This window comes from Bidens hawaiensis, unplaced genomic scaffold (assembly GCF_021521415.1).
Source record: "Bidens hawaiensis isolate Kalapana, Puna unplaced genomic scaffold, B.hawaiensis_p1.1 tig00003653_1, whole genome shotgun sequence".
Taxonomy (NCBI): domain Eukaryota; kingdom Viridiplantae; phylum Streptophyta; class Magnoliopsida; order Asterales; family Asteraceae; genus Bidens; species Bidens hawaiensis.
The window spans coordinates 2,294,402-2,366,490 of record NW_027491209.1 but is presented as its reverse complement, the minus strand read 5'-3'; positions in this window follow the sequence as shown (position 1 = coordinate 2,366,490).

Genomic DNA, 72,089 nt, shown 5'->3' with positions numbered 1-72,089 from the left:
TGAGTTTCAAGTCTGCTGAAGAGAAGTTTGGTCTCTATGCTTCTTTTATTGCTTCCTATGAGAACTACATTCAGGGGAAGATTGTTGATCCAGCTATGTTGGATGAAGATTATGACCAGATTGATGCTGATGATCTGGAAGAAATGGATCTACAATGGCAGATGGCCATGATCGTGAGAAGAGTGAAGCGGTTTATGAGAAAGACCGGAAGGAAGTTTGTCGGTGGAAGGCCAGGGTTTGACAAGACGAAGGTAAGATGCTACAATTGTCAGCAAAACGGTCACTTTGCAAAGGAATGCAGGAATAAGCGTGTGGAACGAAGTCAGGGCAGGTCTACACAGCAAAGTGGGGGTTCTAAAGATTATAGTGCAATGATTTCCAGAGGAGATGGTGAATACAACTGGAACTTGCATTCTGAAGAAACTTTCGAACAGGCCAATTTGGCGAAGGTTGAAACTGAAGGAAATGAGAAGGTTACCGGAGAAGAAAAAGCTTTTATGGCAGATGTTAAAGACCAGCTCTCCGAGGTATGTTCTAAACCTACTTGTTCTAAATGCGAAAACTTGTCTGAGCAATTAGCTACTATAACTGATCAGTATGTTAGTTTGGATGCTGAGTTTAAAACTTTAAAAGAAGATCATCACTATACTAAAACAAGAGAAAATAGTTATAAAGTAAAGATAAAAGCTTGTGAAAAAGATATTAAAAGTCTAAAAGCAAAACTTGCTGAAAAAATTGAAGTGATTGATCTAAGCTATGAAGTTTTGGAAGAAAAAACCAAACTAATCGCTGATAGAGAAAAACAGATTGCTGATCACCAGGTGAAAGTGGTGGAATTGAATAGAAAACTTGAGCAGTTCAGAAATTCCTCTGCTATTCTTGATCACCTTGTTAGTGATCAAGGTTCCTCTGCTAAAAGAGGAGGAATCGGTTATCATGAGGTTCCACCACCTTATAATCACAATTACACTTTTAACCCTAGTGTTCAGAAATCTGTTGACTTTGAAGTTGCTCAGACAGTACCAGTTAAAGTAACTTGTAAAGAACCAAATGTTAGTGGAGGCGAAACAAGTTCGCCTGTTTCAAGTGTTCAAATTTCTGATCCAAGTCCAGTCTCATCGGATTCGGATAAGTCATCCGAGTCTGGTAAGGCAAAAGAGGAGGTGGTATTACCCAATGGTGGAGAGAAAGATAAGACGAACAAAAAGAGTACTCCACTAAACCCGTACGTCCCACCATATGTGAGACGAACGGGCGTTAATAAAGCCTCGACATCTAAAACACCGGTTGATAAAAAAGTTGAGCATAGGTGTTGTTTTAGGTGTAATCAATTAGGACATCTTGTTGCAGATTGCCCTCTGAAGCAGCGATTCAGAGGTGTGAGGCCTACTAAAACTGAGAATAAGCCTAATAGTAATTATCATACTGCTAAAAATGAAAACCATTCAAAATTCAAAAATGTGACTAATTCAGGTTTTCATAGAAACAAATCTCAGTTTTATACTGCTAATAACCAAACCACAAGCTATAATTCTTTCAATTCACAAAGGTTTGGAAGGCCTCACAATCAATCTACAAGGAGGTATCCTAATAGGACTTACAGGAATTATCCAGATACTAACTTTGGAAAGCCAAAGTTTGGGATGTATAGATCCAAGACCAATTGGTCTTGGGTCCCTAGATTCTAATCTTTTGTTTTATCGTGCAGGAACAGTTGAACAGGGCTGCCAATAATCTTTGGGTTGTGGATAGCGGCTGTTCCCGGCACATGACGGGTAACAAAAACTTGTTACACGATTTGAAACCTGTTCAAGGAGGGAGAGTGAGCTTTGCAGGTGAAAGTGGAGGAAAGATTACAGGAATGGGAACGGTGTCTAACGGGAAGATGACATTAGAAAAAGTAAACTTTGTCGAAGAATTGAAGCACAATCTGCTGAGTGTGTCGCAGATTTGTGATAAGGAGTACACCGTACACTTCACAAAGAATGAAGCAATTGTGTTACATCCTGGTTTTCAGATACCAGAGGAGTGGATTTTGATGAAGGCTCCACGTGAGAGGAATACGTACATTATGGATATGAGGTCGACTGAAATGGCCACGGAAGAATCATGCCTTATGACAAAAGCGAGCGAATCGGAGTCGAATTGTGGCATAGGAGAATGGGGCACATTCATCTTCGGAAGATGAACCACATTGTCAAGAATGGACTTGTGCTGGGCGTTCCCTTGAAAAGTTTCAATTTTGAAGACAAATGTCTACCGTGCAAGAAGGTAAAGCAGCACAAGAAATCCCATCTCACCAAGAAAGTTGTAGGTTCCCGGACGGATCTTACACGGGATATCGCTATCTATGCAGGTGCGGAATCCCTGCGTAGGTAGTTACGAGCGTAGAATACGTAAGACAATCACACGCGATACAAACGAACACGTTATGTATTATAACCTGAAACACGTCTATTACAGACTCGATCTCTCGTCTATTGACTTACTGAAATACACGTGATAAAACCAAAACTCTAACTATCACACCGTAACCCGTAGGTTACTTAAATACACGACAACTTCGCCTCAGGCGAAGTTGTCTGTAACTTCGCTCGTTGAACAAGTTCGCCTAGGCGAACTTGTCAACAACTTCGCTTGTTCAACAAGTTCGCCTAAGCGAACTTGTTGATAACATCGCTTACATACATAAACATAAACTTAAACATAATTACATTACAGACACGATTACAAATGCTAGACTATGAACTACTGACATTTATGTACCAACAGACTCCCCCTTGGCAGTAGCTTCATATCTTGATCTTCAAAACTTGAGTCTTGTAATCTTTCGTCTTCTCTCTTCATCTCTTCAAGCATGCACTCCCTGTCTAACACATACAGAAACCAACTTCTGGTACTTCTTAGCTTCCTCTTTCCAAGCAGGAATGTAGAAAATCTTCTTAGCGTGTAGTACCTGCAAGTCAGCTTGAGACAGATTGACCAAGTGCATAGGATCATACACTCTCATGATCTCTTGCTCATCTTCATCCTCCATGACCGCTTCAGCAGTTTCACAATCCACGTACCACCACTTCAAGTCTTTCAAGACGTTCTTGGGCATCACCTTCATCGGCACTTCTTTTAAATGACGGACTGGTTTATACTTCATAACCATCCATGGTTTGCCGTCTGCCCGCATCCCTCTATCTTTGTCTTCTACTAACTTCCCTTTCTGAGGCTTCAGAAGTTCAAACTTTTTATCTTTAATGGCCTCCTTCCAAACAATTTTCCCAATTACTCTTGCCATGTTATCATCGCTTCTGTTTATCAGCCCCAGTCTTGCTAAGTCTTTCACCTCACACTCCGGTAAGGTATTCAGGGATCTTAACATCTTCTTGAAGTACTGAATGCCGTCGTAACGTTTGATCACAAATAACTTCAACTCTTCATCGTACAACCAGCATATGATTCCCTTCTTTGATTCTGCATATCCCTTTATATTATACGACTTTCTGAACATCGTTGGTACTGCTGGCTTCTTCGTCTTTACAAACCACTGAGCGCAGCCTTCCTTCCAGTTTGGCTGATCTTCCCACTCAGTGTTGTCAACTGCAGCATCTTCACATATAGTCGACTGTTCAACCACAGGGATCTCATGCTCTACATTTTCTTCAACAATCTCTCCTTCTTCTATCACCTTCTCAACCACAATTTCTGCACCAATCTTTTCGATCTCATCGATTGGCAGAACATCATCTTCATTCATCAACTCATCATCCTCTAACATATCGTCTATCTCTTTCAACGCATCAATCATATCATCAACATCTTCAACATCATCATCACCAACCGCAACCACATCATCACCAGCTGCAGACTCCCCCTCAGCTGTGGAAGCCCCAAGAGCTGTAGTAGTTCTTGGCAACTCACCACCTGCACCTTCCGGTGCATTGGGATCATCGTCTCGGTCTTCTCTTTTTTTGGTCCTCAGCTCATCTCCTCTACAGCTCATCTCCCCCTGAGATGCCAAGAACACTTTCAAGGCATCTATAATTTTCCCGTGCTCAGCCAGGAGGGATGCCTGCAGTTGATTTGCTTCCACTAGGCTTTGTATAGTCTTTGACTGCTCAGCTACAATCCGCTCTAGTGAAGCTATTCGTTCCGAGTCTGAACTGGGCGTGTCCGCAGGTGGTACCGTACCCGATAACCCTGCAGTAGTGGTGACCGTAGACTCGACAAATCGTGCTACTACCACCGATGGAGTATGCGTTTGAGGTGGTAGAGACACAATTGCTGGAGTTGACGTCTGGACGGCCGTGATCGATGGAATGCCAGCTGACGATGTAGCCACTACGGGAACAACCGTAGCGCTTGTACTCGACACCTGCACAGAGGTAGGAACAAAGGACATACCAGATAGGGCAGGTGGAGCAAAACGTACCAACCGTGAAGTTTCTCCGGCTCCTGCACCCATACCTGTCGTTTCCCTTCGTGAACGCTTTCTCACCAACTGCACAGCTTCTTCTTCATCATCTTCCTCGTCGTCGTCATCAACAATTCGCTTTTGTTTACCAACCGTTCTCTCATGCGTAACCATCATCCTTCTAGCCTCTTCCATCACATCATCAAAATCTGCCTGTGGACCCGAGACTTGAATATTCTCTTGTGGATCAACTCGGTCCATATCAAACATTCCATGGCCCCCAACATGTCATCAAGGTCAATCTCTGCAGCTGACACAGCAGCAGATACAGCAGGCGCAGCTGATACAGCCTGGGGTGCTGCCGCCTGTTGTGGTCTTGGGTCTCTGAACTCGTCCCCTGCCACAGGCACATACTCCGGGTTGATAAGGTACCCAAAGAGCGGAGTATGCCTGGGACGCAGCTCAGGCTTGCTTCGTGCGCTGGAAGTGCGACACTGTGCAAAGATACGTTTTGTCACACTTTCCACGTATCGAAATAGGGCGTCGTTGAGGCAGCGTCGGAGCCACATGATTAAAAATCATCTGTAGGAATCGAGGATACATTGTAAACCGCTCACGCGCCACAGCCCTTCGTTGTCTATCGATCTCGTAAAAGATCATCTGGCTGAAAGAATATCTTTTGTTATAAGTCAATGCAGTCATTGCAGACTGCATTGTCGCACCCATTCCATCAGTGCCTGCCTTCCGTCCTGACATACATACGATCATGACGTGCATAAGGAAGCGCCACTGATCTAAAAGAAATCCCTTCCTCTGTTGAGTGTCCCCTAAGAGACCAGAATACCCCATCCTGAGGAACGCCCCATCACGGAATGGCGCAACAAACTCCGTTGGATCATCCCTCGTCTCTTCACCAAACTGCAACGCCACCCGTATTTGTTCAGAGTTAAACTGAACAACTTGACCGTTTACGGTGGCTCGCATAACCGGGGGCTCAACCCGGCAATCGTACTCTACCGTCTCCCAAAAGTCTTCAATATTCGGTAGGGAGATAGGCAGGGTAGTGGTTATAGCATGATATATCCTTGAGCGCAGGAGAAAAGTCATTATCTCCCTGTAGTTCTCCACGCCCTTTGCATCTGGGTCAAGTGTTATGAACTGGTTATGAGCCGGGAAGAACTGTCTGTGATCATCACCGTCATCACCTGCACCTCCTGCACCTCCAACAGCAGCCATATCTGCACTAAACGAACCAAGTTCGATAAACGTTTAATTTGTACACAAGTTCGCTTGATTAACAGCAGCGAAGTTGTGAACAAACCTGTATAGGCGAAGTTAAAGCTGAGGCGAAGTTGGGAACAACTTCGCTTCATCTTTAAGTTCGTCTAATTAATTTTAAGTAAATGGTCTGGGCGAAGTTAATGATAACTTCGCCTCTTCACAACATCGCCTCAGGCGAAGATAAGGGTTAGGCGAAATTAAGCCTTAGGCGAAGTTGCGAATAACTTCGCCTCAGGCGAAATTAATCGTCAGGCGAAGTTGCGGATAACTTCGCCGAAACTCTAACTTCGCCTGAACTGAATAGGCGACTGTTAGGATTCTAACAGTCGGAATCCGATGATTCGGCAAAGTTTGACGATCCAGGAGACCCTAACACATGATATTACGGATTGTTTGATGAAAAGATCGTCCATGAACACGTAACACAAGTTTGCAAAACTCGGTTTTGAAAGGTCACCGGACCGAGGTCACGGAACCGTTCAAAACGACCTATGAAAAGCACCACTGTCTTTGGATATACGGTTAATTGATAACACACACCTTGAATCTAAGAATGAAACTGAGAAAAAGGATCGAAACGGAAACGAATCAAGTTCGCCGGGAAAGATATAAGTTCGCCGGAAATTTCGGATAACTTCGCTGGAATTTCTGATGAACAGTTTGAACCTTAAAATCCTTTATATAGAGGTTATGTTATACAGGCGAAGTTACGGATAACTTCGCCTAGGCGAAGTTATTCACAACCTCGCCTATTCAACAACATCGCCTAAAATTTCAAAATTTAACCCTTAAGATTTTAACAGTTTTCCTTTAAGAAGTAAATGACATGATCATTTCTAAGTAACCAGTTAAAAAATCATAAAGCTATCTAAGTACAAAAACGTAAAAATATAAAGTATAAGGGATCAAATTTCAGTCTCGGTAGGGACTGCTATGTTTTAGAAAAGATCCGAACAGGAATCATACTAACTACGTGACTGTCACATAGATCCGTGTTTAGCTGTATTATGACATATAGAGACAGGTTGTAAGCAGGTATAATACTTAAGATGGTTTTCATCGTTTCTGTGATACGAGTTAGGTTCAATTAATCCTTAAAATTTAAGTGGGCAACAACTCAGAAATATTGATGCCTCCTATCTATCCTCAAAGCGTATTTGACTTTCCCCAAGTCACCCCGAATTGACTTCGACCCATAGTGTCTGATGAAACATGTATGCACTCTTCTTCTGGTTCCCGTTCTTCTTCTTACTCTAAGATAGAGAAGTCTTGATTTTATGATCACTAATATGTTACAATAACTTTAAATTTTTTTTTTTTTTTTTTTTTTTTTTTTTTTAAAAACATACTTATAGACTTCGGAGTAATAAACAACTGCAAGTCCCGAATCTGGATCACTGCAGTGTCTTGAAACGCTTTCTTCACGGGAATCAGAACACACATGGGCTCGTGTATGACTGGGTAATCGCTTTTCTGCTTATCATTCGAAAAGATATATATGAAGACACGCAAAACTCTTAAGGAGTTTCCATGTAAAATCAAGTAAAATTAGTTTGTATTACGTCTACTTTTACGTACCATAAAAAGTTACCATGACATACAATGATTGTACTAAAGCCTTTTAAGCCTAATAACTTCACTAGTTAAGCACACAAAGTTAGTATATCTATCATTTTCCATGGTTGGATCAATTTTCTGTTTAACATAGCAAAGGTACTTCATACGAAGTAGTAGACTTGAAAAGTAATTTCATTTCCCCAAAAAAATTTTTGACTTCAATCGCCCCGATCACGTCAAAGTCTTCAGGTAAACGGCAATCCTGAAGATCCAATGGATCAACTGGACCGACCACATACAAGTATGTGTCCTTCTAACTAAGTATGACCGACTAATTTTCAGCGACAGAAAGAAAACACATCATAACCGCCCCGGTCACTTTCAGTCGTCTGGTTAATGGCGATCCTTATTCACTACAAGTAGAAATGAGGACCAAAACATATCCGAGGATATGTCCATCAAACTGAGGTAACCGACTAATTTTAAGCAATAGTGACGTTTTTTTTTTTTTTTTTTTTTTTTTTTTTTTTTTTTTAATAAACACAATAAAAACATGGTTACTCGGGATTGATCATCCCGTTCAGCTCAATTAGGTTTTGAAATCTGGATTTATCAAACGCTTTTGTAAATAAATCAGCGAAATTTTCTAGCGTATCGACCTTTTCGACCTTAATCAGTTTCTTCTCAGCACAATCCCGTATGAAATGACGACGAATGTCAATATGTTTAGTTTTGCTATGTTTCACGGGATTGTTAATTACTGAGATGGCAGCAGTGTTATCAATTAAAATAGGAGTGAGTAAGAAATTCAGACCATAGTCGTGCAATTGTTGCTGAATCCACAAAACCTGAGAGTAGCAGTTGGATGCTGCCATATATTCAGCTTCGCACGTTGAGATTGCGACTGATGTCTGTTTCTTGCACTGCCAGGAAACTAATCTTCCACCGAGAAACTGACATCCTCCTGTTGTCGACTTCCGACTCTGATTGCACCCTCCATAATCAGAATCCGTATAAGCAACCAGTTCCACGTCTCCTCCCTTCGGGTACCACAACCCTAGCTTCGGCTTGCCTTTGAGATACCGCAGAATCCTCTTCACACCCTTCATGTGAGATTCCTTTGGGTTTGCCTGAAAACGAGCACAAAGACAAACAGCAAACATTATATCAGGCCTAGAAGCAGTTAAATACATCAAAGAACCTATTATAGCCCGATACTGAGTTGGGTCCACATCTGCGTCACCGTCTATTTCAGCTCCCAACTTGTGGTTGACGCAAATTGGAGTGTCAAATGGAGAAGAGTCCTCCATCTTGAATCGCTTGAGGACATCATGAACATATTTTGTTTGATGAATGAACATCCCATCCTTCTTTTGATCAACCTGCAATCCTAAAAAGAACGTTAGTTCACCCATAGCACTCATCTCAAATCTTTTCTTCATGACGGTCTCAAATTCCTGACACATGGAGACTCTTGATGCAGCAAATATGATGTCATCCACGTAGACTTGAACTAGCAGGAAGTCACTTCCATCTCTCTTCACAAACAGTGTGCTGTCAATCAAACCCCTTTCAAAACCATTCTCTAGCAAGTAGTCCGATAACGTTGAATACCAGGCACGAGGTGCCTGATGTAATCCATACAGCGCCTTGCTCAACTTGTATACATGATCAGGAAAGTCTGGGTCAGGAAAACCCGGAGGTTGCTCAACATACACAACCTCATCAACTTTCCCATTGAGGAACGCACTCTTCACGTCCAACTGAAACACTTTCATCTTCTTAAAAGCAGCAAACGCCAAAAACAATCTTATCGCTTCCAACCTGGCCACCGGAGCGAACACTTCATTATAATCTATCCCCTCTTGCTGATTAAAACCTTTAACGACCAGTCTCGCCTTGTTTCTTATAATAATCCCCTTTTCATCTCTCTTGCACTTAAACACCCACTTTGTGCCTATCGCATGCACATTCCTTGGTTTTTCAACCAAAGTCCAAACTTCCATCTTCTTAAATTGAGCCAACTCTTCTTGCATTGCCTCGACCCACGAGCTGTCCTTAAGAGCCATTTGATAATTTTTCGGTTCAATCTGGCTAATAAAGCATGAGTACAAACATTCGTTCATTATACCCGTTTCCTTAATGCTTGTATAAACACAGGTGTGCTCATTCAAGCTACTTCTGGTTTGTACACCGGAGGACACATCACCTATTACATTTTCCAAAGGGTGATCTATGTGAATTCTCGTGGTCGGCACAGCACCGACATGCAAATTATCTTCTAAATTAGTAGAGAGCTCATCAATGGTTGTTTCTGGCTGAGAGTGAAATGGATTGATAAACTCTTCTCCAGGAGAGACAGCAGGGGAACCGATAGAATTTGATGAGGAAGGTTGACAATCATCAAATAGCTGTCTATGAGCCAAATTTTCCTCCTCATCTAGAATCATCTTCGTAGCAACACGTTCTTCTTCTTTTGTACAAAACAAATCAGGTATGTTAAAAGACTTGAAGAGCCTATCATAGTAAAAAATCCCAGGAGGTCCGATGCTCGGTCTTGGCGTTCTGTAACTCGTAATGTCGGTGTTACATACCACCTCAACCTTGCCGTTCGTTGTATTAAAGACACGCCTGTTGGGAGTCCCAACTTCATAGCCGACCAAGATTCCTTCAGCGGCTGCCTCACCAAACTTTGAATGTGCCTTTAAAATTGAACACGGGGACCTGAAAGCTTCAAGTCCACACAAATTGGGCTTTCTCCCATGCATAAGCTCGTAGCATGTTTTATTAAGTCTTTTTACCGTTAAAAATCTATTCAGTACATAGCAAGCTGTAGAAACAGCTTCAGCCCAGAACACCACCGGAAGCTTCGAATCAGCCAGCATAGTCCTGGCTCCTTCAATTAAAGTTCTATTCTTCCTTTCAGCAACTCCATTCTGTTGCGGAGTATACGGAGCGCTGAATTGGTGTTCAATCCCTCTTGACAGACAGAAGATCTCCATTTCAAAATTTTTAAACTCGGAACCATTGTCACTTCTGATGAACTTCACTCGTTTATCCATAATGTTCTCAACTTTGGTAATCAGATTCTTCACCATTTGAGCCGTTTCGTCCTTTGATTTCAGGAAGTATACCCACGAGTATCGTGAGTAGTCATCAGTGATCACCAAGCAATAAGTTGTACCACCTAGACTTCTTACATTCACAAGACCGAAGAGATCCATGTGAAGCAGCTCTTGTGTACTGGCAATTGAGTTTACTTTCTTGGTGAGATGGGACTTCTTGTGCTGCTTTCCCTTTTTGCACGCAAGACATTTGTCTTCAAAATTGAAACTTTTTAAGGGAACACCCAACACAAACCCATGTCTGACAATATGGTTCATCTTCCGAAGATGAATGTGCCCCATTCTCCTGTGCCACAGTTCAGATTCCGTTTCGCTTGCTTTCGTCAAAAGGCACGACTCTTCCGTTGACATTTCAGTTGAACTTAAATCCATCATATACGTATTACGATCACGTGGAGCCTTCATTACTATCCACTCCTCTGGTATTTGAAAACCAGGCTTCAACACAATCGCATCAGTCTTTGTGAAGTGTACGGTATAATCTTTATCACAAATCTGCGACACACTCAGCAGATTGTGCTTCAGTTCTTCAACAAAGTTCACATTTTCTAACGTCATCTTCCCGTTAGTTACCGTACCCCTTCCTGTTATTTTGCCTCCACTCTCACCGGCAAAACTGACTCTTGCCCCTTGAACAGGTTTTAAATCTTGTAACAAATCCTTGTTACCAGTCATGTGCCGGGAACAGCCGCTGTCCACAACCCAAAGATTATTGGAAGCCCTGTTCAACTGTTCCTGCACAAACAAAAGAGATTATTAAAATTTGGGGACCCAAGACCTCTTGGTCTTGGGTCGACTAACCTTCTTAACAGAACTCACACTCCTTGGCTGACCAAAGTTAGCATTAGAAAAATTTCCACAAGTCCTAACAGGATACCTCCTTGGAGACTGATAGTGAGGCCAACCAAACCGACGAACATTAATAGAATCAAAAGAATTATAGCATTTGGTTTGGTTATTAGTGGTGTAAAAACGAGATGTGTTTCTTTGAAAACCTGTATTATCTCTCAAATTTGAATGGTTTTCATTTTTAACATTTAAACGATTACCAAAAACCTTAGTCTCAGTTTTCGAGGGCCTCACCTCTCTTAAACGCTGCTTCAGAGGGCAATCAGCAACAAGGTGCCCTGTTTGATTACATCTAAAACAACACCTATGTTCAGCTTTCTTTTCAGCAGATGTTTTAGATGTAGAGGCAGTATTACCAACCGTACGTCTCACATAAGGTGGGACATATGGGTTGAGTGGAGTACTCCTTTTAGTTGATTTAACTTTTTCTCCACTAGTGGGTAATACTTCCTTCTCTTTTGTCTTACCCGACTCGGATGACTTATCCGAATCAGATGAGACTGGACTTGAAATAGAAATTTTAACTTTTGAGACAGGCGAACTTGTTTCGCCTTAACTAACTTCCGGTACTTTACCAGTTTCCTTAGCAGGACCTGTCTGATCAGCTACAAAATTAACAGATTCATGAACACTAGGATTGAAAGTATAATTATGGTTATAAGGTGGTGGAACCTCATGGTAACCAATTCCTCCCCTCTTAGGTGAGGAACCTTGATCACTAACGAGGTGATCAAGAATAGCAGAGGAATTCCGGAATTGCTCCAGTTTCCTATTTAGTTCCACCACTTTTACCTGGTGATCAGCAATCTGTTTTTCTTTCTCAGCGATTAACTTGGTTTTCTCTTCTAAAACCTCATAGCTTAAATCGATCACATCAATTTTCTCAGCTAATTTTGTTTTTAAACTTTTAACGTCTTTTTCACAAGCTTTAATTTTTATTTTATAATTATTTTCTCTTGTCTTTGTGAAGTGATGATCTTCTTTTAAGGTTTTAAATTCGGCATCCAACTTAACATATTGATCAGTAATTGTAGCAAGCTGTTCAGACAAGTTCTCACATTTAGTACAGATAGGTTTAGTACATACCTCGGAGTTCTGGTCATTAGCCATGAAAGCTTTTTCATTTTCAGCAGCTTTCATACATTCTTCAGCTGCAACCTTCGCCATGTGTGCCTGCTCAAAGAGTTCTCCAGAGAACATGTTCCAGTTGTATTCACCAGCATCAGACATCATGGCATTATCCCCATTGTTATTTCCACTTTGCTGTGTAGTCCTCCCCTGACTACGTTCTACACGTGCATTAGTGCACTCCTTTGCAAAGTGTCCATTTCGTTGACAATTGTAACACCTCACCCTTGACTTATCAAATCCTGGCTTTCCACCTACGAACTTTCTGCCAGTCTTCTTCATGAAACGCTTCACTCTTCTTACTATCATCGCCATCTGCCACTGCAGATCCATCTCCTCCAGATCATCAGGATCGATCTGGTCATAGTCTTCTTCCAAAGCAGCAGGGTCCACAATCTTCCCTTGTATGTAGTTCTCGTAAGAAGCAATAAAAGATGCATAGAGTGCAAACTGCTCTTCAGCAGATTTGACACTCGTTGGCATCTTAGTGTAGTTATTGCTTGAAGCACTGGGAGAGAAACTACTCTTGGATGCTTGAGGTTTCGAAGAACTTGATCCTCCAGCAACATAGCAAACATCACCGTTCATGTTTACTGACACATTTCCTTCATGAGAAGAGTTAGAACCTGACTCTCCTTTGGAGTAGTAAGCAGCAGATTCAGACTTCGAACTTGAGCCTGAGTTAACTTTGGCACCATACATACCAGGGTCTTGAACCTGATCCGTTGATGTCTCTTTACGAACCATATTAAGCTCAAAAGTTCTGAGCTTGTTTACTGCTGTCTCCAAGTCATAATTAGGAAAGTCTTTGTCTTCCCTCATTAGAACAGTGTACATTTCCCACTTTGGTGGGAGAGCATCGAGAAGCTTCTCAACTATTTCCTCCTCTCTGTAAGCAATAGAATAGTTGTTCAGCTCTGTCATTAGATGATAATATCGGGTGATAATATATCGAGCGATTCGTTCTTCAAATATTTGAAGACAGAGAACTGGGTCTTTAACAGCTTAATCTTCGAGGCACGAATACCCACGTTCCCTTCGAATCTATTCTCAAGAGCATCCCAAAGCTCTCGTGCAGAAGTGTACTTCCGGAATGTATGGAGAATCTCTTGAGGAAGAGCCAGAGTAATTGCAGCATGGGCCTTGCTCTCGGCCTCGTACATCTTCTTCTCTTCTTACTCCATCTTGCTGTACTTCTTATAATACATCCCGACCTTCATATTCCATTGTCGGTGGAATATATCCATCCTGGATGCACACCCACATCTTTGCATCCTGGTATTTAATATACTGAATGAACCTATCCTTCCAAGCCACAAAGTCGGTTCCTTTTATCAACCTTGGTGCCTTAGTAGCCGACCCCGCTTCAACTTCCATTTTGACTAACTCTGAGATGTTAATTGACGACATCTTCTCGAAAACACGAAAAACCTGAAAAAAACAAAAATTCTTCCAAACAGTACTATAGGCGAAGTTAAGGATAACTTCGCTTAAGTGTTAACTTCGCTGGAAAATCCTTAAATTCGCGTGACTTGGCGAAGTTGAGAATAACTTCGCTTAAGATAAGCGAACTTAGGAGGTAAGCGAAGTTGAGGATAACTTCGCTTAGGCGAACTTATGAGGTAGGCGAAGTTGTGGATAACTTCGCTCAACCTTATATCTTCGCCGAAACCCTACTTCCAGTGACGGCAACTTCGCCTGAAGAACAACAACTTCGCCCGAAGAACACTGAAAATATTCAGATCTGTTTTCGACGATTTTGCAGTTTCCGGTCGGTGTAACGGCTTGAATATGACTGTATAAGGTGAGTATAACACAATATCAACGAAAACGCGTCCCGCGAATAGGTCAAACGAGACGTTTTCTACACCCGCGTGAAATCCCGAACCACACAATCGAGCCTAAAGCTCTGATACCAATTGTAGGTTCCCGGACGGATCTTACACGGGATATCGCTATCTATGCAGGTGCGGAATCCCTGCGTAGGTAGTTACGAGCGTAGAATACGTAAGACAATCACACGCGATACAAACGAACACGTTATGTATTATAACCTGAAACACGTCTATTACAGACTCGATCTCTCGTCTATTGACTTACTGAAATACACGTGATAAAACCAAAACTCTAACTATCACACCGTAACCCGTAGGTTACTTAAATACACGACAACTTCGCCTCAGGCGAAGTTGTCTGTAACTTCGCTCGTTGAACAAGTTCGCCTAGGCGAACTTGTCAACAACTTCGCTTGTTCAACAAGTTCGCCTAAGCGAACTTGTTGATAACATCGCTTACATACATAAACATAAACTTAAACATAATTACATTACAGACACGATTACAAATGCTAGACTATGAACTACTGACATTTATGTACCAACAGAAGTCAATTCAATTGTCAGTACCCTAGAATTGCTTCACATGGATCTCTTCGGTCCCGTGAATGCAAAAAGTCTGGAAGGTACTTCTTATTGCTTGGTGATCACTGATGATTACTCACGATATTCGTGGGTATATTTCCTGAAATCAAAAGATGAAACGGCTCAGATGGTGAAGAATTTGATTACCAAAGTTGAGAACGTTATGGATAAAAGGGTTAAGTTCATCAGGAGTGACAATGGAACGGAGTTCAAGAATTTTGAGATGGAGATCTTTTGCCTTCAGAAAAGGATCGAACACCAATACAGCGCTCCGTATACACCGCAACAGAATGGAGTGGCTGAAAGGAAGAATAGAACATTAATTGAAGGAGCCAGAACTATGCTGGCTGATTCAAAGCTTCCTGTGGTGTTCTGGGCTGAAGCTGTTGCTACAGCCTGCTATATCCTCAATAGAGTCTTGACGGTTAAACGACTTAATAAAACGTGTTATGAGCTTATGCATGGGAGGAAGCCCAACTTGAGTGGTCTTGAACCGTTCGGGTCCCCCTGTTCGATTTTAAAGACAAATTCTAAATTTGGTGAAGTAGCCGATGAAGGAATCTTAGTCGGTTATGTTGTTGGGACACCCAACAGACGTGTCTTTAATACATCGACCAGCAAGGTTGAGGTGGTGTGTAACACCGATATCACAAGTTACCAACCGCCAAAACCAAGCAACGGACCTGCTGAGTTTTTCGACTATGTTAAACTTTTTAATTCTTTTAACATACCGTATTTGGATATTGCTGAAGAAGAAGAGAGAGTTGCTACGAAGATGATCCTTGATGAGGAAGAAAATCTATTGCAAAGACAGCTGATCGATAAATGTCAACCTTCCTCATCAAATGCTATCGATACCCCTGCTGCCTCGACTGAAGAAGAATTTTTCAATCTGTTTCACTCTCAGCAAGAAACAATCATTGACGAGCTCTCTTCTAACTTGGAAGACAATCTGCATGTCGGTTCTGTTCCGACCACGAGAATTCATAAAGATCACCCTTTGGAGAATGTGATTGGTGATGTGTCCTCCGGTGTACAAACAAGACGTAGCTTGAATGAGCACACCTATGTTTACACAAGCATTAAGGAGACAGGCATAATCAACGAATGCTTGTACACCTGCTTTATCAGCCAGATTGAACCGAAGAATTATCCAATGGCTCTCAAGGACAGCTCGTGGGTCGAAGCCATGCAAGAAGAGTTGGCTCAGTTCAAGAAAATGGAAGTTTGGACTTTGGTTGAAAAACCAAAGAATGTGCATGCGATAGGCACAAAATAGGTGTTTAAGTGCAAGAGAGATGAGAAAGGGATTATTATAAGAAACGAGGCGAGGCTAGTCGTTAAAGGTTTTAATCAACAAGAGGGGAATTATTATAATGAAGTGTTCGCTCCTGTGGCAAGATTGGAAGCCATTAGATTGTTTTTGGCATTTGCTGCTTATAAAAAGATGAAGGTTTTTCAGTTGGACGTAAAGAGTGCATTCCTAAATGGGAAAGTTGATGAGGTTATGTATGTTGAGCAACCTCCGGGTTTTCCTGACCCAGACTTTCCAGACCATGTGTACAAATTAAGCAAGACGTTGTATGGACTACATCAGGCACCTCGTGCCTGGTACTCAACTTTATCAGATTACTTGCTTGAAAATGGGTTTGAAAGAGGTCAGATTGATAGCACACTATTTGTGAAGAGACAAGGAAGCGACTTCCTGCTAGTGCAAGTCTACGTGGATGACATTATTTTTGCTGCATCAAAAGTCTCCATGTGTCAAGATTTTGAGGCCGTCATGAAGAAAAGGTTTGAAATGAGTGATATGGGTGAACTAACTTTCTTTTTAGGATTGCAGGTTGATCAGAAGAAGGAACGGATGTTTATTCATCAGACCAAGTATGTCCATGATGTGCTCAAACGCTTCAAGATGGAGGACAACACTCCATTCGATACTCCAATCTGCGTCAACCATAAATTGGGTGCTGATTCTGACAATGACGCAGATGTGGACCCAACTCAGTATCGGGCTATTATAGGTTCTTTAATGTACTTAACTGCTTCTAGGCCTGATATTATGTTTGCAGTTTGTCTTTGTGCTCATTTTCAGGCAAACCCAAAGGAATCTCACATGAAGGGTGTGAAGAGGATCTTGCGGTATCTCAAAGGCAAACCGAAGCTGGGGTTGTGGTACGCAAAAGGAGGAGACTTGGAGTTGGTCGCTTACACAGATTCTGATTATGGAGGGTGCAATCAGAGTCGGAAGTCAACAACTGGTGGATGTCAGTTTCTTGGTGGCAGATTGGTGTCGTGGCAATGCAAGAAGCAGACTTCAGTCGCAATTTCAACCTGTGAAGCAGAATACATGGCAGCATCCAACTGCTGCTCCCAGGTTCTTTGGATTCAACAACAGTTACGCGACTATGGTCTGAATTTCTTACTTACTCCTATTTGCATTGATAACACAGCTGCTATCTCAGTAACTAACAATCCCGTGAAGCACAGTAAAACTAAACATATTGATATACGTCATCATTTTATACGGGATTGTGCTGAGAAGAAACTGATTGTGCTTGAAAAGGTGGATACGCTTGATAATTTCGCTGATTTATATACTAAAGCCTTTGACAAAACAAGATTTCAAAACCTTATTGAGCTGAATGGGATGATCAATCCCGAGTAACCATGCTTTTTATGTTCGTTTAAAAAAAAAAAAAAAAAAACGTCACTATCGCTTAGAATTATGTCGGTTGCCTCAGTTTGAAGGACATGTCTTAGGATATGTTTGGTCCTCATTTCTACTTGTAGAATATGCGGATAGCCATTAACCAGATGACTGAAAGTGACCGGGGCGGTTTATGATGTGTTTTCATTCTTTCGCTTAAAATTAGCCGATCATACTTAGTTAGAAGGACACATACTAGTATGTGGTCGGTCCAGCTGATCCATTGGATCTTCGGGATAGCCGTTTACCTGAAGACTTTGTTTTGGTTGGGGCAATTGATGTTAAAATTTTTCTTTTTGGGAAATGAAATTATTTTTCAAGTCTACTACTTCGTAAGAAGTTACTTAATATGTTTAACAGAAAATTGATCCAACCTTGGAAAATGATAGATATACTGCTTTTGTGTGCTTAACTAGTGAAGTTATTAGGCTTAAAAGGCTTTAGAACAGTCATTGTATGTCATGGTAGCTTTTTATGGTGCGTAAAAGTAGATGTGATACAAACTAAATCTACTCGATTTTACGTGGAAACTCCTTAAGACTTTTGCATGTCTTCATATATATCTTTCCGAATGATAGGCAGAAAAGCGATTACCCAGTCATACACGAGCCCATAAATGTTCTGATTCCCGTAAAGATAGTGTGTGAAGAAACTGCAGTGATCCAGATTCGGGACTTGCAGTTGTTTACTACTCTGAAGTCTATGTATATGTTTATCGTAAAAAAAAAAAAAAAAAAAAAAAAAAAAAAAAACTTATGAGTTATTTAAACATTCTAGAGCTGACAATGTCAAGACTTCTCAATCATGGAGTAAGAAAGAGAACGGGAAGCAGATGAAGAGTACTTACAAACTTAACCAAACAATATGGGTGGAAGTCAATTCGGGGTGACTTGGGAAAAGCCAAATACGCTTTGAGAATAGATAGGAGGCATCATAATCTCTGAGTTGTTGCCCACTTAAATTTTGAGGCATAATTGAACCTAACTCGTATCAAAGAAATGATGAAAACCATTTTAAGTTATTTACCTGCCTACAACCTGTTTCTTTATGTCATAATACAGCTAAACACGGATCTATGTGACAGTCACGTAATTAGTATGATTCCTGTTCGGATCTTTTCTAAAACGTAGTAGTCCCTTGTAAAGACTGAAATTTGATCCCTTAAACTTTAATTGTTAAAAGTTTTCTTTTTATGTAGTTGTATGCTTTTATATCTGGTTACTTGGACTTGATCGTGTCATTTAATTCTCAAAGGGAAGTTTTAAAAGTTAATTGAAAAATGTTCAAATTATAAGGTTTGATTTTGTAAATATAGGCGAAGTTGTTAAACAGGCGAACTTGTGAATAACTTCGCCTAGGCGAAGTTAACCGTAACTTCGCCTGTATAACAGCGCCCCTATATAAGGATTTTCAAAGGTCATTCGTTCATTATTCTCAAATATCAGCGAACTTATACTCTCCGATTTACTAGCGAACTTAGCGATCTTACCTGTCGATTCATCTTTGTTATCTTTCTTCGATTTCAATCAGTATTCAAGGTGTGTTTGGGTTCTTATATCTGATAATCGATGTTCATGTTGTTAATCCTAGGTTGTTTCGACAACCGGTTAATGACCTCGGACGATCGATCCTTAAACCCGATTTCAAAACTTGTCTTCACGTGGTCATGTACAACCTGGTCGTCTAGTTATCCTTAAAATCTTGTGTTTAAGAGTCCTAATTCTTCACATTAACCAGAAACATCAAGTTTTCGAAAGTTTGAAACGACCTTACAGTCGCCGATTCAGATTCAGGCGAACTTAGGGTTTGGGCGAAGTTATCCGTAACTTCGCCTGAGGCTTAACTTCGCTTGAGGCGATGTTGTGGTGAGGCGAAGTTATCATTAACTTCGCCTGGACCTTTTTACTTATTAGTTATTAGACGAACTTAAAGATGAAGCGAAGTTGTTCCCAACTTCGCCCCACCTTTAACTTCGCCTATACAGATTTTATCACAACTTCGCTCATGGTAACAAGCGAACTTGTGTTATGCCTTAACGTTTATCTAACTTGGTTCTTTTGTTGCAGATATGGCTGCTGTTGCTGGTGCTGGAGGTGCTGGTGGCGATGACGGGGGAGATAACCAGAGACAATTCTTCCCTGGGCACAACATGTACATTACCTTAGACCCAGATGCGAGTGGTGTGGAGGACTACCGCGAGATTATTACATTCCTCCTTCGCTCGCGGATATTCCACGCGATCACAACTACTCTGCCGATATCCTTACCCAATATTGAGGATTTTTGGTAGACGGTGGAATACGATTGCCGCGTTGAGCCCCCGGTTATGCGAGCAACCGTCAACAATCAAGAAGTTCAGTTCTCGTCTGAACAAATTCGGGTGGCTTTACGTTTTGGAGAGGAGACTAGGGATGACCCTACAGAGTTTGTTGCTCCGTTCCGCGATGGAGCATTTCTACGAATGGGCTATTCTGGTCCATTGGGCGATACACAACGGAGGAAGGGTTTCCTACTTGATCAGTGGCGCTTCCTCATGCACGTAATGATTGTCTGCATGTCTGGGAGGAAGGCGGGCACTGATGGTATGGGTGCGACCATGCAGTCAGCAATGACTGCTCTGACTTATAACAAACGTTATAGCTTTAGTCAGATGGTCTTTTATGAGATCGATAGACAGAGGAGAGCGATGGCTCGTGAAAGGTTCATCATGTATCCAAGATTCATTCAGATGATCTTGAATCATGTTGCTCCCACGTTGCCTCAACGACGTCCAATAAGATACGTGGAGAGTGTGAGCAAACGTATCTTCGCTCAATGCCGAACATCCAGCGCGAGGAGCAAGCTTGAACTGCGTCCAAGGCATACTCCACTCTTTGGGTACTTAATAAACCCGGGGTATGTGCCAGTTCGTGGGGATGAGTTCAGAGACCCGGCACCACAACAGGCAGGAGCATCTCAAGCTATACGTGCTGCTCCTGTTGTGTCACCGGAGGAGGAAGTGGACCTTGATGCAGAATTCGGAGGTCAAGGATTCTTCAATATGGATCGGGTGGATCCAGAGGAGAACGTTCAGATCCCAGTTGACCGTGTCTCGACTGTGCGTGTTACTAGAGCAGCTACGACGGTGGCTGACTCAGATCTTGATGATGTTATGGATGAGGCGAGAAGGATGTTGGTGACTCAAGAGAGGACGTTTGGGAAGAGAAAGAGGACAGATGATGATAGTGAGTCAGAAGAAGAAGAGGATATTCACAAGTTGATTAGACGTTCAAGACGGGAAAGGACAGGTGCAGGTATGGGAGCTGGAGAGACTTCAAGAGTTGTACGTTTCGCTCCGCCCGCACTGTCAGGTATGTCGATTGTTCCTACATCACTACAGGTCACAAGTTTAAGCGCCACCGATGTACCCGTGGTGGCTACAACATCATCTGTTGGACTCCGGTCTATCACACTCCAGCTGACGACTCCAGATATCGTATCATTGCTGCCTCCAACGCTTACTCTGTCGGAGGTTGTTGCACAATTTGTTGAGTCTACAGTCGTTGCAACTGCAGTGTTGTCAGTCACGATACCACCTGCGGTTACGTGCACAGCTGCTTCTGATGTCCCGGTTTCATCGGAAATCCCTCCTCAGTACACTCACGATTTATCGCATATGAGGTTCGATTTCGATGCAACCCTATCAGACTCGGAAAGAATAGCCGCACTGGAACGGGTCGTGGCAGAGCAGTCAAGGGTGAATCTTATCCAGACCCAGGCTATTCAGCGCCTAGTAGCAGAAAATCAACTACAGTCGTCCCTCCTGGTTGAACATGCGAAAATTATAGATGCTATGAAGGAGTTCTTGGCATCTCAGGGGGAGATGAGCTGTAAAGGCGACGAGCTCAGGACAAAGAAGAGGAATGACAGAGACGATGATCCCAATGCATCGAAAGGTGAAGGTGGTGAGTTGCCAAGAACTACTCAAGCTCTTGGGACTTCCACATCTCAGGGGGAGTCTGCAAGCGCAGCTGGCGGTTCTAGTGGTGATGAGGTGGTGATGGTTGATGACGAGGAGATGGGAGATAATGTGATCGATGCCTTGAAGGAATTAGATGATGATATGTTGGATGATGAGTTTATGTGTGAAGATGATGTTCTACCAATTGAGGAGATTGAAAAGATTGGTGCTGAAATAGTGATTGAAGATGATGTTGAAGAGGGTGAAATAGTTGAGGAGAATGTTGAACACGAGATCCCTGAAGTTGAAAAGTCAGATGTATGTCAAGACACAGCAGGTGATGATACAGAATGGGAGGAGCAGCCTAGATGGAAGGAAGGCTATGCTCATTGGTTTATCAAAACTAAGAAGCCTGCTATTCCAACCATGTTCAAGAAAAGTTATAATATCAAAGGCTATGCTGAATCAAAGAAAGGAATTATCTGTTGGCTATATGATGAACAGTTAAAAGTGTTCGTGGTGAAAAGATATGATGGGATCCAATACTTTAAGAGGACGTTGAGATCTCTCAATACATTGCCTGAATGTGAGGTGAAGGATTTGGCTAGATTGGGGTTGATTAATAGAAGTGACGACAACATGGCCAGAGTTATTGGGAAGATCGTGTGGAAAGAAAGTATTAAAGAAAAGAAGTTTGAGTTATTAAAGCCACAGAAGGGAAAGCTAGTGGAAGATAAAGAAAAGGGAATGAGAGCAGATGGCAAGCCTTGGATGGTAATGAAGTACAAACCGATTCGGTGTCTTAAAGATGTGCCGATGAAGACAATGCCCAAGGATGTGTTGAAGAACCTTAAATGGTGATATGTTGATTGCCAGACTGCTGAAGCCGTGATGGAAGACGAAGACGAACAAGAAGTGCTAAGAGTGTATGATCCGATGCATCTTGTTAATTTATCGAAAGCTGATCTGCAGGTGTTAAATGAAAAGAAGATATTTTATATTCCTGCTTGGAAAGACGAAGCGAGGAAATATCAGCGAGTAGTCACGGTATGTGTGAGAGAAGGAGTACATGCATGAAGACAAAGAGATTGAAGGTTACAAGACACGTGCTTGAAGATCAAGACATGAAGCTACTGCCAAGGGGGAGTCTGTTGGTGCATAATGTCAGTAGTTCATTGTCTAGTGTCTGTAATCGAGTCTGTAATGTTAATTATGTTTTATATATGTCTTAAGCGAAGATGTTAACAAGTTCGCTTAGGCGAACTTGTTAGTCAAGCGAAGTTATGGACAACTTCGCCTGAACATGCCAGGCGAAGTTGTCGTGTATAAATAGTCCTAGGTTACGGCTGTTTGGGGGAATAAGTTGTTCGTGTTAGTTTGTTCGAGTTGTTACGAGAGCTGTAACGTGTGTCTGTAATAGTGATATTGTATCACGTGTTTGAGTTATTATATAACGTGTGTTCGTTTCGTGTGTTCGTGTGATTCGTGTTCTATATTCGTAACGATCTACGCAGGGATTCCGCACCTGAGTAGATCGAGATATCTCGTGCGATCCATCCAGGGAACCTACATTTATACAATTTCATACATACATTGCTATATCATTCATACATACTTTATAAAACAATCACATCTTCTCACGATTACCTTCCCTGGAGATACGTGCAATATCCGAAGATCGTTCACGTTCCGAAAAGCATTCATTCATAAACTCGATAACTATCACATAATTCATACATGGCATACACGTACCATTTAAGGTAAGTGTATTAACTGACCACATCGAGTATGCACACAGCCCCTAAAACATAACAAGAAAATGGGGTTAGAAATTCACCAGTAAGCGATTCCTTTCTGAATTTACGGTTATGCCCTTCTTGAACTATGCACGGCTAACTGTGTATTAATCATAGTATTAATTAACTATTTCTAGCTATGCCATTCTTCTAAGTTATTGTAACCCCTAGCTATGGAGGTCCGGGGGCAGGACCCCTGGCAGCGGGGTTCTAGGGGCGGCAGCCCCTAGTGGGGTCCAAGGGGTAGAGCCCCTGATTGGGGTTAAGGTGAAGTTCAATTATTTTTCATTAATAAGTCTTTACCAAAAACCTCATCAGAAAAACTAAAGTTCAATTATTTAATTAAATCAAATCCTCATTTTAAGCGTTACCTTTCATTGCTAATTATTTTCTTATTCTTATCTTACCCATCATATAAGTCCATATCTATCGTTTACGTACGTATACGTTGTTTATCTTTCGTTGATTTTATAAAATCATTTCTAAACTAGAGCATAAGTCCACGGGCGTATAAGTTATTATGGGCGGATAAGTAGTTATGTTTCATAAATCCTGACGTGTAAGTCTTTCCTTGGCATATAACTTCCTTCCAACATATAAGTAGTTCCGGCGTATAAGTTATCCAACGCATAAGCCTTATAGCGTATAAGTCATACATACACATTTCATGCATGCATACATATACGTTGATAATACTTTTACGGTCCTTTCGTTCATATACGCTTTCATACATACATGCTGCAAGTATACTTCTACGTTTCATAGACTTATAAGGTACATACGTACATATACGCTTCCATACCTATGCGCTTCATTCTTACACGCTACAACTTATACGGCGTATAAGTGCAGGTCAACTTCTTTTTCACACGTTTTTAAGGCTTTTCTTTGATTCCTTCACCGTCAGCCGCCGTTAACCACCATGGTTGGTCGGGGTTTGATCATTTATGATCTGAGTAGCTTCTGGGTGTCCTGATCTGAGATAAGGTGGCCCTTAAGCTCGTTGGTTGATTAAACACCCGAAATAAGCTAGATCTAGATCCAAACGACTCATACGTCATCACGGGGCTGCGGTTTCGGGTTCTAATATGTTGGGTCAGCTGAGATGAATGATTTCTTACCTTTGGTTGGTCTAGGATCGTTGAACGGAATAGAATAGAGTATGTTTGGCTTAAGTGTGTATTTTTGAAGGTGTAGGCTATAATGCAGAGATGGATGGAAAATGGAAAGAATTAGAGTTTAAGGGGTATTTATAGTCACTTAAACCCATGGACCTTAGGCTCATATTTCATTTTTAGTCCATATTTAATTCCATCTTTAAAGCCTACTTAATCTTCCATCTTAATTATTTTATTATTTCTTTTACTAACTCAAGTAAACTTTTTCATCATAAATAAATAATATATTAAATATCATTTTTAGAAATTTCGGGATGATATATAAGTTCCGACAGTCTAGATAATTTCGAAACTGTTTCTGAGAATTTTGACCCGCAGTTGTACTCTCTGGATTTTCTAAATGGGATAAAGATGTCTGGAATGCTGAATCACAAATTGGTTCTTAACGTTGGTGTTCCAATTATGCTACTAAGGAATATTAATCATAAAAAGGGATTGTGCAACAGTACACGCCTAGAAGTCGTTAGCTTTGGTAGACGTGTAATTGAAGCTAAAGTTGTATATGGTACTAATATCGGATGCGCACCTTAATTAGTCGAATAAGTTTGATCCATCCGATAAGAAACTTCCATTCAAGTTAAAAAATAGACAATTTCCTGTTGCACTTTGTTTTGCCATGGCCATCAACAAAAGACAATGTCAATCATTATCAAAAGTTGGCTTATACCTAAGAGATCTAGTTTTTTCCTCTTGGTCAACTTTTTGTCGCTTTGTCAAGAGTGAGGAGTAGAGCCTGTATTAAATTAGTCCTACTCGAAAAAGAATCAAACCTTACAAATAAAACAACAAACGTTGTTTACAAGGAGGTATTTGGAAACCCAATTAGTATTGTAAAATGTTTTACTAATATTTTTTTATATACTTGTAGATGTTTATGCTACACTTATATTATAGTATTCGTTTTACACTACTGTTTTGGTCAAAAATCAATTAAGGATAATGTAACCAAATTTGTAAAGTGAGGTATAGTGCTTGTATGACAATAACGATTATGAAACGAATGTAAACAATAAAACATAGATTTGTTGCGAGGAAAACCCCTTGATCTTGGTCGGATTGCCGGCAGAAAAAGCCCGGGTGATGACAAATCGTCTATCACCAGTTTATTAATAAAAATTGTGTTACAAAGGTTGGAGATGATGATCAGTAAATACAAGAATCGGTAAGTGTGTGTGAGTATTTCTATATTGATCTATGAGTTTTGCTAATGAACGTGAAGTGTTTCCTAACTGATCATGATCTCGATTATATACAAATTAAATGATAACCAAAATTCCTATTTTTACACCACTCATCCATTAGCTAAGTCCAACTTTTTTGACCACGTGCTGGATGAGTTCCATAGCAAAAAAATAGGTAGACTAAGTCTTCCAGCCGTTATACCTATCAAATAGAAACCTACACATAAATCGTTAGTAATAACAAATACTGAGGATCCTTGATCTTGAATTAATTCTGGAACTCTTATCAAGGATAACTGATCCAGACGCGTCTCAAGGATAACGTATCCTCAGTTAGATTATCCGCGACCTAACAATTGCCCCCAAAATGGCGGTTGCAAGTGGATAACAACTGGCATTTTTAATTTCAAATCTCCTACAAAATAATTAAACATGATAAGACAGGTTAGCTATGGTAACTACGCGGTTATAATACACCTGGTGGGGTTGATTTACAATTGAAATGGGTTAGAAAGGGTAGGATCTTGGGCCCTTTGAAAAATTACTTGGGATAATTGATATTTCTTTTAATCAATTTTCTTTGTTTTTCTTCTTTTAGTGGATAACTTTGCTTAGTTAGCTGACCTACCTGGAACAAAAGAAAGAGCAAATAAATTTCTTGCCCTGGATCCTGAACTGCATACCTTCCAAGCCAAATTTATAGAGGCTTTTTGTGAAGATTGTTCAGAATCTACTAGCAATATGTCAAGTAAGATTTAAAGTTATATAATAAAGTAAATTAATAGGAGACTTATCTATTTCTTATGCTCCGTAGATGCTCAAAAATCTAGCAAGTCAGTTAGCAAATTCTTCTTGGAAGACATCGACAGCCTCATTACTCCTCAAGTTGTTAAGAAGGAAGCTCCAAAGGCTATAGTCATCTCCGAGACATGAACCACTACTACCCGGGCCAAATCAGGAGCATCCAAGAGGAAGAAACCTTCAGAACCAGAGAGTCCTTTCGATGTTGAGAAACAACTCCTCGACATGCTTACTGCAGTAAGGATCTTTGATCCTGATAGTCTTCATTTATGAATCACGTATCCTTCTGACTTTGTCCATATTTCTTGTACATGCCGTAAATTCTTCCCAAAGTTATCACGAGAAGGTCGTGAGTGAATTGGAAGAGAATCTTACTGGAATGCGGACCATGGCTGCTACGAAGGACAAAATTCAAACCAAGCTTGCTAAGGAAAAGAAACGTCTGGAGTATTTGCTATCTACAATGGAATCCCAACATCAAGAAGAAGTGAAGTAGGCTACTGAAGAGACCAAGATGTGGGCGGCCAAGTCAGTGTTGCAGGCAAGGATTAAGATGGCTATGGAAGCTGGTGATCCTGCCTTTGACAGGTCAGCATGGGATGCGGAGAAATGGAAACAGACTCTGGTTGCGCTTGGTGGTGGAGATTATGAAGAGAAGCTGAGGTGGCTGAAGGCAGCAGAGCCGGAACAAGCAAGGAAGGAGCGGAGGAGGTGGCGGAAGAAGAAGGTGCTGGTATGGGCGATGGAGGATGCAAAGAAAAGGCCTGAGCTCATTTTTCTTTATTTTATTGGTGTTTTCTGGATAATTGATTATGGTCCGTAATAAACAATAGCTAAGTAGGATATAGGTGGATGGATCCTCCTTTCGTGGGGATAAAGCCTTTGATGCCCATATCGTTATTTTTCCTTCACTTTATGAACAATTAGTAACACCTGCTTAACTCGGGTGGATGGTCCATCTTTTGCATGGTGAAATTCGGGTTAAGGATTTTGGTAAATCTAGGTGACTTATTAATAATAATAACTTAAAACTTTTGACTACTTGGGTGTTGTTTATTATTCTGAAAACATATCTGTTATAGTTTTAGTTTTATTAAAAGTTTTGAGAAAAGTTTCAAGGGTAAATTATCGTTGTAAATATAGATTAAGAATCCTGGATCCTTATATCTATAAAGTTATAAAGATTAAAACCGAGTAAAAATAAATTGATAAGTAGAGATCATACCATAAGGTCTGATTAAACCCAGATTACCACAAATTTTGATATTTCCATGATCCTTGTACTTAGACTCAGGATATCTGATGCATATGACTTATCATATTAACTTGGATTAAACCCAAAAAATAAACTGGGGACAAGCCCAAAAAATAAACTGGGGACAAGCCCAAAAATAAACTGGGGACAAGCCCGTGCAACTGGGGAAAAGCCCGTGTATTTGGGGACAAGCCCGTGTAACTGGGGACAAGCCCAAAAACTGGGGACAAACCCAAAAACTGGGGACAAGCCCAAACTGGGGATTGGCCCAAACTAAGGACTGGCCCAAAGATACGGATGTTACTAGGGACTCACCTGAACCGGGATTTAGCCCAAACGTGAGTGACGTGAAAACGCCAAAACCTTAGTTATGGTACGTCTACCATAAATCGTAGGATCCTCCGTATAGTCGAAAGCAATGAAATTGTCAGCCACTAAGCGTGTACTGGTCCCACTGCCCCAAATTATACTTCAGATAACGTGCGCTACAGGCGAGAGTGTAGAAACTCTAATTTGTGAGAAAGGTGAAAACCTTTAAACCTTGGAAGATATGACCATTAGGGATCACACCTTAATCGTGGGCTAGGCCAAGGAAATAGCAATGTACCTTGAGTGTGAGGGAGAGGTGGCCAACATTTTAGTTGTTGAATCTCTTATTGAAATCTACATTATTACTTAAAGCACTTGGAAAAGATAATTGTTAAGAATATATTATCCTTTAGTTAGTAATGTAAATCTTAAATGAATAAATGACAGGATAAAATTTTACCAAATTGAGGATCCTTGATCCTTTAAGGATTCGTGCACCTGACTAGACAAAGTACTTCTTAAGATGGATGGCATTCCATGCTCTTGGTAGTAGGTCACCTTCCATGGTAAGTAAATGATGTGCCTCCTTTCCTACTTTTGATTCGATCAAGTAGGAGCCTTCCCACTTAGGTGCTAGCTATCCATCTGCGGGATTAGTTGTATTTTGGAAAGCTTTCCTTAAGACTAAATTTCCTTCTTGAAATCTTTGAATCTTGATATTCTTGTTGTATGCCCCAGCTACCCTTTGTTGATATGCTGCCATTCTGATATTGGCTAGGTCTCTGAGTTCATCAACAGTATCTAGATCTTGGATACGAATTTCATCATTGGCCCGAGGATCACGAATGCTCGATCTGGCAGTAGGAACCGCCATTTATGTAGGGATTACAACTTCTGATCCAAACACCAATGAGAAGGGTGTTTGACCTGTTTCTTTCTTTGGTGTTGCTATATCAACCAAAGGACATAAGGAAGTTCCTTATCCCACTTGCCTTTCTTGGATCCTAGTTTCTTCTTCAAGTTGTTGATGATAATCTTGTTGCTTGATTCCGCTTGACTATTGGCTTGAGGGTGAACTGGTGTAGAAGTGATCATATTGATGCCGCAAATGTCACAAAAGTTAGTGGTTCTTTTCCCGATAAACTGGGAACCATTGTCACAAATAATTTCTGAAAGAATACCAAATCTAGTAATAATGTTTCTTTTAATGAAGGATATCACCTATTTTTCACGGACTTGTACAAAATCTTATGCTTCAATCCACTTTGAGAAGTAGTCAGTCATGGCAAGCATGGACACTTTTCCTCCTGGTGCTTTAGGTAGCTTACCCACAATATCTATGCCCCACTTCATGAAAGGCCATGATGAGGATATATGATACATAGGTTCCACTGGTTGGTGCAGAATGTTGCCGTGTCTTTGACAAGTATCACACTTATTTGAATACTCCATGGCATCTTTTTTCATGGTTGTCCAGAAGTATCCTGTTCTTAGAATCCTAGAGAATAGGGCTATGCCTCCAGTGTGATTACCACAATCACCTTCGTGAAAGTATTTGAGCGCCGCTTGGATTTCAGGTTCCTCAATACACCTCAAGTATGGACCTGCAAGAGATTTCCTATACTTTATATCATGTAATAAGATGTATTGTGATACCTTAAGTTTGAAGGTTTTAGGATTTTCTGTGGCAGGGATCTCTCCATCTTGAAGGAATTTCTTGATCAGGAGGATCCAAGATCCTTGATTATTTGAGGATTATGGATCCCAAAGCACAATCTCTTTGTTAGTTATTATCTCCACAACTTTTTGTTCTCCTATTGCTGGTGAGAGTATATGAATGATCGGGATTTTCGTAGCTTCCGGGACCTTCAAAGATGATGCTAGATTTGCTAAGGCATCTGCCCCCAACATTCTCTTCCCTCGGTACATGTATAATACTAAAAGAATCGAAGAACTTTGATAGTTCTTTCACGATGTCTAGATATTTAATTAGTTTTTCTCCTTTAATAGCATATGAGCCATTAAAGTGGTTAGCTATTAATAATGAATCTATGTACACCTGAAGATTCTTGATCCTCATGTGTTTAGCTATTTGCAAACATGCAATTAAAGCTTCGTATTCCGCTTCATTATTTGTGGTTTAAAACTCACAGGCTATAGCCCGGGTTATTATGTTCCCCTGTAGCGATTTCAGTAAAATACCTAAAACTGTTCCTCTGAGGTTGGATGCCTTATCCATGAATAAGATCCAAGGATCCTTGGTTTCCTCTATTTGTTGGACCTCGAAGTCAGCTTCCTTTTGCAAATCACTACTGAAATCAGCCACAAAGTTAGCTAATGTTTGAGATTTGATAGCTGGCCTTGGCTCATATTGGATGTCGTATGCACTAGCTTTATAGCACACTTAGCCATCCTACCTGACATCTCTTGTTTTCTAAGAACATTCTTGATAGGATAGTTAGTTTTCACAATTATTGTATGAGTTTCAAAGTAATGTCTTAACTTAGTAGAAGCCATAATTAGTGCAAGAATTAATTTTTCAAAATGAGAGTACCTGGCTTCAGCATCTAGAAGACTTTTACTTATATAATAAATCGAATGTTGTTCCCTTTCATGATCCTTTACAAGGACAACACTTACTATATTACCCGAGATGGCTAGGTACAAGGATAGGGGTTCCCCATCTGTTGGCTTCATTAATGCTGGTGCTGAGGATAAGTAATCCTTCAAGGCTTTGAGTGAAGCCTCATGTTCCTCCGTCCACTCGAACTTTTATCCTTTCTAAGGATATCAGAAATTGTTGCACTTCTCCGAATATCGGAAGATGAACTTATTCAAGTCTGCGATCCTGCCGGTTAACCTTTGCATTTCTTTTGCATTCGTGGGTGACTTTAATTTGATGATGTCCTTTATTTGTTCCGGGCTATCCTCTATACCCCTCTCAGTGACCATATAACCAAGGAACTTTCCCACTTTAACACCAAAATGGCATTTGATGGGTTGAGTTTCATGTTATACTGGTCGAGGATGTTGAAGGCTACCTCCAAGTCTTTAAGATGATCTTCAGTCTTCTTGGATTTGACTACCATATCATCTATATAGACTTCCATGGTTTTCCCTAGTTGGTCTTTGAAAATCTGTTGACTAAGCGTTGATAGGTTGCACCTGCATTTCTATTCCAAAAGGCATGGCAATATAGCAATATATTCCAGCAGGAGTCATGAATGCTGTGTCTTCTTGATCAGATGGTTCCATCTGAATTAATGATCAAATAGGATATAACGGAAAAACAAACTAGATTTCCTATCTAAAAATGGATGATATCCCTTTTATTTTGTATGAAATTTATGGTTTCTGTTGGTGTAAATCCACTCACCTCAATTCAAAATGAGAAGCAATTCTCCATTGGTAGCAAATGGTTATCCATTAAGCGGAGGAAATCTTAGTTAACATAGACCCCTCTTGCAATAACGGACTAACAGGGTCAGTTACCCAGCCAACCTTCATAATTAAATACCATTACTGTATAGGTAGAGCTTGTTGTGAAAGACCTATTACTGGATAATTCATGGGTAGAGCCGAAGAATGTGAACTATACAAGTTAGCAATAACATTGATTAAATGAAGTAAAGGCTCCGGTGTATAGAGAAGACCTCACCGTTGAAGAAGTAACCATAGAAACGATGGAATCCACTATTTCTTTATCATTACTTTGATTTTTTAATACCTAGTATAGTCAAATTTCGTATTTCGAGGTGAAATGTCTAGAAAAAATCAAAAATTGTGGTTGGGAAGGTTATAGTAGCCAAAGCCATTGGAATTCTTAGTTTATATATTGGAAAAATCAGTTTTGTTATTAATATACTAGGAAAGGGGTAAAGAATAACTGAAAGAAAGGAAATCTAGGAAATCTATTAGTTATTCGTTAAAATTTCATTTATTCAATGACCAGAATTAGACGGGGATATATCGCTCGGAGACGTAGAACAAAAATTCGTTTATTTGCATCAAGCTTTCGGGGGGCTCATTCAAGACTTACTCGAACTATTACTCAACAAAAAATAAGAGCTTTGGTTTCGGCTCATCGGGATAGGGATAGGAAAAAAATCCATTTTCCCATCGTTTGTGGATCACTCGAATAAATGCAGCAATTCGCGAAAGGGGGGTATGCTATAGTTATAGTAGATTAATAAATGATCTGTACAAGAGACAGTTGCTTCTTAATCGTAAAATACTTGCACAAATAGCTATATCAAATAGGAATTGTCTTTATATGATTTCCAATGAGATTATAAAAGAAGTAAGTTGGAAGGAATCCACCGGTTAAACGGAGTTGCCCGGAGAATGAACTCCGGGAAGGTCGAATAAAAAAGAAAATAAAAATGAATAGAATATGAGAAAATATGAGAAAAGAAAGTAGTCAAAATAAAAATGAATCAACGCGTTCAAAAAAAATTTTTCTTCTTCCCAGATTCTTCTTTTTTTTCTTATGACACGAGAATTCAATCCGGATTCTTGGATTTTGACCACAAAATAGAAATCCGCGTTTGAGTTCGGATGGGGGGTTTGAATTCAAGTTAATAAAGAGTAAACCTACCTTTTTCTGCCTCTAAGACTAGTAGTTCTAGTGGTCGACTCAGTTCTTTCAAATTGTTTCTCATTATTAAGAAAAGGTAACAAAGATAAAATACGAGCTTGTTTTATAGCAATAGTAATTAATCGTTGTTGTTTCAAGGTCACTCGTCTAGATAATATTTTTCCCTGTTCACTAATAAATCGACTAATTAAACTCATGTTTTTATAATCAATTCGATCCCCCGATTGGATCGGGGGCAAACGCTTACGAAAAGATCGCTTGGATTTAAGAAAAGTTCGCTTGGATTTATCCATGGTTTGGTTAGTTTATTTCTTTTTGAAATCCAGAGGAAGCATCCATAAAGGTAAGCATCTCATGTCCTGCTCTTGCATCCACCATGGAGTCAATGTGTGCAAATGGGAAAGGATCCTTGGGACATGCCTTGTTTAAATATGTGAAATCGACACACACCCTCCACTTTCCATTCTTTTTTAAAACAACCACAACATTAGCCAACCATCGAGGATACTTAACCTCTCTGATCATAACGGCCTTAAGAAGTTTTTCAACTTCTTCTTGTATGATCGCATTCCTAGTAGGAGCTAACTTTATTCTCTTCTGGTGAATGGGTTTGATAGAATTATCAAGGAATAGTTTATGAGTAATTACCTCTTTTTATATACCTGTCATATCGGAGTGCTTGAAGGCAAATGTTGATTTTCGTTGTTTGAGGAAGGATATTAGATCTTCTTCAATATTGGTAGGGATACTGGATCCTAGGAAAACTTTTACGTCTGCATCCTCGGGGTCTAAGGATACTTCTTTCAGGTATTTTTCTCGAGCCTCCAGTACGTTCCTAGGATGTTGCTGTAGTTGCTATGCTACTGTTTGCTTAGCTGCAGGTTTCATGGACGAAGAATAGTAGTTCTTAGCTTCCACTTGGTCATTGTCTATTCTCACTACCCCCAAGGAGTTGGTAGTTTGATACACTGATGATAAGTAGATGCTACAACTTTCTTTTCGTGTATCCACGACCCGCCAAGAATTACATTGCAACAAGACAAGTTATCTATAACACGCAATTTTTGAAAAGAGTTTACTCTTTCGATGTATATATGAAGCTTGATGCCCCCTGTATGTTCTTAGTTTTACCACTGAAACCAAGGAGTACGGATGATCGGGGGACGATCTCTGATTCTGGGATATTCATCTTCTTGAGTACATCATATTGAATGATGTTAACCAAACTTCCTCCATCAACTAGGATCTTGCGCACATAATGATTAGCAATAAATAAAGTTAAAACCAAACCATCATGATGAGGATCCAGGATACTGATTCTATCTTCTTCGTCATCAATATCAACAGGGGGCAACATAATGCTTTTTCTCAAAGATCCTTTATAGATCCTTTAGCACATAATGCTTTTTCTCAAAGATCCTTTATAGAACATATTAAGCCATGAGTATCAACAGAGAAACAATACTCTGAAATTTTTCTTTGGCCGCGCAGACTGATTGGTTGTTGAACTTTGAATAAGTCTTGGGGTTGTTGTTTCTGAATGAGGATCCTTGTTTCTTGTCAGGTGACTACTATTTTTTTGGAGTTTCCAATCGTTCTTGGATCTTCTTATCATTCTCCAGCCTTATAAACATGAGTGCCCCGTTTCTGACTTCATCTAACGTCCTGCATCGTGTCATAACAATATCGTCATAAAATGGGGAGCCTTTATGTAACCCCATCTTGAAGGCCTCAACAGCCGTAGCCATATCAAGATTTAGGATTTCTAGGGCTTCCCTTCCAAACTTTGTAACAAAATCCCTTAGGGATTCATCACGAAGTTTGATAACTCTATATAAATCACTAGTTAATATTTCGAATTTTCTACAACAAGAAAATTGGCTATTGAATAAAGTAACTAAATGCGAAAAAGAAGTAACAGAGTAGGGAGGAAGACTTAGCAGCCATTTGAGTGCAGATACTGTTAAATGGATCCAAATCCTTTGTACAGGTATGCCTCCTTAAGCCTTTCCGGAATGGGTTGATTTACATTCCCTCCCTGTATTGAGCCACTTGTTCTTCTGGATCAGTTGAGCCATCGTACACCTTCATATTGGGGGTGGGGGGGGGGGGTTGGAAGCGCTTTGGGATTTTAGCATCACATATTGGTGGAGCAAACCTCGATAGCTTGTGGCTTCCTTCTAGAAATTCAGGAATGGGTCGAATCACTCCTGGAATGCTTGATATCATGTTCTTCAGCTTCTGAAGTTCCTTAGCCATGACCTGATTGATACCTGTATCCTGCATTGAACCAAGGTTAGTATATAAGGATATGTGATTGTAAGGGTTACCTCTTGATTGATTGAACATCGGCATCCCGGAAGAGTAGCCATGATAGGAAGCATCTGCCAAGGTAGTTGGTCCACCAGAGGCAATGGTCTCAATAGGGATGATGTTTCCCTCATGGACCTCCAACGACCTCTGATGTTGAAGTCCTGAGGATCCTTGACTCTGCATGAAGGATCCTTGGGGTTGGAAGTTGAAGGATCCTTGATTGAATAATCCAGAAGATCCTGGCAGAAGAATGGATGATCCTTGTTGAAGGAATGAGGATCCTTGAGCTTGCTGTACCATGGTTCCTGGTTGAAGGACGGATGATCCTTACTGAAGGAATGAGGATCCTTGAGATTGCTGATCCATGGACCGTGATTGAAGGATGGATGATCCTTGCTAAAGGAAGGAGGATCCTTGAGATTACTGACCCATGGACCCTGGTTGAAGAATGGAGGATCCTTGAGCAAGTTGAGCCACAGATTCTGGGATGATGAAATCCAGAATCTTAGGCATCAAGGGAGTCTGATCCTCCACTGGCCTCTTAGTCTTTTTGAGATCCTCTATATCGCGTATGATCTTCTGGTTGGTCCTGTTCGGCTTCTCCATATACGCCTTAACCTGTGAAAACATAGCAGAAACATCATTGTTAGAATATACCACATAAGTGGCAGTAGTAGTCTTTGAGCTCTGGAAGACTGGAGTTTGTGTGTTGTTTCCAGCAGCGGTGGTCCTCGGTGCTTCTGCAAGTGGAGGAGGCATTGGTAGTGAAGTTCTTGATGAGAGAGAAACCGATGAAGGCATGGTGGTTGAAGAAAAGGTTTGTTGAGAGGCCATTGGTAATAGTAAAGGTAGAAAAGGTTGATAATTCATGAGAAATGTTCTGGTTGATAATTGATATTTGAGTTTTGCTAATAAACGTGAAGTGTTTCCTAACTGATCATGATCTCGATTATAAACAAATTAAATGATAACCAAAATTCCTATTTTTGTGCCACTCCTCCATTAGCTAAGTCTAACTTCTTTGACCACGTGCTGGATGAGTCCCATAGAAAAAAAATAGGTAGACTAAGTCTTCCAACCGTTATACTTGTTAGGGCATGAATTTTATGCTGAGGATCCTTAATCCTTAACTATCTTGTGGATAAGTTATCCTTGAGATATATATCAGGATATAAAGGATCGACGATCCTCGCTATTATTTGTTTACTAATGATTGCGTTTAGTATGGTGATGTGTTAGACATGTATGACGACTTTAAGACGTGCAGGCATCAATTATCCTCATGGAGTATTTTCTAGCAGGAATATGGATCCAGGATCCTTGTTAAACGTAGCTAGTAATGGATGATCTCGTGTGAAGATTGATGTATAAATATCAACAACGGCTCTTTGACTTATTCTCCCGCTTATCTCTATCGGATTTCTGTGGCACGTGGTCAATTAGCACGTTGGAAGAAGGTGGAAGACTAGCGAGATTATAGGAATAGTTGTTAGTTTGTTGTATTCATTTTTCTTTATATACGGAGTTGAGATCGACAGTAGAACACACACAATCTCACGTGATCTAGTGGTTAAGATATTTTGTATTCACATAGCATTAGTTGATCATCAACTCCACAACAATTGTAATCACCTTTGACTGTTAATAAACTTGACGGTGATAGTTTTCACCGTCCGAGGGTTTTTGTGCCGGAGATTACTATAATCACATACCATCCCACCAAAGATTACCTTGTTAATCCTTGACCGAAGCGATTTGACCAAAGATTACTGATGTGTGTCTAACGATGCTCTCACAATTAAGCTTTAAATTTATTAAACGAAATTCCTAAAGAAGCCACACAAAACCGGCAAGTGTACCGATCACTAATAGTATAGCACTAAGGAAGTCCGAGTGTCGAACACAAGGACACGTGAACACGTATCTAATACTTAACCCTAAATAAGACTCACCTAAGAATAATATATTTTAAATTGATTTTTATATTATTAAATACTTAACCTAACTTAATTTAATTAACTTAAAAGACTTAATTTAACTTAACTAAACTCTTAACAAAACTTTGAAACTTAACTGCAATCGGAGAAAACGTCTACCTAGGTAAGAATCATATTGAAGGTATAATAAGATAATGGATTGAGGATTCTCACGTCACCGATTCCTATGGATGACACAACTAAGGTTCACTCAAGAAAGCTAGATCACCTCTCAGTCTCACTAACAAACTCTAACCTACACTTAGTTGATTTTAAGAACAAACCGAGAAACGAATTGTTAAAGTGCTCTAATGTCGACTCTCCTCTCGGTCTCACCAACACACTACCCTAATGGAGACGAATACTACGCAACCAAGGATAGAGGAACAATTTAGTTTAACTTAAACTAGATCAGCTAATCGCTCAAAACCCAAACCCGATAAGAACCAAACCCGCTTTCGCGTGATCTTAATCCTAACAAGTAAAAGCTAAGAGACGACCTTACTTCCTATCACCTCTCGGTCTCTAAGAAGGTGTTCACCCGCTGATTATATTCAATTAAAACACTCAATTAAACCCTACGGTTGATCACCCCGCAAACAAACCCTAAACACCAAGTAAAGAGTTCTAACAAGCAACAATCAATCAAAACGTATTCAATTAATCAAAGCAAGAGTACAGTGTAATTAATAAATTCACAGCCTGTAGGTTCCCGGACGGATCTTACACGGGATATCGCTATCTACGTAGGTGCGGAATCCCTGCGTAGGTAGTTACGAGCGTAGAATACGTAAAACAATCACAAGCGATACAAACGAACACGTTATATAATATAACTTGAAACACGTCTATTACAGACTCTATCTCTCGTCTATCGACTTACTGAATTACACGTGATTAACCAAAACTCTATATTTAACCGTAAACCCGTAGGCTATATAAATACACGACAACTTCGCCTCAGGCGAAGTTGTCAGTAACTTCGCTCGTTGAACAAGTTCGCCTAGGCGAACTTGTCGACAACTTCGCTTGTTCAACAAGTTCGCCTAAGCGAACTTGTTGACAACTTCGCTTACATACATAAACATAAACTTAAACATAATTACATTACAGACTCGATTACAAACGCTAGACTATGAACTACTGACATTTATGTACCAACAGACTCCCCCTTGGCAGTAGCTTCATGTCTTGATCTTCAAAGCTTGTGTCTTGTAATCTCTCGTCTTCTCTCTTCATCTCTTCAAGCATGCACTCCCTGTCTAACACATACAGAAACCAACTTCTGGTACTTCTTAGCTTCCTCTTTCCAAGCAGGAATGTAGAAAATCTTCTTAGCATGTAGTACCTGCAAGTCAGCTTGAGACAGATTGACTAAGTGCATAGGATCATACACTCTCATGATCTCTTGCTCATCTTCATCCTCCATGACCGCTTCAGCAGTTTCACAATCCACGTACCACCACTTCAAGTCTTTCAAGACGTTCTTGGGCATCACCTTCATCGGCACTTCTTTTAAATAACGGACTGGTTTATACTTCATAACCATCCATGGTTTGCCGTCTGCCCTCATCCCTCTATCTTTGTCTTCTACTAACTTCCCTTTCTGAGGCTTCAGAAGTTCAAACTTTTTATCTTTAATGGCCTCCTTCCAAACAATTTTCCCAATTACTCTCGCCATGTTATCATCACTTCTGTTTATCAGCCCCAGTCTTGCTAAGTCTTTCACCTCACACTCCGGTAAGGTATTCAGGGATCTTAACATCTTCTTGAAGTACTGAATGCCGTCGTAACGTTTGATCACAAATAGTTTCAACTCTTCATCGTACAACCAACATATGATTCCCTTCTTTGATTCTGCATATCCCTTTATATTATACGACTTTTTGAACATCGTCGGTACTGCAGGCTTCTTCGTCTTTACAAACCACTGAGCGCAGCCTTCCTTCCAGTTTGGCTGATCTTCCCACTCAGTGTTGTCAACCACAGCATCTTCACATATAGTCGACTGTTCAACCACAGGGATCTCATGCTCTACATTTTCTTCAACAATCTCTCCTTCTTCTATCACATTCTCAACCACAATTTCTGCACCAATCTTTTCGATCTCATCGATTGGCAGAACATCATCTTCATTTATCAACTCATCATCCTCTAACATATCGTCTATCTCTTTCAGCGCATCAATCATATCATCAACAATCTCAACATCTTCAACCACATCCACATCATCACCAACAGCAACCACATCATCACCAGCTGCAGACTCCCCCTCAGCTGTGGAAGCCCCAAGAGCTATAGTAGTTCTTGGCAACTCACCACCTGCATCTTTCGATGCATTGGGATCATCGTCTCGGTCTTCTCTTCTTTTGGTCCTCAGCTCATCTCCTCTACAGCTCATCTCCCCCTGAGATGCCAAGAACACCTTCAAGGCATCTATAACTTTCCCATGCTCAACCAGGAGGGATCCCTGCAGTTGATTTGCTTCCACTAGGCGTTGAATAGTCTTGGACTGCTCAGCAACGATCAACAACATGTCTTTTAAAAAATCAAACCTTATAATTTTACAAATCAAACCTTATAATTTTAACAATTTGAATTAGCTCTTTAAAACTTCCCTTTAAAAAATAAACAATATGATCAATTCTAAGTAACCAGATAAAAAATCATAAAACTATCTAAGTACAAAAACTTAAAAAATTTAAAGTATAAGGGATCAAATTTCAGTCTCGATAGGGACTGCTACGTTTTAGAAAAGATCCGAACAGGAATCATACTAACTACGTGACTGTCACATAGATCCGTGTTTAGCTGTATTATGACATATAAAGACAGGTTGTAAGCAGGTAATATACTTAAGATGGTTTTCATCGTTTCTGTGATACGAGTTAGGTTCAATTAATCCTTAAAATTTAAGTGGGCAACCACTCAGAAATATTGATGCCTCCTATCTATCCTCAAAGCGTATTTGGCTTTCCCCAAGTCACCCCGAATTGACTTCGACCCATAGTGTCTGATTAAACATGTATGTACTCTTCTTCTGGTTCCCGTTCTTCTTCTTACTCTAAGATAGAGAAGTCTTGATTTTATGATCACTAATATGTTACAATAACTTCAAATATTTTTTTTTTTTTTTTTTTTTTTTTTTTTTTTTTTTTTTTATGAACAACATAGACTTCAAAGTAGAAATTAACTGCAAGTCCCGAATCTGGATCACTGCAGTTTCTTGAAACGCTATCTTTACGGGAATCAAAACACACATGGGCTCGTGTATGATTGGGTAATCGCTTTTCTGCCTATCATTCGGAAAGATATTTATGAAGACACGCAAAACTCTTAAGGAGTTTCCACGTAAAATCAAGTAAAATTAGTTTGTATCACGTCTACTTTTACGTACCATAAAAAGTTACCTTGACATACAATGATTGTCCTAAAGCCTTTTAAGCCTAATAACTTCACTAGTTAAGCACACAAAGTTAGTATATCTATCATTTTCCAAGGTTGGATCAATTTTCCGTTTAACATAGCTAACGAACTTCTTACGAAGTAACAGACTTGAAAAGTAATTTCATTTCCCATTTCTTTTTCAAAATTTAAACAAAAATCGCCCCGACCAAAACAAAGTCTTCAGGTAAACGGCTATCCCGAAGATCCAATGGATCAGCTGGACCGACCACATACCAGTATGTGTCCTTCTAACTAAGTATGATCGACTAATTTTAAGCGAAAGAAAGAAAAACTCATCATAAACCGCCCCGGTCACTATCAGTAATCTGGTTAATGGCTATCCTCAAAATCTACAAGTAGAAAATGAGGACCAAAACATATCCGAAGACAAGTCCTTCAAACTAATGTAACCGACATAATTTTAAGCGATTAGTGACGTTTTTTTTTTTTTTAAAATAAATAAACAAGAAAAATATGGTTACTCGGGATTGATCATCCCATTCAGTTCAATAAGGTTTATGATGATTCGCCTCATTCTTCGTGAAGTGAACAGTATACTCCTTATCACAAATCTGCGACACACTCAGCAGATTGTGCTTCAGTTCTTCAACAAAGTTCACATTTTCTAACGTCATCTTCCCGTTAGTTACCGTACCCCTTCCTGTTATTTTGCCTCCACTCTCACCGGCAAAACTGACTCTTGCTCCTTGAACAGGTTTTAAATCTTGTAACAAATCCTTGTTACCAGTCATGTGCCGGGAACAGCCGCTGTCCACAACCCAAAGATTATTGGAAGCCCTGTTCAACTGTTCCTGCACAAACAAAAGAGATTATTAAAATTTGGGGACCCAAGACCTCTTGGTCTTGGGTCGATTAACCTTCTTAACAGAACTCACACACCTTGGCTGACCAAAGTTAGCATTAGAAAAATTTCCACGAGTCCTAACAGGATACCTCCTTGGAGACTGATAGTGAGGCCAACCAAACCGACGTACATTAAGAGAATCAAAAGAATTATAGCATTTGGTTTGGTTATTAGTAGTGTAAAAACGAGATGTGTTTCTTTGAAAACATGTATTATCTCTCAAATTTGAATGGTTTTCATTTTTAACATTTAAACGATTACCAAAAACCTTAGTCTCAGTTTTCGAGGGCCTCACCTCTCTTAAACGCTGCTTCAGAGGGCAATCAGCAACAAGGTGCCCTGTTTGATTACATCTAAACAACACCTATGTTCAGCTTTCTTTTCAGCAGATGTTTTAGATGTAGAGGCAGTATTACCAACCGTACGTCTCACATAAGGTGGGACATATGGGTTGAGTGGAGTACTCCTTTTAGTTGATTTAACTTTTTCTCCACTAGTGGGTAATACTTCCTTCTCTTTTGTCTTACCCGACTCGGATGACTTATCCGAATCAGATGAGACTGGACTTGAAATAGAAATTTTAACTTTTGAGACAGGCGAACTTGTTTCGCCTTTACTAACTTCCGGTACTTTACCAGTTTCCTTAGCAGGACCTGTCTGATCAGCTACAAAATTAACAGATTCATGAACACTAGGATTGAAAGTATAATTATGGTTATAAGGTGGTGGAACCTCATGGTAACCAATTCCTCCCCTCTTAGGTGAGGAACCTTGATCACTAACGAGGTGATCAAGAATAGCAGAGGAATTCCGGAATTGCTCCAGTTTCCTATTTAGTTCCACCACTTTTACCTGGTGATCAGCAATCTGTTTTTCTTTCTCAGCGATTAACTTGGTTTTCTCTTCTAAAACCTCGTAGCTTAGATCGATCACATCAATTTTCTCAGCTAATTTTGTTTTTAAACTTTTAACGTCTTTTTCACAAGCTTTAATTTTTATTTTATAATTATTTTCTCTTGTCTTTGTGAAGTGATGATCTTCTTTCAAGGTTTTAAATTCGGCATCCAACTTAACATACTGATCAGTAATTGTAGCAAGCTGTTCAGACAAGTTCTCACATTTAGTACAGATAGGTTTAGTACATACCTCGGAGTTCTGGTCATTAGCCATGAAAGCTTTTTCATTTTCAGCAGCTTTCATACATTCTTCAGCTGCAACCTTCGCCATGTGTGCCTGCTCAAAGAGTTCTCCAGAGAACATGTTCCAGTTGTATTCACCAGCATCAGACATCATGGCATTATTCCCATTGTTATTTCCACTTTGCTGTGTAGTCCTCCCCTGACTACGTTCTACACGTGCATTAGTGCACTCCTTTGCAAAGTGTCCATTTTGTTGACAATTGTAACACCTCACCCTTGACTTATCAAATCCTGGCTTTCCACCTACGAACTTTCTGCCAGTCTTCTTCATGAAACGCTTCACTCTTCTGACTATCATCGCCATCTGCCACTGCAGATCCATCTCCTCCAGATCATCAGGATCGATCTGGTCATAGTCTTCTTCCAAAGCAGCAGGGTCCACAATCTTCCCTTGTATGTAGTTCTCGTAAGAAGCAATAAAAGATGCATAGAGTGCAAACTGCTCTTCAGCAGATTTGACACTCATTGGCATCTTAGAGTAGTTATTGCTTGAAGCACTGGGAGAGAAACTACTCTTGGATGCTTGAGGTTTCGAAGCACTTGATCCTCCAGCAACAAAGCAAACATCACCGTTCATGTTTACTAACACATTTCCTTCATGAGAAGAGTTAGAACCTGACTCTCCTTTGGAATAGTAAGCAGCAGATTCAGACTTCGAACTTGAGCCTGAGTTAACTTTGGTACCATACATACCAGGGTCTTGAACCTGATCCGTTGGTGTCTCTTTACGAACCATATTAAGCTCAAAGGTTCTGAGCTTGTTTACTGCTGTCTCCAAGTCATAATCAGGAAAGTCTTTGTCTTCCCTCATTAGAACAGTGTACATTTCCCACTTCGTTGGGAGAGCATCGAGAAGCTTCTCAACTATTTCCTCCTCTCTGTAAGCAATAGAATAGTTGTTCAGCTCTGTCATTAGATGATAATATCGGGTGATAATATCATCGAGCGATTCGTTCTTCAAATACTTGAAGACAGAGAACTGAGTCTTTAACAGCTTAATCTTCGAGGCACGAATACCCAAGTTCCCTTCGAATCTATTCTCAAGAGCATCCCAAAGCTCTCGTGCAGAAGTGTACTTCCTGAATGTATGGAGAATCTCTTGAGGAAGAGCCATAGTAATTGCAGCATGGGCCTTGCTCTCGGCCTCATACATCTTTTTCTCTTCTTCCTCCATCTTGCTGTACTTCTTTACCACATCCCGACCTTCGTATTCCATTGTCGGTGGAATATATCCATCCTGGATGCACACCCACATCTTTGCATCCTGGTATTTAATATACTGAATGAACCTATCCTTCCACGCCACAAAGTCGGTTCCTTTCATCAACCTTGGGGCCTTAGTAGCCGACCCCGCTTCAACTTCCATTTTGAATAACTCTGAGATGTTAATCGGCGACATCTTCTCGAAAACAAGAAAAACCCGAAAAAAAAAACAAAAATTCTTCCAAACAGTACTATAGGCGAAGTTAAGGATAACTTCGCTTAAGTGTTAACTTCGCTAGAAAATCCTTAAATTCGCGTGACTTGGCGAAGTTGAGAATAACTTCGCTTAAGGTAAGCGAACTTAGGAGGTAAGCGAAGTTGAGGTTAACTTCGCTTAGGCGAACTTATGAGGTAGGCGAAGTTGTGGTTAACTTCGCTCAACCTTATATCTTCGCCGAAACCCTACTTCCAGCGTCGGCAACTTCGCCTGAAGAACAACAACTTCGCCCGAAGAACACTGAAAATATTCAGATCTGTTTTCGACGATTTAGCAGTTTCCGGTCGGTGTGACGGCTTGAATATGACTGTATAAGGTGAGTATAACACAATATCAACGAAAACGCGTCCCGCGAATAGGTCAAACGAGACGTTTTCTACACCCGCGTGAAATCCCGAACCACACAATCGAGCCAAAGCTCTGATACCAATTGTAGGTTCCCGGACGGATCTTACACGGGATATCGCTATCTACGTAGGTGCGGAATCCCTGCGTAGGTAGTTACGAGCGTAGAATACGTAAAACAATCACACGCGATACAAACGAACACGTTATATAATATAACTTGAAACACGTCTATTACAGACTCTATCTCTCGTCTATCGACTTACTGAATTACACGTGATTAACCAAAACTCTATATTTAACCGTAAACCCGTAGGCTATATAAATACACGACAACTTCACCTCAGGCGAAGTTGTCAGTAACTTCGCTCGTTGAACAAGTTCGCCTAGGCGAACTTGTCGACAACTTCGCTTGTTCAACAAGTTCGCCTAAGCGAACTTGTTGACAACTTCGCTTACATACATAAACATAAACTTAAACATAATTACATTACAGACTCGATTACAAACACTAGACTATGAACTACTGACATTTATGTACCAACACAGCCACTAAACACAACCTAATTCAATATTAAACCAAACTTTTCATTAACAATTCAAGCCATGATAATCAACAATCCATATTACTCATTAAAACCTAATAATATTCATCTAACCTAGGTAGAATTAAAAAGTTTAGCCGAACATGATATTTGGACAGCAGCTATACATCAAAGTAAACATCATATAACTCAACATAAACATAATTAAAATCATTCAAGAATCAATCTCAATCAAGTACAAGTCAATCTTCAAGTTACTTGCAAAACAATTCAAGTTAAAGATCAAAATTAACTAGTTATGAATCTTGAACAAGAACATAAAGTTTATGGATGAATACATAAGATATATGGCTGAGTTTCTTGATGAATATGGTCCCTAGCTGCTGTACCAAGTTTTCCTAAGCCTCCTTCTTCTTCACTTGGTCACACAAGATGCAAAAACGACTTTCTTTGAAACCCTAGATGCTGCCAAACGGAAGTTTTATGGCTGGTTGATGCTGATTTCGGGATTTAGGGGCTGTTAGGGTTCTTTTTTCTTTTGTTTAATTAATATATTATGCATGTAAGGCTTCTAACTTGTGGGCTTGGGTCGGGCCTTTAGTTGTAGTCTTCAAAGTTGCTCAAATAAGCCCCTAGAGTCTTCAAACTTGCCACTTTTATTCATTAAAACTCATAACCTACAAGTAAACACCCATCTTTGTAAAATTAAGCAAAAACAAGCTAAACCTCTTAATAATTAAACTAAAAAGCAATTAAATCATGATAAAACGATAAGGAAAGTAAGTGTGTTTTACAACACATCAATTACCTCGTTAGTTTTTGACTGAAATAAAGATTATCGTAATTAAGGGTTTTTTCCCTCGTGATCAAATCCTTGTGTTCATCAAGATTTCGGTTATACGTTCATTAGCACTATACCTCACTTTACAAATTTGGATACATTATCCTTAGCAGATTTTTATCCAAAACAATTTGGCGCCCACCGTAGGGCAATTGGTGCTATAATCCATATTATCCCTATCATTCTCAACTTTTTCACACCCATATCACTATCAATGGTCTCTCAATCAACCTCTGCTTCGTCAACCATGCCGTCAACAGTTCCTCACCCATCAAGAACTTTGCCACCGATGCCTCTGATGTGTGTATAATGATGCTCTCACAACTAAGCTTTAAACTTATTAAACGAAAATCCTAAAGAAACCACACAAAACCGGCAAGTGAACCGATCACTAATAGTATAGCACTAAGGAAGTCCGAGTATCGAACACAAGGACACTTGAAAACGTATCTAATACTTAACCCTAATAAGACTCACCTATGAATAATATATTTTAAATGATTTTTATATTATTAACTATTTAACTCACTTACTTTAACATAAAAGACTTAAATTAAGAAAACTAGACGAAACCTTGAAAGTAAGATTTATCAATGGGAAAAACGTCTACCTAGGCAAGAATCCTATTGAAGGTATAATAAGCTAATGGATTGTAGAATCTCACGACACCATTTCCTAAGGATGACACAACTAAGGTTCACTCAGGAAGCTAGATTACCTCTCGGTCTCACTAAGAAACCCTAACCTACACTTAGTTGATTCTAAGAACAAACCGGGTGACGAATTGTTAACGTGCTCTAATGCCGACTCTCCTCTCGGTCTCACCGACACACTACCCTAATGGAGACGAATACTATGCAACCAAGGATAGAGGAACAATTCAGTATAACTTAAACTAGGTCAACTAATCGCTCACAAACCCAAACCCGACAAGAACCGAACCCGCTCTCGCGCGATCCTAGTTCTAACAAGTAAAAGCTATGAGACGAGTTTACTTCCTATCACCTCTAGGTCTCAAGGAAGGTGTCTACCCGCTGATTATATTCAATTAAAACACTCACTTAAACCTTACGGTTGATCAACCCGCAAACAAACCCTAAACACTAAGTAAAGAGTCCTAACAAACAACAATCAATCAAAACTCATTTAATTAATTAAAGAAAGAGGTTTATAAGTGTAATTAACAAATTTACAGCCACTAAACACAACCTAATTCAATGTTAAACCAAACTTTACGTTAACAATTTAAGCCATGATCATCAACAATCCAAACTGCTTACTAAAACCTAACAATAATCATCTAATCTAGGTAGAACTAACTACTTTAGCCACTCATTGATTTTGGACAGCAGCAATATATCAAAAAACATCATGTAACTCATCATAAACATAATAAAACTCATTCAATGATCAAGAACAATCAAACACAAGTCAAACTTCAAATTACTTGCAAAACAATCCAACAAAAAGCTTAAACTTAACTAGTTAGGGTTCTTGGACAAGAGACAAAGTTTAAAGATGAATACTTATGATTATATGGCTGAGATTATAAGTTTATAAAGCACCTAGAAGCTGCACAAGACTCTCCCGAGCCTTCCTTCTTCTTCCCTAGCCGTCACCTAGCCACCACAGCCGCCAACTTTCTTTTTTTCTTCCTTACTCCTTGCTGCCGATCGGAATTGTCTATGGGGTTAGGGTTCTTGCTTTTGTTTTAATAATATCAATTGGGTTGTATACTGCTGCTCACGTGGGGAAATAAATTCCCAGCCACAAACAAAACTAAATTGAAATTCTTGCTACCCACTTGCTGACCACCAAACAACAAACTTATATTCTTTCTTTTGTAAATTTCCAATTGGGACTTGTAAGGTGGTGTTAGTTTTTTTTTATTTAATTAATATAATAAGCCATGTAAGGCTTGAACTTGTGGGCTTGGGTCGGGCCTTGACTTGTAGTATTAAAACTTGACCAAATAAGCCCCTAAAGTCTTCAAATGTTACTCTTTTTTCCACCAAATCTCAAAACCTACAAGTAAACAATCAACTTTGTAAAATTAAGCATAAACAAGCCATAAAACATAATAATTAAACTAATAAAGTACTTAAATAATGATAAAACTATATGGAAAGCAAGTGTGTTTTACAACACATCAGCCTCCGCCAATCACGGGAGCACAACGGACTGCTGCTGCTGGGAGCAAGACGCAACTACCAATATTCCAGAGCTCAAAAACCGCTGCTGCTACGCTGGTGGTTAATACTAATAGCGATGTTTCATCTATGTTTTCGCAGGTTAAACCATACATGGAGCAGCAGAACAAGACCAACTAGAGGATCCTTCGCGAGATAGAAGATCTCAAGAAGAACAAGAGGCCAGCAGAGGATCTCACCCCCCTGATACCCAGGATGCTGGATTTCACTAGTCCATGATCCATGGCTCAATTTACTCAAGGATCATCTATCCTTCAACAAGGGTCCATGGGTTAGCACACTCAAGGATCCTCATACTTCCAGCAAGGATCATCCATCCTTCAACCGGGATCCATGAGTCAACTAGCTCAAGGATCCTCAACTTTCCCACAAGGATCATCCATCCTTCAACAAGGATCATTTGGACTGTATCACCAAGGATCATATAATTCCCGACCTTAAGGATCCTTCTTTCAGAATCAAGGATCCTCAAGAGTCCAATATCAACAATCCTCTGAAGTCCATGAAGGAGATATAATCCCCATGCAGACCATCGCCTCTGGAGGACCAGCTCCTATCGCAGATTCTTCTTATCCCAACTACTCATCCGGGATGCCGACCTTCACCCAGCAAAGAGGTAACTTGTATGATCCTATATCCTTAGATACTAAACGTGGTTCCATGCAGGATACATGTATCAACCAGGCTATGGCCAAAGAGCTACAGAAGCTCAAGGATATGATATCCAGTGTTCCCGAAGTGATACGACCGATCCTCGAGATACTTGAGGGAAGCCACAAGTTATCCAGATTTGCTCCACCTATCTGTGATGCTGAAATCCCGAAGCGGTTCCAAACCCCGAACATGAAGACTTACGACGGAACCTGTAACACCCCGTGACCGCAGCGGAAACGTAAACGGGATGCGACAGACACCTCTGATATCAACCACATTGTTTATAAAGAAAACCGAATGCATTAATATACTTCAAAATTACATTATCTCATCTTTCATTACCGTCTAGGTGATACACACATCATACAATACGGTTCATAATTCTATCTGTTATAATGTATCCTAACATCCAGCACGCAAACCTTACACACATCAAGCACTTAGCACGTAATCAATCACTTTATCTTAGTTGTACCTGAAAAGCATGTGAGAAAACAGGTCAACTACGAATAGTTGGTGAGTTTCACAATTTTAGTAAACCATGATAAATCCATATCATAATATAATATTATCTGGAGACACTGTTAACCCATAAACACATTTAATAACCTCTGGGGACACTGTTAACCCAGAACTTCCAATAACCTCTGGGGACACTGTTCACCCAGAACACTTCCACTAACCTCTGGGGACACTGTTAACCCAGAAATACGTTTAATAACCTCTGGGGACACTGTTAACCCAGAAATACATTTAATAGCCTCTGGGGACACTGTTAACCCAGAAATACATTTAATAACCTCTGGGGACACTGTTAACCCAGAACACTGTTGCGGGACCTTACAATATTAACAACTTAAACAATTACCATTTTAATACATTACCGTACGATTACCGTACAATAAACATTATATAAATACATTCATTTCCATGCGTTCAGCATGTACTTAATCATTTTGATAGAAACATGCTTTCCGCCCCGGGAAAATATTTAAAACATTTCAGTAAAAAGGGGCTCGTGAAACTCACCTTAGCACATGCAAGCAGGTAACAACAATCAATATCAGTTAACCCGTCCAATCTGTAATATGATCCCTACGATCATTACTATACAATTATTGTTTATATAATCTTTAATCTTATCAATTGGTACATCTGGGGACACCGTTAACCCAGTATTGTACCTGTTCCGGGGGCAATGTTAACCCAGAAACACTTCTCCGGACTCAGATTGTGATGTCGTTTAGAGTTCCATGGTCACAATTACTATTAGTCGTTTTTCTCGTTCTGCGTGTCTAGCACGGTTATTCGTTTTTATGTTTCAAAAATGATTTTGGTCACACACGACCCGAAAATAGTCGTTGACTAGATAGTTTAAGTAAAGTTGTGAAATTTGAGCTCGGTTTAGACGCCCCGTTTGGCCGCGGGACCCGTGTCCGTCTTTAGCGTACCGGAAACTGTTAAAATAGGTTAGAATTACTCAGATCATCCGAATTATTTTCGGATGATTTATTTATACTTGTTTAACTCATTTATATGAAAATAGTTCATTTTTAGGGTTTTTATACACCAGTCAGCTCGCTTAAGCGAACTTTACATGTTTACGCGTTTTAACCTTAAAAGTTTGATAATTAGCACAATTAATTATCCGTTTAACCTCGGATCTTGAAATTTTGCACAAATAACATTTTGACAGTAGGGAAATTTATAGCAATATTTCCAGAATTAAATTTTATATTTAAAATTTATTTATCTATTTTTAAACACTATTTAAACACTAAATATGTCGTAAATACCAAACGACCTTAGAAAAATCCCAAATTTTTCCTGGATGTCCCCTGCCATCCACATAGTCCCCTGTAATTTTTCCAGAGCCGAAATCTACTTTTACATGCCCTTTGTACTAAAACCGAGCTAGAAATTCCTAGAACTCGTTTAACCGAAAAGCCTACTTAGACTCCTCCAACGGACCTAAAATTTTGTGTGTGACTTATACATGATATGAAAAGCTTATCTGAAATTTTCAAGAATTTTTCATGATATTTAACTATTTTTCATCATTTTTGGCCAAAACCGAGCATTAAATTCACCAAATATTCATCCTTTATCCAAAAATTACCAAAAATTCACAGAACTCTTATTTTCATGTGTAGAAAATCCCTGTAAAATTTCATGACCTAACTCTAAACGACCAACAATCTGTCCAAAAACACATACACCGACATAAACCGAATATACCTTTCTTTTTCCGCCACTACAAGCTACAAACTCGTCTTTCCGCCTTATCTACCACTAAACACAGAGCATACAAACAACATACCACAATACCAAGCAAGTTACACTCACGATCAAGCCTCTTACACACTAGTTTCGGTTATGATTCAAAAACAAAGATTTAAACCGTAAAAATTCGTTCTTGGTTCGTTTAACTCCTCTCTTGGACCAAGATCCCTTGTATAACCCGTATACATCACTTGATCATGCAAGAATCGGTTTTCATCATTGAAACCTCATTTTCTTGCAATTAAACTCAAGAAACGAAGATGAAAACGAATATAACTCGATCTTTACCTCGTTGTTCTTGCTACGAAACCTCGGTTTTGGATCATAATCTTGAGAGGAAAAGATGGATGTGGATAATTTGGTAAAAAAAAAAGAAATGAGAAATGGGGAAGACCCCCCTTGGCCGATCGGAACTAAGGAGGGGTGTTGGTACATAAATGTCAGTAGTTCATAGTCTAGCGTTTGTAATCGAGTCTGTAATGTAATTATGTTTAAGTTAATGTTTATGTATGTAAGCGATGTTATCAACAAGTTCGCTTAGGCGAACTTGTTGAACAAGCGAAGTTGTTGACAAGTTCGCCTAGGCGAACTTGTTCAACGAGCGAAGTTACTGACAACTTCGCCTGAGGCGAAGTTGTCGTGTATTTAAGTAACCTACGGGTTACGAGTTGGAAGTAAGAGTTTTGGTTTATAACGTGTATTTCAGTAAGTCAATAGACGAGAGATCGAGTCTGTAATAGACGTGTTTCAGGTTATAATACATAACGTGTTCGTTTGTATCGCGTGTGATTGTCTTACGTATTCTACGCTCGTAACTACCTACGCAGGGATTCCGCACCTGCATAGATAGCGATATCCCGTGTAAGATCCGTCCAGGAACCTACAATTGGTATCAGAGCCATAATCAGACACTATGGGTCGAAGTCAATTCGGGGTGACTTGGGGAAAGCCAAATACGCTTTGAGGATAGATAGGAGGCATCAATATTTCTGAGTTGTTGCCCACTTAAATTTCAAGGATTAATTGAACCTAACTCGTATCACAGAAACGATGAAAACCACTTTAAGTTTATACCTGCTTACAACCTGTCTCTATATGTCATAATACAGCTAAACACGGATCTAAGTGACAGTCACGTAGTTAGTATGATTCCTGTTCGGATCTTTTCTAAAACATAGCAGTCCCTACCGAGACTGAAATTTGATCCCTTATACTTTATATTTTTTACATTTTTGTACTTGGATAGCTTTTTGATTTCTTAACTGGTTACTTAGAATTGATCATGTCGTTTATTTCTTAAAGGACAACTGTTAAAATCTTAAGGGTTAAATTTGGAAATTTTAGGCGATGTTGTTGAATAGGCGAAGTTGTGAATAACTTCGCCTAGGCGAAGTTATCCGTAACTTCGCCTGTATATCAGAGCCTCTATATAAAGGACTTTAAGGGTTGAAACTGTTCATCAGAAATCCGGCGAACTTATCCGAAATTTCCGTCGAAGATATATAGGTTTCCGGCGAACTTGATTTGTTTCCGTTTCGATCCTTTTTCTCAGTTTCATTCTTTGATTCAAGGTGTGTGTTATCGATTAACCGTATATCCAAAGACAGTGGTGCTTTTCATAGGTCGTTTTGAACGGTTTCGTGACCTCGGTTCGGTGACCTTTCAAAACCGAGTTTTACAAGCTTGTGTTACGTGTTCATGGACGATATTTTCATCTAAACATCAGTAATAAAATGTGTTAGAGTCTCCTGGATCGTCAAACTTTGCACGATTCATCGGATTCCGGCTGTAAGAATCCTAACAGTCGCCGATTCAGTTCAGGCGAAGTTAGGGCCTCGGCGAAGTTATCCGCAACTTCGCCTGTCGATTAATTTCGCCTGAGACGAAGTTATCCGCAACTTCGCCTAAGGCTTAATTTCGCCTAACCCTTATCTTCGCCTGAGGCGATGTTGTGAAGAGGCGAAGTTATCATTAACTTCGCCCAGACCATTTTACTTAAAACTAATTAGACGAACTTAAAGATGAAGCGAAGTTGTTCCCAACTTCGCCTCAACTTTAACTTCGCCTATACAGGTTTGTTTACAACTTCGCTGCTGGTAATCAAGCGAACTTGTGTACAACTTAAACGTTTATCTAACTTGGTTCGTTTAGTGCAGATATGGCTGCTGTTGGAGGTGCAGGAGGTGCAGGTGATGACGGTGATGATCACAGACAGTTCTTCCCGGCTCATAACCAGTTCATTAAACTTGACCCAGATGCAAAGGGCGTGGAGGACTACAGGGAGATAATTACTTTTCTCCTGCGCTCAAGGATATATCATGCGATAACAACTACCCTGCCTATTTCCCTACCGAATATTGAAGACTTTTGGGAAACGGTAGAGTACGATTGTCGGGTTGAGCCCCCGGTTATGCGAGCCACCGTAAATGGTCAAGCTGTTCAGTTTTCTTCTGAACAAATACGGGTGGCGTTGCAGTTTGGTGAAGAGACGAGGGATGACCCAACAGAGTTTGTTGCGCCATTCCGTGATGGGGCGTTTCTCAGGATGGGTATTCTGGTCTCTTAGGGGACACTCAACGGAGGAAGGGATTTCTTTTAGATCAGTGGCGCTTCCTTATGCACGTCATGATCGTATGTATGTCATGAACGTATCTTTGCACAGTGTCGCACTTCCAGAGCATGAAGCAAGCCTGAGCTGCGTCTCAGGCATACTCCACTCTTTGGGTACCTTATCAACCCGGAGTATGTGCCTGCGGCAGGGGACGAGTTCAGAGACCCAAGACCACAACAGGCGGCAGCACCCCCAGCTGTATCAGCTGCGCCTGCTGTATCTGCTGCTGTGTCAGCTGCAGAGATTGACCTTGATGCTATGTTGGGAGGCCATGGAATGTTTGATATGGACCGAGTTGATCCACAAGAGAATATTCAAGTCTCGGGTCCACAGGCAGATTTTGATGATGTGATGGAAGAGGCTAGAAGGATGATGGTTACGCATGAGAGAACGGTTGGTAAACAAAAGCGAATTGTTGATGACGACGACGAGGAAGATGATGAAGAAGAAGCTGTGCAGTTGGTGAGAAAGCGTTCACGAAGGGAAACGACAGGTATGGGTGTAGGAGCTGGAGAAACTTCACGGCTGGTACGTTTTGCTCCACCTGCCCTATCTGGTATGTCCTTTGTTCCTACCTCTGTGCAGGTATCGAGTACAAGCGCTACGGTTGTTCCCGTAGTAGCTACATCGTCGGCTGGCATTTCACCGATCACGGCCGTCCAGACGTCAACTCCAGCAATTGTGTCTCTACCACCTCAAACGCATACTCCATCGGTGGTAGTAGCACGATTTGTCGAGTCGACGGTCACCACAACTGCAGGGTTATCGGGTACGGTACCACCTGCGGACACGCCCAGTTCAGACTCGGAACGAATAGCTTCACTAGAGAGGATTGTAGCTGAGCAGTCCAAGACTATTCAAAGCCTAGTGGAAGCAAATCAACTGCAGGCATCCCTCCTGGCTGAGCACGGGAAAATTATAGATGCCTTGAAGGTGTTCTTGGCATCTCAGGGGGAGATGAGCTGTAGAGGAGATGAGTTGAGGACCAAGCGCCGAAACGATCAAGACGATGATCCCAATGCACCGGAAGGTGCAGGTGGTGAGTTGCCAAGAACTTCTATAGCTCTTGGGGCTTCCACAGCTGAGGGGGAGTCTGCAGCTGGTGATGATGTGGTTGCGGTTGGTGATGATGATGTTGAAGATGTTGATGATATGATTGATGCGCTGAAAGAGATAGACGATATGTTAGAAGATGATGAGTTGATGAATGAAGATGATGTTCTGCCAATCGATGAGATCGAAAAGATTGGTGCAGAAATTGTGGTTGAGAAGGTGATAGAAGAAGGAGAGATTGTGGAAGAAAATGTAGAGCATGAGATCCCTGTGGTTGAACAGTCGACTATATGTGAAGATGCTGCAGTTGACAACACTGAGTGGGAAGATCAGCCAAACTGGAAGGAAGGCTGCGCTCAGTGGTTTGTAAAGACGAAGAAGCCAGCAGTACCAACGATGTTCAGAAAGTCATATAATATAAAGGGATATGCAGAATCAAAGAAGGGAATCATATGCTGGTTGTACGATGAAGAGTTGAAGTTATTTGTGATTAAACGGTACGACGGCATTCAGTACTTCAAGAAGATGTTAAGATCCCTGAATACCTTACCGGAGTGTGAGGTGAAAGACTTAGCAAGACTGGGGTTGATAAACAGAAGCGATGATAACATGGCGAGAGTAATTGGGAAAATTGTTTGGAAGGAGGCCATTAAAGATAAAAGGTTTGAACTTCTGAAGCCTCAGAAAGGGAAATTAATAGAAGACAAAGATAGAGGGATGCGGGCAGACGGCAAACCATGGATGGTTATGAAGTATAAACCAGTCCGTCATTTAAAAGAAGTGCCGATGAAGGTGATGCCCAAGAACGTCTTGAAAGACTTGAAGTGGTGGTACGTGGATTGTGAAACTGCTGAAGCGGTCATGGAGGATGAAGATGAGCAAGAGATCATGAGAGTGTATGATCCTATGCACTTGGTCAATCTGTCTCAAGCTGACTTGCAGGTACTACACGCTAAGAAGATTTTCTACATTCCTGCTTGGAAAGAGGAAGCTAAGAAGTACCAGAAGTTGGTTTCTGTATGTGTTAGACAGGGAGTGCATGCTTGAAGAGGTGAAGAGAGAATACGAAAGATAACAAGACTCAAGCTTTGAAGATCAAGATATGAAGCTACTGCCAAGGGGGAGTCTGTTGGTACATAAATGTCAGCAGTTCATAGTCTAGCGTTTGTAATCGAGTCTGTAATGTAATTATGTTTAAGTTAATGTTTATGTATGTAAGCGATGTTATCAACAAGTTCGCTTAGGCGAACTTGTTGAACAAGCGAAGTTGTTGACAAGTTCGCCTAGGCGAACTTGTTCAACGAGCGAAGTTACTGACAACTTCGCCTGAGGCGAAGTTGTCGTGTATTTAAGTAACCTACGGGTTACGAGTTGGAAGTAAGAGTTTTGGTTTATAACGTGTATTTCAGTAAGTCAATAGACGAGAGATCGAGTCTGTAATAGACGTGTTTCAGGTTATAATACATAACGTGTTCGTTTGTATCGCGTGTGATTGTCTTACGTATTCTACGCTCGTAACTACCTACGCAGGGATTCCGCACCTGCATAGATAGCGATATCCCGTGTAAGATCCGTCCAGGAACCTACAAGGGGTGGGGTGGGACCCACCTCTCCAATACTAGCCACACATTTGGATTTCCGCAATCCGGATAATGTTTTGGATAATCTGGTTCAGTTCGTTTCTCGGTTAAACGTTTAATTCGGCCTAAAACGAGGCCAAAACGGTTGTTTTTCGGCTAAAAAATGAAATTTATATAAAACCGATTTAAAACTTAAACCATGACATTTATTAACTTAAAACATCATAGTATTAATAATTGTGAATCTTTTTCGGCTTGATCGATCGTCTCTTGCTCGGTTTGGTAATAAAGGTTTCGTTTAACGTACCGACGTACCATTAAATCGAAATCCTTTTTTTGCGCTTTAATTCACTTATCCCGAAGTTTTAATACTTCGTAACATCACTAAATATCATATATCTCGTCTATAATTGAACCCTCGATTCATTCGGATTTCAATAACTATCGATCGATTGATCGCATATTCAATACGGTGAATTATGTATTCCAGTACAATCAATACAATGAACCATGTATTCTCGTATGATTACTATGGTAATTCATATACCCGACATTAAATATGACGTAACTACAGTCTACCGGTTAGGGTATACCTGGTTTCGTCGGAATCGTTACAGAACCACTGATCTTGAAGAATATGTAGCACAATACAAAGAAAGGATGGAGATCAACCCTATCCTGGAGAGACTCAAGTAAGCTTGCTTATGCAAAGGATTCGGATCCACACTGACAGGATCCGCATTGAAATAGCTGCTAAGTCTTCCTCCCTTTTCAATTACTTCTTTTGTGCACTTAGTTAACTTATTCAACAGTCAATTTTCCTGTAGCAGGAAATTTGAGAAGTTAACTAGTGATCTTTATCGAGTTGTCCAACCAAGTGATGAATCGCTTAGGGATTTTGTTACGAGGTTCGTTAGGGAAGCTCTGGAAATTCCTAAGCTTGACATGGCTACTGCTGTTGAGGCCTTCAAGATGAGACTTTAGAGGGGCTCCCCCTTTTATGATGATCTTGTGATGACTCCTTGCAGGTCTCTAGATGAAGTAAGGAACAGAGCACTAAGATTTATATGACTGGAAGATGGCAAGAGGATCCAGGATCGTCTAGGGAATCAAACAAAACAAGAATTCCCTGACAAGAATAAAGGATCCTCCTACAGGAACAACAACACAAAGCCGTATAACAAGTTCAACAACCAGAATGTACGAGCAGTTGAAGAAGGAGAGGATGATGAAGACTATCCCTGCATCTCTGAGTGTTGTTTCTCCGTAGATACCCATGGCTTGATTTGTGCCATGAAGGATCTAGAAGAGAAAGCAAGGTGGTCCAGAAAGAACGAGAAGGCGACTTCCTTCAAAGACAAGTCTAAGTGGTGAGCCTTTCACGAAGACTTTGGCCACACAACAGACGAATGTATCGGCTTGAGGAGGGAAACTGGATACCTCATGAGCAAGGGTCACTTTAAAGAACTCTTGGGAAGGAAAAAATCCAGGATCCAGGATCCTGAAAATCTTACACAAAAAGCGACGCCGCCACCACCAGACGCTCATGTGATCAACTTTGTCTCCAGAGACTACGAGATGTTTCAAGATTCGTGTGCCATCGAAGAAAAGCCCATAAAAGAATTCAAGTTGGACGATGAAAGAAGACCATTTATCCCCATTACTCGAGTGACTGATCGGAGAGTCTTCTTCGACTCAAAGATCCAGGATGAGCTTGATGTCCGAATGGTGAATTTCATCTATGGAGGATCAGAAATTTGTGGAACTTCCTTCTCTGCAGCAAAAAGACTTGCCAAAGAAGTCAAGATGGATAACGGAGACCAACCGATAGTATCCACTACCTTAACAACAGACAAAAGGATCTTTTTCGACAAGGAAGACAAACTAAACATCCAGGATCCTCATCACGACGGTTTGATCATTACTTTACTTATCGCTAACCATTATGTACGCAGGATCCTAGTAGACGGAGGGAGCTAAGTCAACATTATCCAGCATGATGTCCTCAAAAAGATGAACATACCGGACTCAGAGATCATTCCTAGAACATCAGTGCTAGTCGGTTTCAGTGGTGAAACCAAGAAGACATTGGGGGACATCAACCTCCCAATTTATATCGAAGGTTTAAATTCATACCAGAAATTTTGTGTTATTGATAACCTTTCTTGTTGCAATGTTATTTTAGGTAGGCCCTGGCTGCATGGAATGAAGGCAGTAGCCTCAACGTATCACCAATGCATCAAACTGCCTACCCCTTGGAGAGTTGTGAAGATAGTTGGTGACCAAGCGGAGGTCAAGAACTATTATTCTTCATCAATGAAGCCAACAACCAAACAAACTATAGCGTAGCAACTACAGCAACATCCTAGGGATGTGCTGGAAGCTCGGGAGAAATACCTTAAAGAAGTATCATTGGACCCTGAGGATCCAGCGATAAAGGTGTTCATAAGATCCAGTATCCCCAACAAAATCGAGGAGGATTTAGTATCCTTCTTGAGACAAAAAAAAAATCTACCTTCGCCTTCAAGCACTCAGACATGACAGGTATTTCAAAAGAGGTAATCACTCACAAACTAGGCCTTGATTTATCTATTAAACCCGTCCATCAGAAGCGAAGAAAATTCGCTCCTGAGAGGAACAAGACCATACAAGAAGAAGTTGAAAAACTTCTTAAGGCCGGTATAATCAGAGAGGTTCAGTATCCTCGATGGCTAGCTAATGTGGTCTTTGTTTCAAAGAAGAATGGAAAGTGGAGGGTGTGTGTCAATTTTACCGATTTAAACAAGGCATGCCCCAAGGATCCTTTCCCATTACCACATATAGATTCCATGGTGGATGCAATGGCAGGACATGAAATGCTTACATTTATGGATGCTTCCTCTGGATTCCAACAAATTCAGATGGAACCATCTGATCAAGAGGATACAACATTCATGACTCCTACCAGCATATACTGTTATACTACTATGCCATTTGGACTAAGAAATGCAGGGGCAACATACCAAAGACTAGTTAACATGATGTTTAAGAATAAGTTAGGTAAGACTATGGAGGTCTACATAGATGATATGGTGGTGAAGTCAAAGAGAGTTGAGGATCACCTCAGAGATCTTGAAGAAGCATTCAATATCCTCGACCAGTATAACATGAAATTGGATCCTGCAAAATGCCACTTTGGTGTTAAGGCTGGAAAATTTCTGGGATATATGGTGACTAAAAGAGGAATTGAAGCAAGCCCTGAGCAGATTGAAGCCATCCACAATTTAAAGTATCCTGCAAACGCAAAAGATGTCCAAAGGCTCACAGGAAGAATAGCCTCTCTCAACAGGTTCATCTCAAGCTCCTCCGAAAGGTGCAAGGACTTATATGATATCCTTAGGAAGAATAAGAAGTTTGAGTGGATGGAAAAGCATGAGGCTGCGCTTAAGGCCTTGAAGAATTACTTATCCTCGGCTCTAGCTTTAATGAAGCCTGTGGATGGAGAATCCTTGTATCTGTATTTAGCTGTCTCGGGAAATGCAGTGAGTGCCGTCTTAGTAAAGGATCATGAAGGTGAACAACATCTCGTTTACTATGTAAGTAAAAGTCTTCTAGATGCAGAAGCCATGTATTCTCATTTAGAAAAGTTAATTCTTGCACTCATTATGGCTTCTACTAAATTGAGACATTATTTTGAAACTCACCCTATTATTTTGATAACTAATTATCTTGTGAAGAATGTTCTTAGAAAACCAGAGTTATCAGGTAGAATGGCCAAGTGGGCTGTGAAATTAAGTGCATATGATATCCAATACGAGCCGAGAACAGCAATCAAGTCTCAAGCACTAGCGGACTTTGTGGGTGATTTCACTAGTGACCTACAGAAAGAAGCTGACTTGGAGATCCAACAACTAGAGAAGACCCAGGATCCTTGGATACTTTTCACTGACGGCGCTTCTAATGTAAGATGAACAGGATTGGGGATCCCACTGAAATCACCATAGTGGGACATATTACCCCAGTCTATAGCCTGTGAGTTTCAAGAAACAAACAATGAAGTAGAATACGAGGCTTTGATCGCAGGTTTGCAATTAGCTAAATGCATGAGGATTAGGTATCTTCAAGTATATATAGATTCATTATTGATTGCTAACCACTTTAACGACTCATATGCTGTTAAAGGAGAAAAACTAATCAAATATCTAGATGTTGTGAAGGAACTAGCAAAATCCTTCGAACTCCTTAAGTATTGTGCAGGTACCAAGAGAAGAAAATGCCGCGGCAGATGCTTTGGCAAATCTAGCCTCATCTCTGAAAATTCCAGAAGATACGAAGATTCAAGTCGTTCATGTTCTCTCACCAGCAATAGAAGAACAAGAAGTTGGAGAGATAACGAATGACAAAGAAATTGTACTCTGGGATCCATTATCCTCAAATAACTGAGAATCATGGATCCTTCCGCTCAAGAAGTACATTCAAACAGGAGAGATTCCAACTACCGAGAATCCCAAATCCTTCAAACTCAAGGTATCACAATACATTTTATTAGATGATATGCTATACAGAAAATCTCTTGCAAGTCCATACTTGAGATGCATCGAGGATCCTGAAATCCAAGAAGTTCTTAAAGACTTTCACGAAGGAGATTGCGGCAACCATACAGGAGGAAGAGCATTATTCTTCAGGATACTCAGAACTGGGTACTTCTGGCCGACAATGAAGAAAGATGTAGTAGAGTATTCGAAGAAGTGTGATGCCTGCCAAAGGCATGCAAATATCCTTCACCAATCAGCAGAACCAATGTATCCTATATCCTCTTCATGGCCTTTCATGAAATGGGGAATGGACATTGTTGGGAAGCTACCAAAGGCACCAGGTGGAAAGGTCTTTACGCTTGCCATGACGGACTACTTCTCTAAATGGATTGAAGCAGAAGCATTCATACAAGTTCGAGAAAGGGAAGTTATATCTTTTATTAAAAAGAATATTATAACTAGATTTGGCATTCCTTCTGAGATTATATGTGATAATGGTTCCCAATTTATTGGGAAAATAACAACTAACTTTTGTGACAGCTGGGGCATAAAGATGATTACTTCAACACCAGTGCACCCTCAAGCTAATGGTCAAGCGGAGTCTAGCAAAAAAATCATCATCAACAATTTAAAGGAGAAGCTAGGATCCAAGAAGAGAAAATGGGCCGACGAACTACCATATGTTCTTTGAGCCGACATGACAACACCTAAGAATGCAACAGGCCAAACACCTTTTTCGTTTGTATTTGGATCAGAAGCAGTGATCCCTACAGAGATGGTGGTTCCTACAGCAAGAACGAGAATCCGTGATCCTGAAGCCAATACATAAATTCTTCTTGAAGACTTGGATACTATTGAAGAACTCAGAGACCTAGCCAAAATCAAAATGGCAGCTTATCAACAAAGGGTAGCTGGGGCATACAATAAGAATATAAGGATCAGAAGATTTCAAGAAGGAGATCTAGTTTTGAGGAAAGCCTTCCAAAATACTACCAATCCGGCTGATGGAAATTAGCACCCAAATGGGAAGGACCTTATCAGATCGAGTCGGAAGCAGGAAAGGGGGCATATCACTTGTTCACAATGGAAGGCGATAGATTACCAAGATCATGGAATGCTATCCACCTCAAGAAGTATTTTTCTGATCAAGATCCAGTATCCTGAAAGGATATATTATCCTTAAAGGATCAAGGATCCCCGAAATTGGTAATATCTATCTGATTACTTATCCTTTTCAATTTCTTATTACTAATTTAAGGATAACGTATTCTTAACATTTTATCTTTTCCAAGTTTTAAAGTATCAATGCAGGGTTATAATAATATGTTCGATGATCAAGAGGTTGGCCACCTCTCCTTTACATTCAAGGTACTATCCTATTTCCCTTGGCCTAGCCCACGTTTGGGTATGACCCCCGATGGTCATATCCTCTAAGGTTTAAAGGTTTTCACCTTTCTTATAAATAGAGTTTCTACAATCTCGCCTGGTGCGCACGCTATCCAACGTATAGTCCGTGGCAGCGGGACCAGTACACGCTTAGTGGCTGACAATTTCATTGTTTTCGGCTATATGGAGGATCCTACGAATTATGGTAGACGTACCATACCACCGGTTTATAACATTTTCACGTTATCTCAAGACAAAGGTTTCTAATATTTTCATGTTAGTTAAGGTTTATAACGTTTTCACGATATCTTCGTTTGGGCCAGTCCCCAGTTTAACACCAGTTTGGGCTTGTCCCCAGTATTTGGGCTTGTCCCCAGTTTAACACCAGTTTTGGGCTTGTCCCCAGTTCATGGGCCTGTTCCCAGTTCACGGACTTGTCCCAGTTACACGGGCTTGTCCCCAGTTGCACGGGCTTGTCCCCATTTTATTTTATGGGCTTATCCCCAGCTTAATGGGTTTAATCCCACTAACACTATGAGTTGTTTGCAACAGATTTTTTAAGTTCATTGTGAGGATCAAAATTCTAAGGATCCAGAATCCTAAAGTTATTCCTTCAAGGATCATTGAGAGTTCAGTAATTATGGTAACGTAGGTCTACCTAGACCTTCTGGTATGGTTTCTATTAATGAATTTATGTGTTATCTTAGTTGCAATAGATTTAGAGGATTATTCCTTTGAGATTCTTTTATTATAAAATTTTTACCATTGTTTAAGGATATTTTATCCTAGAGTTTGTTCTGTAAGAATATTTTATCCTAAGTAATTTTCATAAGGATTTTATATCCTAAGATCTGTTACTCAAGGTTATTTTTCAAAACTATCTACAATGTTAAAGTTGTATCTATCAAACTTTTACATATAAACAACAGGCAAATAGTAAAAAGATTTATATTAATTAAAATAAGCCGCAAGGACTTATCCAAAATTCTTAACCCGGACTTCACCATGCAATAGATGGACCATCCATCCGGGTTAAGTAAGTACTACTAACAGTTCATAAGTGCAGGAAAATTAAAAACACGGGCAACAAAGGCTTCATCCCCATAAACAGAGGATCCCACCACCTTTGTCTCCCCCGCAAATTGTCTTATGGATCATGGATCCTTCATCCTAGTTACTATTGTTTATTACAGACCAAAGTAATTGTTCAGGAAAACATCAACACAAAATAAAAAGGTGGGCTCGGGCCTTGTCTTCTATATCCCTTATCGCCAACCTACGCTGCATCTTCGCCCTCGGCAGCACCATCTCCTTTGCTAGCTTCAACCGCCTCCTTGACGCCACTAGTCCCAGCCTCGGTGTTCTCAGCCATCTCCTCGTCATCCTCACCACCAAGATCGTCAAGAGTAGTCTTCCACTTCTCTACATCCAAAGTCGACTTGTCAAAAGCAGGATCACCGGCCTCCTTCGCCATCTTGATCCGCGCCTGGAATACCGACCTGGCAGCCCACACATTGGCCTCATCTGTAGCCTGCTCCACTACCTTTTGACGTTGGGCTTCGGCTAAGGATAGTTGATCCTCCAACTGTTTTTTCTCTTTGGAGAGCTGGATCATAGCCTTATCCTTTGCAACCATGGCTTTCCCTAATCCCGACAACTTGTCGCTCATTTGGCCGATGATTTTTTCATAATGCTCTTTGAGAGCACTCATGGCCTACACAAAACATAGTAATCAAAGTCAGAAGGATATTGGATCCTGCTAATAAAATTGTCAAGATATAGGATACTTATAGAGAGAACAATGTCATAATGGGTCTCAGGATCAGAGGACCTCTTCCTCTTGGAAGCCGCAGATTTAGCCCTGGTTGTTGCAGTCTTGGGCTCGGAACTAGTGTCTACCTTCGAAGCCTCCTTCTTGACAACAGGGGAGGTGACCATACAGTCAATATCTCCCAAGGAGAACTTGTCGGCTGACTTTTGGGATTTCTTGGCGCCTGGAAAGGAAAAAAGTTAACAAATAAGTTTTCTTATTCTAATCTTATTTATATTAAAATTATTAACTTACTTGACATGCTTGAACCTGAGAAGATATCACAAAAACCTTCAATGAAAAGAACTTGAAAGGTCCTAATCTCGGTATCCAGTGCTAGGAATCGTTTTGTCTTTTCTTCTGTGCCAGGTAACTTGCCTAAAGAAGCAAAGTTGTCAACTACAAATAAAGAGAAAAAATCAGAATTCAAGTTAAAGCATCAAGGATCCTGCTATTTCTTAAGGATCCAGGATCCTACCCTTTTTAACCCACTTTGAAGGAAGGTCAATCCCCCTGGTATTGAGTTACGTTTTACAAAGAAAAACTGGTTCCTCCACAAGGTATCGTTTAAAGTGACTTTTGATATCGGGTGAGGTTGTCGGGGCTTAGATTTGAAGATAAATCGGGCAGGACCATGGGCAGTGAGGGTGTACAAAAGTGATAACTCTGGAAGGCCGATGTCCATCTCTTGCTCTTCTATGATTCTTTCGATAGTGTTGAGAACCCTCCAAACCATAGGCGTAGCCTGTATGTAGGATATGCCGGTAGAATCTAAGAAGCTTTGAGTAAAAGACGGAAAGGGATATTTGTAGTCGATCAAAAATGGAGTTGCCGGAAAGAAAACCCAGACCTTGGAATATACATCGCAGCGGACGCTGGATTCATAAGGACGGAATAGGGTTTTTGGAGGGAACAATGAGCGAAAGTCTTCAACCTCTGGATCCGTGAGGTTACAAATTTCGGTGACGGATTGGCCAGCATACATTGGGGTTCCATTTCTGTTAACTCTGAATCATCAAAGGTTTGTTCAGAAGGTTTAGAGGGAGAAGGAGAAGAAGAAGAAGACAAAGCATCAGACATGGTTAAAGAAAATAAGAGAGAAGTAAGAAGGATACCTGATGCGTCGGCTAGAGGTGTGCTTATAATCAAAGATATAGGGCCGCATATATAGACGGTTATTATTAACCTGGGGGCTAAATGGTAAATAATTCTGGCAAAACCGTCCCATCTATCTATTTTCGCAGTAATTTTGAATTACAAAATAATAGCTATATTCCACTGTCACCCGCCATTTTGGGGGCAATTGTTAGGGCATGAATTTTATGCTGAGAATCCTTAATCCTTAACTATCTTGTGGATAGTTTATCCTTGAGATATATCTTGTGGATATAAAGGGTTTTTTGTGGCGGAGATTACTATAATCACATACCATCCAACCAAAGATTACCTTGTTAATCCTTGACCGAAGCGATTCGACCAAAGATTACCTCGTTAGTTTTTGACTGAGGTAAAGATTATCGTAATTAAGGGTTTTTTCCCTCGTGATCAAATCCTTGTGTTCATCAAGATTTCGGTTATATGTTCATTAGCACTATACCTCACTTTACAAATTTGGATACATTATCCTTAATAGATATTTATCAAACAATACCTATCAAATACAAACCTACACATAAGAAACAATCGTTAGTAATTACAAATACTGAGGATCCTTGATCCTGACTTAATTCTGGAACTCTTATCAAGGATAACGGATCCAGACGCGTCTCAAGGATAACATATCCTCAGTACAGATTATCCGTGACCTAACAACTGCGTTGTTATTTTTCTAATCATCTAAATTTTGATAGTTATGTGTTATTTGTTAGAATTATAAATTTCTAATGTAAATCTAAACAAAATTTTAAATATTGTTTTGATATAACTAATATTATGTTTTATTATTAATTATTTAATTTATAATTTTAATGTCTACAAATGATTTAAAATGTTATTTAATAAAAAATTTCAAAATAGGTTTAATTTTCAACGATACTCTACTGAATAGATATAATTATTATCTTCTTAGGAACCATAAAACCACCGGTTTGATTATAATTATTCCGATTGAATATTAATCGGCATTTTGTTTTTCATACCAAAACTCTTTAAATCTCCCTAAAGATTATAATCTACAACCAAAAATGGCTACAATTGTTAACTAGAAATATTTTAGCGGGTTCAGGAAATATCAGTTCAATTTTAGTGATCTATCTACTATATTTAAGGATAACATCCAATCGATTCTATTGTTCCGTAACCTGTTTAAACACCAAATTCATGAATTGGAATTAGGAAACCATTTTCATCTGAAGAGGAAACAACTCTGATCAATATCATACACGAAATACTTGATGATCATTAGCAAGAGGTTGTCCCTATTGTACATGTCAGGGAATTCTTTTATTTTCAAAATCAAAATAATGGTGTTATTAAGTTTGAAAATGGAGAATAAAAAAGTTTGAAGGCTAAATTACTATTGAAATCAAATGATTTGGTATTATTAAGAGAGTTGGACGATTTGAAGCTTGCTAATGCAAGAAAACAAATAGCGCATTTGTTAACGATTTGAAGCTTGCTAATGCAAGAAAACAAATAGCGCATTTGCAAGAAAACATTATTAAGAGAGTTGGAGCATGTAACGATTCCGACGAAACCAGGTATACCCTAACCGGTAGACGTTAGTTACGTCATATGTAATGTCGGGTACATGAGTTACCATAGTAATTATACTAGAATACATGGTTCATTGTATTGATTGTACGTGAATATATAATTCACCGTATTGAATATGCGATCAAACGATCGATAGTTATTGAAACCCGAATGAATCGAGGGTTCAATTATAGACGAGATATATGATATTTAGTGATGTTACGAAGTATTAATGCTTCGGGATAAGTGGATTAAAGCACAGAAAAAGGATTTCGATTTAATAGTACGTCGGTACGTTAAACGAAACCTTTAATACCAAACCGAGCAAGAGACGATCGATCAAGCAGAAAAAGATGCGTAATAACTAATAATATGACGTTTTAAGTTAATAAATGTCATGGTTTAAGTTTTTAAATCGGTTTTATATAAATTTCATTTTTAGCCGAAAAACGACCGTTTTAGCCTCGTTTTAAGCCGAATTAAACGTCTAACCGAAAAACGAACTGAATCAGATTATCCAAAACATTATCCGGATTACGAGTATCCGAATATGTGGCCACAAATGAAGATGTGGGTCCCCACCCCACCCTCCAAAGGTCCGATCGGACCACTCTCCCCATACTTCATTTCATTTTCTTTTTTTACAAACATAATCCAACAAACCACCAATTCTCTCAAGTTCTTGAACCAAAACCCGAGACCCTAGCAAGAAAAACCAAGGTAAAGATCGTGTTTTGTACGTGTTTATGTTCGTTTCTTGAGTTTTCTTTCAAGAAAATGAGGTTTCCAAGTGAAAAAGGGTGAAAACCCGAGATGGAACCGATTCTTGCACGATCAAGTGATGTATACGGGTTATACAAGGGATCTTGGTCCAAGAAAGGAGTTAAACGAACCAAAAACGAATTTTTACGGTTAAATCTTTGTTTTAGTATCATGACCGTAACCATGAAAGAAATGGCTTGATCGTGAGTGTAACTTGCTTGGTATTGTGGTATGTTGATTTTAGGCTCTGTATTTAGTGGTAGATAAGGCGGAAAGACGAGTTTGTGGCTCGTAGTGGCGGAAAACGAAAGGTATATTCGGTTATGTTCGGTTTTGGGAAATTTGGACAGATTGTTGATGCTTTAGATTTAGGTCATGAAATTTTACAGAGGTGTTAAACACATGAAAATATGAGTTCTGTGAATTTTTGGTAATTTTTGGATAAATGATGAATATTTGGTGAATTTAATGCTCGGTTTTGGCCAAAAATGGTGAAAAATATTTAATTATCATGAAAAATTCTGGAAAATTGTAGATAATCTTTTTATATCATGTATAAGTGACACACAAAATTTGAGGTCAGTTGGAGAAGTCTAAGTAGGCTTTTCGGTTAAACGAGTTCTAGGGATTCTAGCTCGGTTTTAGTGAAAATGGCATGTAAAAAGGGAATTTTGGTTCTGGAAAATTTCAGGGGACTATGTGGATGGCAGGGGACATCCAGGAAAAATTTGGGATTTTTCTAAGATCGTTTGGTATTTACGACATATTTAGTGTTTAAATGGTGTTTAAAAATAGATAAATAAATTTTAAATATAAGAATTAATTCTGGAAATATTTTTATAAAATTCCCCACTGTTAAAAAGTGATTTGTGCAAAATTTCAAGATCCGAGAGTAAACGGATAATTATTTGTGCTAATTATCAAACTTTTAAAGTTAAAACGCGTAAACCGGTGAAGTTCACTTAAGCGAGCTGACTGGTGTATAAAAACCTTAAAAATGAACTATTTTCATATAAATGAGTTAGACAAGTAAAAATAAATCATCCGAAAATAATTCGGAAGATTTGAGTAATTTTAACCTATTTTAACAGTTTCCGGTACGCCAAAGACGGAAACGGGTCCCGCGGCCAATCGGGACGTCTAAACCGAGCTATAATTTCACATCTTTAATTAAATTATCAGTCAACCACTATTTTCGGGTCGTGTGTGACCAAACTCATTTTTGAAACATAAAAACGGATAACCGTGCTAGGCACGCAAAACGAGAAAAACGACTAATAGTAGTTGTGACCATGGAACTCTAAACGACATCACAATCTGAGTCCGGAGAAGTGTTTCTGGGTTAACCTTGCCCCCAGAGCGGGTACAGTGCTGGGTTAACAGTGTCCCCAGATGTACCAGTTGATACGGTTAAAAGATTATATAAACAATAAGTGTATAATAACGATCTTAAGGATCATATTACAGATTGGACACGTTAATTGATAATGATTGTTGTTACCTGCTTGCATGTGCTAAGGTGAGTTTCACGAGCCCCTTTTTCTGAATTGTTTTCAAAAATTTTCCCGGGTGGAAAGCATGTTACTATTGAAATGTTTAAATACATACTGAACGCATGGATTTGCGTGTATTTATAAATATTTGATTGTACGGGAATCGTACGGAATGGGTACAGGACTGGGTTAACAGTGTCCCCAGATGTCTTTGGAAGTGTTTCCGGGTTAACATTGCCCCCGGAGTGAGTACAGTACTGGGTTAACAGTGTCCCCAGGGGTCCCTAGAAGTGTTTCCGGGTTAACATTGCCCCCGGAGTGAGTACAGTACTGGGTTAACAGTGTCCCCAGGGGTCCCTAGAAGCGTTTCCGGGTTAACATTGCCCCCGGAGTGAGTACAGTACTGGGTTAACAGTTTCCCCAGATAATATTATATTATGATATGGATTTATCATGGTTTACTAAAATTGTGAAACTCACCAACTATTCGTAGTTGACCCGTTTTCTCACATGCTTTTCAGGTACAATTTAGATGAAGTGATTGCTTACGTGCTAAGTGCTTGACGTGTGTAAGATTTGTGTGCGGGATGTTAGGATACATTATAACAGATAGAATTATGAATCGTATTGTATGATGTGTGTATCACCTAGACGGTAATGAAAGATGAGATAATGTAATTTTGAAGTATATTAATGCATTCAGTTTTCTTTATAAACAATGTGGTTGATATCAGAGGTGTCTGTCGCATCACGTTTACGTTTCCGCTGCGGTTGCGGGGTGTTACAGAGCATGAGGTTAGTAAGAAGGTGAAATGGATATCAGAATGTGCTAACTATGAATCTGATTTTGATGATCTTCCAAAAGATTTTGAGGAAGAAGAACATGCTTAAGGTAACACACATTCCATAAGTTATTTAAATTATTGGTATAGTTTAAGTAAATAAGAATATGGTAACATGTATTGAATTTTCTTTTGCAAATTTTGTTAAAGTTTAGACATATAATAGATGTGTTCAAGTCTGTTTATGTAAAACTATTGTTTTTTTATAGAATGATAGCATTAGGTTACACAATTATGTGGTTATGAATACCATTAGGTTACATAATTATTTAATCGTAGAATTTTACCATTGGATTAAGTAGAATGATACCATTATATGGTATTATTAACATGTATTGAATTTCCTTTTTTCAAATTTTGTTAAATTTTAGACATATAATGATATGTTCAAGTCTTTTTATGTGTAACTATTATTTTTTATAAAATGATTGCATTAGGTTACACAATTATTTAATCGTATAATTTTACCATTAGATTAAGTAGAATGATACCATTAAATAATCATACAGGTATTAAACCTGTTATTAACTAGTTTATTAATGGAAGGAAAAGCATTACTAATTATTTTAACTTTTTAATTGTATATTTGATTAGGTTTTTTTGTTTTTTTTTTAATTTTTGGGTTCCGAAGAAAAAACAGTTTTTTTGGGTTGAATGTTGAAGAACTTGATGGTTGGCTAATATGAAAAAAAAAACATGTTTATGTCTTATAATAGTATTTTGTTGTTATGTGTATATTAACTTTTTCTAAACTATGATATTCTAATATCCAGACGATTCATAAGTTTAACCTTTTGGTAAAAAAACTTATTACAAATGATTGTGTTGGTTGAATGTTGAATATATTATCTATAGTGAGTTGTTGGTTTATTTGTTTTTCCACCCGTGTGTAACACGTGTTACTAAACTAGTATATATATATATTATAAATATATGATTGAGATCATGTGAGAACCATTTTGGAACACACATAAAAAATATTAATAATAATAATAATAATAATAATAAAATAATTATAAAACAAAAAAAGAACACGAGAATAAAAAAAAGTAAAAAATCCAAAATTTTTATTTTCATCCCGGATTTATAAAAAAAATTCAGTTTAGCAAAACTATACATATATGTATAATACTTATTTTTTAATTTTTGTGTAGGCTTTGTTCAAAGTGTGTAGGTAATAATCCTACATATAATTATTAAATGTATATCGTTTGTTCAAAGTGTGTAGGTATAAATATCCATTCCAATTCTTTATAACTCAAAATCTAAACAAAAAATATCATATACATTCACTAAATTATATGATAAAAGTTATTCATATAAATATCTCAAAATTTTTTCGTAAATTTAAGATAATAATAATTAATAACAAATAAAATCTAAAGAAATGTGTCTTACGCAACAATTTGTTACAGATACAAAAATTGAATCGATTAAAACTATAAATTAGGTACCAAATAAAATAAGCCACAAATATGGAATGTGGTAATGTAGGTCATATATTTGGAATGTGATTAATACATGTACGTTTTAGTTTAAACTTCTAAAAATAAAATCCCAGTACACCCTTTTAGCATTAATTACATTAAAAAAAGGAATATGAATATTACAATATTGTCATTTTAAATGTAAGCCATAGATCAAACATAATCAATGGCTAAGATCAATTTCTCACACTTTTCGTACTAATACCATTTCTCTCCTAAACCATCCCATATATATATATATATATATATATATATATATATATATATATGATAAAAATTACAATTCACATGATTATTTTTAATTAATTTGCAAACATACATGAATATGTAATTGTCTAACATGTATCACTTGAATAACAATAATGGACCTTTTTCATTGGCAAAAAGCCAAGATAGTCAGGTAGCACCTTAACACTTATATGAGGATAAATGATAAGGATAAGAATGACGCCAAACCAAACCCAACGAAAAAAAACTTAACATAAACACATAAGCCCACAATCATGAGGCATAAACACATCACATACAACTAATCGTGCATAAATATGGAATTGATTTGTGGTTTAATAAATGAGTAAAAAACTCGAATGCAATGGAATACGGTATACATGCTACCTCCAAAATATGTAAATGCGAAAAAAGTGGAATGTAAACTCACTCGGGTCTTTGGTTAAGCTTGGGTGAGTCCTAACGAGTAATCCCTAAATCCAAGTAATTAGGCTTCATTAGAATGTGTTTTATAAATAAAGGTTAAAAAAACATATATGTATTAAAATAACAAAACTAGAAGTGAAAAAGGAAAAAACGAGAAAAACAAATTTGTTTTGGTCAAAAATCGGTTTTAAGGATAATATAACCAAATCGGTTTTATGAGGTAGAGTGCTTGTATAACAATGGTTAATATATAGCTAAAATAGGATAAACACAAATATTTGTTACGAAGAAAAGCCCTTGATCTGATTGTTAGGGCATGAATTTTATGTTGAGGATCCATTATCCTTGACTGTCTTATGAATAAGTTATCCTTGAGATATGTCTCAAGTTACAAAGGATCGAGGATCCTCGGTGTTATTTGTTTACTAATGATTGTATTTGAATGGTGATGTGTTAGCTAGTTATAACGACTATATGACTGAGTCTACCTCAAAGTTCGCTACTGGAAGCTCC